Below are 72,089 nucleotides of genomic sequence, written 5' to 3'. Positions count from 1 at the left end.
TCTCCATACCCATCCATTACCCCAATATCCACTCCACCCGTCACCACTGCCATTACCCACGTTATTCTGTATTTTTGTCCCTGCTACAGTTCGAATCTGTGAAGGGCATAAATACAAAAGTTGTAGATTAGGAAGTTACAAATCCAACCCAATTAGTTTCATAATTTTCTAACTATCAGAGAATATCTGAAGAATAGTTGTTTTCAGTTGCGCGGACTGATTCCTATAATAAATTCAGATCTTGAAGGAATCTTAGCGTAGCCTATCTTTGGTTCTAAATCTTATCAATTAGAGATGAATATTCTAGTTGAGTGGCTTGGCAAGCCTTCCAATGAGATGACATAGGAGTTGGAGACTGACATTTTAGAGCATTTCCCCAACTTTACACCATGAGGGCAAGGTGAGGGAAGCGTGGTGTGCTAATACACATAGTTAGGATCTTTTCTTATTGCATTAGTTGTTTATTTTCATTAATATAAAATTTCTGTAGGTCACGTTCCAACACAAGAGGGATTGTGTTCGAACACCCATGCGAAAGCCTACATTAGGTTCGCAAATACAAAGGACACGAAAAGTGCGTTCGAACGTGGTCGGGAGAGTTTGAACGCCGTGTTCAAATGCCTACATCGTGTTCACAAATATAGAGAACGTCTTTTGTGCATTTGAACACGATCGGGCGCGTTCGAACGCGATTGACAGGAATCCTCTAGAATTTGGATTACATATTGCTATTAGGACTTGTTGGCTAGCATCTATAAGTATGTGCATGGTAGCCAAATTTATTATGAAATTGTATTATTGATTTCTTTGGGATCTCGACCACTTCGTTCCCTTCGTCTACATCCCTTAACCACATCCACCATCCATCTTCACCTCCATACCCATCCATAACCCTAATATCCACTCCACCCGTCACCACCACCATCACCCATGTTATTTCATGTTTTCGTCCCAGTTTCAGTTCGAGCCTACAAAGGGCGTAAATACAAAAGTTGTAGATTAATAAGTTATGAATCTAATTCACTTGGTTTAATTTTCTAACTACGGGAGATTATTTGATGAATATTTTCCCATGGTTATGTGGACTGATTCCTGTACTACATCCAGATCTTGAAGGAGCATTCCATAGCCAATCTTTTGGTACTATAACCCATCAGTAATCCTCCTACAAAAGTCAGCCCAATCAATAAATTCTTCACCACGAATAATCGATCTATACCAATGCTATGCCGTTCCTTGGAGGGGAAAGCTTGCCATCTGGACCTTTGCATCCTTTATTGTCCTTTGATAATCAAAGTATTGTTCAACTTGAAACACCCAATCCGTTGGATCACTACCTTAGAATTTTGAAAAGTCCAAGCATGCAGTTCTCCCCAGAATAGCATTGTTGGGTTTGTGAAAGATCCTTAGTTCAAGTCTGAACTTTTATGCATGATGATCACCTTTACTAAATCCTCGAGCACGTCCATCACCATCTCCAAAGGGATCAACCTCATACTCAAACTACCAATCCTCCTCATCGACAAAGTGCACCAGTGCCACACGCCTCTCGGGTTCCACCACTGCTAGTCTTGGGTTTTGTAACTAAGGTGGGGAACGATGCATAAGCATGGGTAAGAGAAGATCATTGACACTCACATGTCGCACCTGGACCTGTGGGGTATCAGTTCGATAAGGTCCCACCGTTCATCATTGAGGAGATGATGAAGCCGATCAGTTCATGACATATTCCTTTAAATCATTATAATCCTTTTACATTGCATCAACTCTATGCAGCAATATATGGAGCATGCCCTTAAGTTTATCCGCCAAGCCCATATTCACACTCATGGACGTTGGTTGACTCGATCCTGCCGTAGTCACTCCAAAGAAATCGGTCTCACGATTAGGGTTATCCTGGGTTGAGTCTTTCCTTATTAGTCAACACATGCATACTTATGCTAATCTATTACATGCATACTCATGATATAGATCAACTGGACATAACCTTATAACAGTGTAATCATCTCTCATCATCTTTATTTCTCATCATCATACTCATATTTAAGATCAGCCTAATTATATGCATGATAATAATAAACTCAACTGTAATCATCTCTAGATAAAGTCATATAATCATGCTGGAGGTCAAAACATGCATGTACATAATATAAAATATAACCTAATTTCAGAAAGGAGTCTAGGGGATAATACTACTCACTGTTTGATCAGAAGACCCAACGTATCCCTCACGTCCATCGATCAATTGCCACAAATCACTAGTAAGATCCCCGTGGTCTGAAATAAAGGAGTTAGGATCTGAAAATGTTTAAGTAATATAAAGTTAGTTATTTATCCAATTGGGACCCGTTTGTGTAACATATAATGATTTATTAGGTTTAAATTGCTTCTTTTGTTTTTATTAAACAATGTGACCTATATCTTTAATTATAATAATATTATATGTTATTATCTAATTGTAGATTTATTTATAAAACCATAGCTTGCTAATTATATAATAAGTATATAATAGTCAATCTCTTTTGATAAAAAGAAATGTAAAAGAGCTACATGTACAATAATATAATTTAAAATACAAGAACTTATATTATATAATATTATATAATTATACTTTAATTATTTTGTCATTACTACCCTTACTAAACAAATTAAGAGTTGCATATAAACTAATCTTTACTTAATCATGTAGTATAAAAACATTAAGTAAGCCTACTATTATATGACATGCATAATAAGTTTTACATATATATATATATATATATATATATATATATATTTATATATCTAATTATATAGACATGTACTAATCTAATAAATATATATGAAGTTAAAAATATATTTATGTACAAATATTTATAATTATAATTAACTGAAATTACACTAATTATACTTAACATGTTACTAAATATATCTATTCTTGAAAAATTAAACTAAAAATCTAATTTGGATTAACTAAGTAACATAAGTAATTTACCCATGTTTTATTGCCAGAGAAGGTAAAACGAACGGTGGAAAATGAAGTAGAGGAAAGGAAGAAGAAGAAGAAGAAGAAGAAGAAGAAGAAGAAGAAGAAGAGAAGGGAAGGGAGGGAGGCTCACCTCGGCCGTAGCGGTGGCGGCGACGACGACGACGACAATGGCGACAACGGCAAGCCTGCGTCGATAGTAGAAGGAGAGAAGGAGAGAGCTCGTGAGAGAGGTGATTGGGAGAGAGAGAGAAAACTAGTCTTAGAGAGAGAGAGAGCTATAAGGAGAGACGGGAGGGTGGTGTTGCGGCGGCGACGGCAGCGACGGTGGTGGTAGGCAGGCGTTGGCAAGAGAAGGAGGGAAAGAGAGAAAGGGAGAAAGAGAGAATATGAGAGAGCAAGGAATCGAAACAGAGGGAGAGAGATTTAGAGGGAGAGAGAGAGATGCGGTGAAGGAGGGGAAGGGTGGCAGCTGCGATAGCAGCAGGGCCCGCCATAGCTAGTTGGCCCAGCCGGGTTGGCCGGGCTAGCGGTTGTGGGCGCACATGGCGCCCTCAACGTGCGCCCACAACCTGCATGGCATGAGTTCGTGCCATGCAAAACCAAATATTTTTTTTTAATTTCTTTCTTTTTGCCTCTCTTTCTATTTATTTATTTATTTATTATTATTATTATTTATTTTTATTTTATATTATTTTTATTATTATTTATTTTATTTGATTATTTTTTTCTAGGTTATTACACTTGAACTTCTTAATCTTCAATTGGTTTTGCTTCAACAAATACAGCACATCCTCCAAATGACGCCAATGCTCCAATTCAATCCTGCTATACACCAAAATATCGTCAAAGAATACCAAGACATACCTTCACAATAGAGGCTAAAATATATCATTCATGAGGCTTTGAGAAGTAGCTGGAGCATTAGTGAGACTAAAAGGCATCACCCGGAACTCATAATGACTGTCCGGAGTCCGAAATACAGTTTTGTGCACATCCACCGGGTGAATTCTAATTTGATGATATTCAGCCCTCAAGTCAAACTTGCTGAATATAGTTGCCCCTACAAGCTCATCCAGCAGCTTCTCTATAACCAGAATAGGATACCGGTCCTTAACGGTTATAGCATTTAGTGCCCGATAGTCGACACAAAAATGCCATGTCCCATCCTTTTTTTGCATAAGTAGCACGGGCAATGTGTATGAGCTATGACTTGGTTGAATGAGGCCTTGCTCCAACATCTCGGCTACCATTTTGGAGATAACTTCTTTTTGCATATGTGGATACCGATATGGCCTCAAATTCGCCGGTGTAGCCCCGAGCACAATCTCAATGAGGTGGTCTTGTGCCTCCTCCACCTGGGCAGGTGTGGGAGTTCGAATGGGAGGTCTTGTACCTCCTCTAATATCGGAAGTTTCAAAGGTGGTCGTGGTCTAGTGCTCGCAGCCGCTATCTTTGAACCCGTAGAATTTTCAACCGACGTTCGAGGTGCAAACCACCCATTTCGGTTGCCCTAACTTGTTTTGCTGCCATCTTGAGAGCCTTATATTTTTGCTCTATCCTCACGGCCTTCTCAAAGGCCTCCTCAAGAGTGGTAGGACAAAGAGCACAAACATCCGCTTGTATCTCCTCTCGGAGCCCTAAAATAAATATGCTCCTCATTGTCGGTTCAGGCTAAGGTGACTCACAACGACTACTAACTCTTTCAAATTCAACTTAGTACTCTAATACAGTCATCCTCTAAACCATCTTGATTATGTGGCAGGAAAATCTTCATATGCCGCTATGCCAAATCTGTAACGCCCCCGCCCGGCACGGCACGTGCACGCCCACGTGCCCACACATCACGCGCGGCGCACAAGATAGGTCGGGCGGGGCCCGTCACGCACAGATACTCTCCTGTGCACCTATAAACATGACATTATCAAATAACACCTACTAACATATCCATGATCACATAATCCATCGTCGAATAAATCGTACTATCAATCAAATAAATCTGTTAACATATGAATATCCAAGTCCACAACAATAAACACTAGACCGCTACATAATCTGGCAGGACCCATACAGGCCACAACAAACCATCAAGATACAACTAAACAGCTGATACACGAGTGCTATAAAAATCTGACATATACTATATAACTCATCATCTGATACAATAAGGTACAAATATAGCAAACAACGATACAACTCAATGTCTGGTTAAACTATCTTCCATACCGTCTCGCATCAATAGCTCACCTCATCATCACTCTAAAATATCTTCTCAAGATATCTCAGATCGCTATCACGTACCACAAATCTGAGGGGTTAGAAAAGAAATAAAGAGAGTCATGAGCAAAAGGCTCAGTGAATAGACCTTACCCCGAATCAGTGATGCCAAACAAAGAGTAAATCATGTACTGGATAATATGAATTAGACAGAGCATCATGTCATGAATGAGTATATGAATGTATCCTCAATAATACATAAATGAAAAGTAGATAACATGTCATAACTGATAAGAATACATAATCCTCGACAATGAATAAATAGGTCACCACATCATATAATCATCATAACTTTCTCTCTCAAATATGACACATGATGCATGCCGACCATGACAATACTATGAAATCAAATGCAATCATATATGATTAATATTGACTACTCGATAATCAGGTAACCAAATGATAAGGAAATCATATGCATTTCTCAACATTATAATCATCACCGACATCTCGGTATAATATCATCATACTAGACCACTATGCACAGTCAACACCCGGTACCCGGTCTCAACATCATGCCCGAAGGCTCCGAGCATACTCTGCCATCCGCAAGGAGTATCTCAAATATAACCATACCCTGCCATCCGCTAAGGGTATCAACATCCATCCAGACCGGGCACCCCACATAGTTGATAGAACCCTCGTGAGGATAACTCGCCACATATGCCCTGGCGAACGGCATGTGTCCGATTGTCTGTGCGCACAGACTCAACTGACCTCGGACATGGGCCACGAGATATCGCATATCAGCGACCATAATCATCAATCCAAGCACCCCTAACCCTGGCGCCTACTCGGGTATCCCCACGCTTTCTATCAACTATCCTATCAATCACATTTCATGCTTTTCTTTTAAATGACAGATCATATGCATATATCCAATACGATAACGAGTCAATGCATAATAGGAATTTAGGTGGAATAGGAATCAAGAGAAAAATGATGCAATGTAGTCTCCAACCATGTATCTAACACATGCATACTCCCGCTAGTCTATCACATGCACACTCATGCTAGAGATTATCTCGACATAAAACCATAACAGTATAATCATCTCCAACCATCCTTATTTATCATTATCATACTCATATCAAATATCAGCCTAATTACATGCATGATAAAAATATGCTCGACGGTAATCATCTCTAGATAAAGTCATATAATCATGCTGGAGGCCAAAACATGCATGTACATAATATATAATATAACCTAATTTGAGAAAGGGATCTAGGGGATAAGACTACTCACAGTCTGATCAGAAGATACAAACCACGCATCTCTCACGTCCGTCAGGTAACCGAGTGACTCATCGCTAGCAAGGTCCACGGGGTCTCAAATAGGAGGGTTCGGAGTCTGAAAATATTTAAATAATATGATGTTAGCCGTTTATCCCATTTAGAATTCATTGGTGTAAAATATAATAAATTATTTGATTTTATTAAATAACTTGATATACCTTATATATATATAATTATGATAACCTTATTCAATTATATGGCAATTATTACTTTTACTTAACTAGTAACTAATCATACATATATTAATTATTATTCATAAATATAAAAATGATTATCTGAGCTCAGCATTTTATTGCATAGAAAATAATATATAATAATAATGATAAGTTGCTAGAAACACATTGTATACTCAAATGTATTAAATATATGCATGTATAAGCATACATAAACATTAATAGAAACTTATAAAATTTAATTATTTTTAATAAAACTAACTATATAAAATATAAGATTATTATCTATATGATTACATGTATTAATCTAATAAACAGTGGTTATACTATATATAATCATATGCAAGTACTTATAACTATAATTAATAAATTATTATACTAATAATACTTAACTAATACTTATGCTAGAGAGTATAAATTATTAAAATAATCTATCATCCAGATAACTGATTCACCTAAATTTTAAAAACTAAATCATATAATTAATATAAACAAATTAAAAAGGGAGCAATCCCTTGTCACAGTGCTGGGCTGAGCCCAGCACTATTGCAGAAGGGAAATAGCTGAGGAAGATGAAGAAGAAGAAAGAAGAAGGAAGAAAGGAAGAAGAAGAAGAAGAGAAGAAAAGAAAAGAGAAGAAGGGAAGAAGGAGGAGGGAGGTGCGGACCCGGGCCGGTAGGGAGGGCACCGGCAGCTGGTGGCCAGCCAGCTGCCGGCCTCTTGCCGGCGGCTCGGCTCCGACGGGCCCGAGCCCAAGGTAAGAAAAAAAGAAAGAGAGAGAGAGAGAGAGAGAGAGAGAGAGAGAGAGAGAGAGAAGAAGAGAGAGGAGGAGAAAGAGCTCACCGGCGCTCGTGGAGGTGGCGGCGGCGGCGATAGTCCGGCCTCGACGAGAGAGAGAGAGAGAGAGAGTTTAGAGAGAGACCAAACGGGAGAGAGAGAGAGAGAGAGATTTAAAGAGAGAGAGGGAAGGCGGTGAGGGGGGGCGGTTTGCGGCGGCGTCGGGGCCCGCCGCGGCCAGCTGGTCGCAGCCCATTGGCTGCGGCATCGGCAGCGGGCGCGTGGCGCCCCCACCACGCAAGCTGCATGCGCAGCTTGCATGGGCACGAGGCCGGCCACAATGTGGCCGGTCGCGTCGTGCCCATAGTTTTTTTTATTTTATTTTATAAGATTGGGTTGTTACAAAATCTGCATGTAATCCTCCTATAAAAGTCACCCCATTCGGTAAATCCTCCACTAGAATAACCGATCTATACCAATGCAATGCCGTTCCTTGGAGGTGAAAACTTGTCATTTAGACCTTTGCATCCTCCACTGTCCCTTGATAATCAAAATATTGTTCAACTTGAAACACCCACTCCGTTAGATCATCGCCTTGAAATTTTGGAAAGTCCAAGCGTTCAGTTCTCCCACGAATAGCATTGTTGGGTTCACGAAAGATCATTTGTTTAGGTCTAAACCTTTGTGTAGATTGATCTCCTTCTCTAAATCCTCGAGCACGTCCATCACCATCTCCAAACGGATCAACCTCATCCTCAAAATGCCAATCCTCCTCATCGACGAAGCGCACCGGTGCCGCACACCTCTCAGGTTCCACCACCATCGATCTTAGGTTTTGTAACAGAGGTGGGGGATGATGTGTAGGCTTAGGTAAGAGGGGATCATTAACACTCACATGTTGCACCTAGACATATGAGGTATCGGTTCGATGAGGTCCCATCGCTGGTCCTTCTTGAGGCATCGATCGTCGTCGAGGAGAAGACGATGTCGATCAGTTCATAACATATTCTTTTAAATTAGTATGATCCTTTTGTATTGCATCAACTCTATGCATTAATGTTTGGAACATGCCCCTAAGTTCATTCTCTAATCCCATATTCACATCCATGGACGTTAGTTGACTCGGTCCTACTATGGTCACTCTAAAGGAATGGGCCTCACGGTAAGGGTTATCGTGGATTGAGTCTTCCCTTATCGGTGTGCTCTCCATTGGTCCTTGTTGATGTCATCTTCCTTATTTCAGTCATTAATAGAGGTTTGAGGTTCACCTGGCTCTAATACCAAATTGATGGGTTCTTGTACTAACTACAAAACTCTGATACCAAATTGATGGGTTACGGTACCGAAAGATAGGCTACACAACAATTCCTTCAAAATCTGGATGTATTGTACAAATTGATCCGCACAACCATGGAAAAATATTTTTCAAATATTCTGCAATAGTCAAAAAATTATGAAACCAAGTGGATTAAATTTATAACTTCTTAATCTACAATTTTTGTATTTACACCCTTCACCAGATTCGAACTACAACTAGGACGAAAACACGAAGTAATGCGTGTGATGGTGGTGGTGATGGGTGGAGTGGATGTTAAGGTTATGGATGGGTATGAGATGAAAGTGAATGGTGGATGCGATTAAGGGATGTAGATGAAGGGAAAGAAGTGGTCGAGATCCTAAAGAAGAGGGGTGGGTCGACTGACGAGGGAGATTAGAAGTTAGGAGAAACCTTGCCAATGGTAGAGGTAGAAGGATGGTTAAGAGGGAGGAGGGAGAGAGTCTAGAGAGAAGATAGGAGACAAGAAATCAATAATCGAATTCCATAATGAATTTGGCTACCATCCACATATTTATAGAGGCTAGCCAACAAACCCCAATAACATAAATTAACCCTAATCCTAGTGCAATCTCATCTATCACATTCGAACGTGCCCGATCGCGTTCGAACGCACAAAAGACATTCTCTATATATGCAAACGTGATACATGCATTTGAACGCAGCATTCAAACGCACCCGACCGCGTTCGAACGCACTTTTCGCATCCTCTGTATTTGCGAACCTAATGCAAGCATTCGCAAGGGTGTTCAAGCGTGACCCTTCCTGCGTTCCAACGCGACCTACATAAATTTTATTTTAATGAAAATAAACAACTAATGCAATAAGAAAAGATCCTAACTAAATGTATCAGCTGAATGATCCCTTGCTCTAGCATCTCGACCACCAATTTGCTAATCTCCTCCTTCTGGACATATGGTTATCAATACAACCGAACATTTGCTACTTCAACCCCTAGAATGATCTGAATTTAGTGGTCATGCCGACGGGTCAATGGCAATCCTCAAGGCTCGTCAAAGAGGTTGCTAAATTCCTGCAGTAGCTCCTTCATGTCAGCAGGTATTCCATTTGATGGTGGATGTTCTGGTTTAGCAATAGCCATTTGCAAGAGTAGAGCTTGGTCGCCTACACATGGAAGTCCCAACAGCTGTTGCAATGTTGGCCCTTGCCGTGGTTGATTTCCATCCAATAGCACTCTCCGACCATTCCTCCGGAATATAAGTGTGAGGTTTGTAGAATCAAATGTTACGGGCCCCAAGCTTTGAAGCCATTGCGTCTCCAAGATGATGTCGGCACCCCGTAAGGCCAATGGATAAAGATCCAGTGTGAAAGTTTGGCCTTGCACCTTCAACTCCACACCTCCACAACAATCCGCAATTTTGTGCCATCTCTGATTGTCACATTGAACACTTTCGTGGGTTCCGACTCAAGCCCAATCTTCCTAAAAAGCCTCTTGTCAATAAAGTTGTGAGTGGGCCTAGTGTCAATCAAAATTCTTACTTTGGTTTTCTTGACTACACCGTTCACCCGCAAGGTCTTTGGTGCGATCGTCTCGGAATAGGCATGGAGGGAGATTTCGGCCATAATGTCTTCCGTGGGTTGCTCCTCCGCTACTCCTTCTTGCTGTTTAGCCACACCTTTATCTTCAGTTATAATCTCATCCTCATCTTCCTCCAATCCATCTATTAGCATCACCGATCCCATTGGTTTAGCACAGCGATGTCCAAGTACGAACTTCTCATCATAGTGAAAGCATAGGCCTTTGGCTCTTCGCTCCTCCACTTAAGCAGATGTTAGTGCTCGACTCAAACTTCTAGGTGCGTACTTCACATCATGGGAGGGCCTTAGGGGTGCTCGAGAAGGCACCATTGCAGTAGCAGCTCTTGGTACATTGGCCGCATTTCCTACCACTATGGTAGGCCCAAACTGTGTTGCAACTATCTTGGCTCATCCAATTCTATTTGATGTGTAACTTCATTGCTCGATGCTTGTCTTCCATTAATACTGCATCCTCGAAAGCCTCCTTTAAGTATCTAGGCCTTAAAGTGATACGATCTCCCCTTTTGGCTAAGATTCAATCTCTTCTGATTTTCAGATCTGGACAGGATCTGACACAGAACTTTAAAAATAAATTCCGAAAGATGTCACTATCAGATCGATGTGAGAATTTGATGTGTTGTAGCCCCAAAAAAGAGCTTTCCAACAAATTAAGTTTTAGGCGAATCAAATGTGGGAATCTTGAGATATCATCCAATTAGTGGAATCTTAGCGTAGCCTATCTTTGGTTTCAGATCTTATCAGGCACCGGTGAATAACGGCGGTGGAAGGGTTATGGGTGATGGCAGGGTTAGGGCAAGTGTTGGATAGATTGGAAGAATGGGAAAGAGTGGGCTGCCCCTAAGGGACTAGGGTGATTGGCCGGTTGAAAGAGGTTAGAAGCAGCGTTGCCGGAGATCGGGAGAACGGGAGCGAAGAAGACGAAGGAGGCAAGGCAAAAACTTAATTTATCAATAATGACTCCATGGTTGCCATCTACATCCTTTAGAGGTTAACCAAATAATTCAAAAATAACCCTAAACGGTACATTTTCGACGACCGCGTTCGAACGCGCCTGATCGCGTTCGAACGCACCTATTTATCTCTTCTCTAGATTTGCGAACACAATGCAGGTGTTCAAACGCACCTGTTTCCCACTTCTCTGGATTTGCGAACACGATACAAGTGTTCACAGCGCGTTCGAACGAGATGTTCGAACACACAATTCACACTCTCTGGATATGCGAACGTGATGCAGGCATTCACAACCACGTTAGAATGCACTCCACCCGCGTTCGAACGCGACATACAGAAAACTTATTACTTTTTTAATAATTAAATATTAAAATAAAAAACAAAGACAACCCTAAAGTGAATTTATGCTCGAGACGACATTAGTGAAGTTCGAATCGTGTCAATCCACCACACTTCCGCAACCTTGTCCTCAAGGTTTGAAATTAGGGAAGCGATCTTTGAACTCTGACTCAAGCTCCTCTATGATTTGACCCTCTGCATTGGTTCCCCACATATCTGTAAATAGAGGAAAGGTTGGTGCTGAAAAAGAGGCAAGCTCACTTATGTCCGGTTGGCGCAAAAGGGCATCGGCCGCTCAGTTCTCGATCCCCTTATTGTAGACTAGTTCGTAGTCATACCCAAGGAGTTTCGTGACCCACCATTGCTGTGCTGGGGTGTGCACACATTACTCCATGAAGTAGGGTAGCTACGCTGGTCCGTGCAGAAGTAAACCATTGGCCAATCAAGTAGGGTCGCCATTTGGTGACGGCATGTAGAATTGCTAGCATTTTACGCTCGTAGGTGGATAGTTGTCGCAATCGATTTGACAATGCCTTATTCATATATGCCACGGGTCTGCCCTCTTGCATTAAAACTGCTCCAATGCCCTCACTCGAAGCGTCGCATTCCACCACAAAGGGCTTGCTGAAATCCAGTAGTGCTAAAACCGGTGCGGTAGACATAGCTATCTTCAAGGCTTCGAAGGCTTCGAAGGCTTCGAAGGCCTCCATTGAAACCCACCTTTTCTGAATAAGGAGGTCAGCGGGCCAGCTATTTTGCCATAGTTGGCAACAAATCGCTGGTAGTACCCTGTCAACCCAAGGAATCCCCCTAATTCCTGCTAATTAGTAGGAATCGGCCAATCCACCATATTCTTGATCTTGCTTGGATCAGCTTTCACTCCTTTTGCTGAGATTATATGCCCCAAGTACTCCACTCGTGGCTCTCCCCAAAGACACTTGCTCATCTTGACTTTTAACTGGTTTTGTCGCAAGATATTTAATACCTCCCGCACATGCCGCAATTGCTTGCTCCAATTCCTGCTATACACTAGAATATCATCAAAGAAGATGAGCACGTACCGACGTAAGAGTGGGCGAAAAAGGTCATTGGTGAGCCCAAATAGCATGACTCGAAACTCACAGTGGCCATCGTGAGTTTTGAACGCCGTTTTGTGCACATCTCCCGGGTCGACGCAGATTTGACTAGATCTAGCACGAAACTTTGTAATAATATCTCGAAAGATACTGTCATCGAATCAACGTGAAATTTGGGTATGTTATAGCCCCAGAAAAGAGCTTTCCAAAAAATCTAGTTTCAGATGAATCGGACGTGGGGATCTCGAGATATTGTTTGATTAGTGGTCAAATGTCAGGATGGTCTGTTTAGGATCCATGGATAGAGGCACGAGATCCTAGGTGATGTGGTTGGTGGAGGACCGGCGTTAATGGGGTGGCACCGGTGAAAAGTGATGGTGGAAGGGTTAGGGCAATTGTTGGATAGATTGGAAGAAGGGAGAGGAGAGGGCCACCCCTAAGGGGCTAGGGTGATTGGCCGGTCGATGGGGGTTAGCAGCGGCGTCGCCGGGGATTGAGGGAACAAGAACGAAGAAGACGAAGGAGGCAAAGCAAAACTCAATTCTTCAATAATCAATCCTGACATATGGTTGCCATCCACATCCTTTTAGAGGCTAACCAACAACTCAAAATTAACCTTAAACAATACAATTTCGTCGATCATGTTTGAACACGCCCGACCGCGTTCTAACGCACCGAGTTCGCTCTTCTCTTAAATTGCAAACGCGACGCAGGCGTTTGAACGCGCGATCGAACGCACCTATTTCCCACTTCTCTGGATTTGCAAATGTGATGCAGGCATTCACAATGTGTTCAAACGCACAATGCACACTCTTCACCCACGTTCACAACCCCGTTCACAACCGTGTTCGAACTCACTCCACCCACGTTCGAACGCGAATTATAGAAAACTTATTTTCATAGAAATTAAACACTAAAATAAGAAACAAAGACACTCCTAAAGTGAATCCATGCTCGAGGCAACGTCGGTGAAGTTCGAATCGTATCACCATGACGATGCTATGATATCAAATGCAACTATATATGATGTATATTGACCACTCAATAATCAGGTAATCAGATGATAATAAAACCATATGCATTTCTCAACATCTCTGTCATCAATGTCATCTATATATATCATCATCATACTAGACCACTGTGCATAGTCAACACCTGGTACCCGATCTCAATATCATGTCTAAAGGCTCATAGCATACTCCACCACCCGCAAGAGTATCTCAAATATAACCATACACCACCACCCACTAGGGTATCAACATTCATCCAGACCGGGCACCCACATAATTGATAAAAATCTCGAAAGGATAACTCGCCACATATGCCCTAGCAAACGACATGTAATGACCTCGGACATAAGGCCAACAGGATTGCGACTATGTCGAGCGATCAATCATCCACCAAGCGCATCCTAAGCCTCGCGCCCACTCGGGTATCCTCACGCACACTCGGGTATCCTCACGCTTTCTATCAACTATCCTATCAATCACATTTCATGCTTTCCTTCTAAATGATAGATCATATGCATATATCCAGTACGATAACAAGTCAATGTATAACAGAAATTTAGGTGGAACAGGAATTAAGAAAAAATGATGCAATGTAATCTCCAACCATATAGTCAACACATGCATATTCATGCTAATCTATTATATGCATATTCATGCTATAGATCAACTGGACATAACATTATAACAGTATAATCATCTCTCATCATCTCTATCTATCATCATTATACTCATATCCAAGATCAGCCTAATTAGATGCATGATAAAAATATGCTCGACTATAATTATCTTTAGATAAAGTCATATAATCATGCTGGAGACCAAAATATGCATGTACATAATATATAATATAACCTAATTCGAGAAATGCATCTAGAGGATAAGACTACTCACTCTTGATCAAAAGACACGAACTAGGCAACTCTCACATCCGTCAGTTAGACATCAATTCAACGTCAGGGTCCACGGGGTCTCACATAAAGGGTTCGGGGTCTGAAAATATTTAAATAGCATGAAGTTAGCCGTTCGTCTAATTACAATCCGTTCATATAATATATGATGATTTAAAAGCTTTTAGAATTTCTACTTATCTTTATAACTAGCTAGATTTTTAATTACAGATAAAAATAAAAGTATAAATGTAGATAAAAACCTAATTATAATTATATCTTGATTAATTAGATATTACTTTATAAAGTAGTAAATAAATACATCAGTCTAGTATTTTATTTGTTACAAAAATAACAATATATAATAAATTAATAGAATTACTTAAAATGTATATCATAAGAATATTAGAATATAAATCTAATAATTATAATTTACAAATCTATCTATTAATCTAATATACATATAAATAAATAAATAAATAAATAAATATAAGTTGTTACCTATATTTATGTGTAATAGTTTATAACCTAATTAATCATTAATTAATTATAATTAACAATAATCATAATGATGAATATATATTATTATTAAAATAAATAATGTCTAAATCTATTTGTATTAATTAAGACAGAAATACCTAAATAAATAAATAATAAAATTAAAAATAATAAGGGACTACTAGTACTAGTGCTTGGCTTTGCCCAGCACTGGCTTGCTACAGTGCCGGGTCGAGCCCAACACTGTTGTAGAAAAACAAGAAGAGAAGAAGCAGTTGAGGAAGAAGAAGAAGAAGAAGAAAGGAAGAAAGAAGAAGGAAGAAGAAGAATAGAAGAGAATAAGGGAAGGAAGTGGAGGGAGGTGCGGACCTAGGCCGGCGGGGAGGGCATCGGCCGCTGTTGGCCAGCCAGCGGCTCGGCTCCGACGAGCCCGAGCTCAGGGCAAGAAAAAGAGAGGAAGAAAAGGAAAGAGAGGGGGAAATAAGGGATCTCACCGGCGCCAGCGGCTTTAGGGGAGGTGGCGGTGGGCCGACGTCGACAACAAGGAGAAGAAGCAGTGTGAAAGAGAGTGGAGAGAGTGTAGAGTGAGAGAGAGACCGAGAGAGAGAGAGAGAGAGATAAAGAGAGAGGTTCAAAGAGAAAGAGAGGGAAGGCGGTGGAGGAGGGGTAGCGGCGGCGCCGAGTCCCACCGTTGCCAATTGGCCACAGCCGCTTGGCTACGGCAGTGGGCGCGTGGTGCCCTACCACGCAAGCTACATGAGCAACTTGCATGGGCACGAGGCCGGCCACACTGTGGCTGGCCACGTTGTGCCCAAAATTAATTAATTTTTTTTTAAGGTTGGGTTGTTATAATAATGAAGTTGGCTGCCATCTACATATTTACAAAAGCTAGCCAGCAAGTCCTAAAATAATATATAACCCTAATTCTAGAGGATTCCTACCAATCGCGTTCGAACGTGCCCGATCGTATTCGAACGCACCAAAAGACATTCTCTATATGTGCGAACTTGATGCAGACGTTCGAACTCGCCCGACCGCATTCGAACACACAATATACATTCTCTACATTTGCGAACTTGATGTAGGCGTTCACAAAGGCATTCAAATACAACCCATCCTGCGTTCGAACGCGACCTACAGGTATTTTAATGAAAATAAACAACTAATGCAATAAGAGAAGATCCTAACTAAATATATCAAGATTTCACAGAAGGTCTTCCGCTAGTATGTGGTTACTCAATTATTGTTGTAGTGGTTGATAGATTAAGCAAGTATACGCATTTTTCCACATTGTTGCATCCATTTTCAGCCAAGTCGGTGGCTGAAATTTTTGTGAAAAATGTTGCTAGGTTGCATGACATGCCATGCACGATTGTCTTCGATCGTGATCATGTATTTGTTAACAACTTTTGGATAGAGTTCGTCAAATTGTAAGGAACTCGATTGAACCTCAGTTCGGCCTACCATCCACAAACAAACAGCCAAACCGAGGTAGTCAATCGAGGCATCAAGCAGTATTTGTAATGCTTTATGAGAGAGATGCCGAGACGTTGGTTGGAGTTCTTATCGTGGGTGGAGTGATCTTACAACACCACCCACCATAGTAGTATTCGCATAATTCTGTTCGAGATGGTATATGAGCGCACGGCTCCGACATTACGCGCCTATGACCCTTTGGCATCTACAAATTAGACGGATGTGGACTTGGTGTTGATGGATAGAGACGCCACATTGAAGAGGTTGCTTACCTATCTTAAACTTGCTCAAAACCACATGAAGCAAATTTATGATCGTAGCTATTAGGAGCAGAAGTTCGACATCGGTAATTGGGGGTGTTCATGAGGGTGCAACCGTACCGACAGTTGATAGGTGACCCTACATTCGATACGAAACCAAAAGTTAGCACATCACTACTTCGATCAGTTTTAGGTGTTAAAGTGTAACGGTCTAGTTGCATATCGCTTGGAGCTACCTGAGGGGTTGAAAGTACACCCGATCTTTCATGTTTCACTACAGAGGGAGGTGATTGGAGATCACCAGGTCGTTGTATCAATTCTACCCGAGCCATTAGAGGAGAGGGTAGTTGTGAAGCCGATTCGTGTACTTGCAAGGCGTCAACGACATCATAGTACTAGATTGGAGATGGAGATCCTAGTCAAGTGGCTTGGCAAGCCATCCGACGAGGCAACATAGGAGCTGAAGACAGACATCTTGGAGCGTTTCCTCAACTTTGCACATTGAGAATAAGGTGGGGGAAGCGAGGTGGGCTAATACACTCTACGAGAGTCTTTTCTTATTGTGCTAGTTATTTAATTAAAAAAAATAAGGATTCTATATGTTGCATTCAAATGCAGGAGGGATTGTGTTCGAATGCCCTTGCAAACACCTACAGGCATTCACATCGACAGATAACACAATTTGTGCATTCGAACGCGCTCAACTGCATAGGCTGCTTTCTTACAACCGATCCAAATCGGGGAGTGGACGTTCTGTTCATACCACAAGGCTTTGAGGCCCACTACTTCTAATGAGGCCTTCTCCTTAGCTATTCTGATGGAATCCAAGTTGGATCAGCTGAACTAGATCCACAAGGAGGAGAGAAGAAAGATGGTTCAATCTCCCGGCCCATTAGACATGGCATCTGTCCCGACTCAACCTGTATCACCAACTCAACCTAACTGACAAATGATATTGTGCTGCTTTATACCCAATGACTTGGAAGAGCGTCGAAGAAAAGCTTATCTTTTTACTGTGATGACCGATTTACCCTCGGTTATCAATGTAAGCGTCATCCAGCCCACGTCATGTTCCTAGGTAGACTCGAGAAAGACGAATCTGAATCCACTGATTAGCATGACAAATTGTATGAGTACAAGGACGTGAAAGACTAGTCATCTTGAGGACATGGTGTCCAAAGCGTGGTGGATTGTTACGATCCAACCATATGAGTTAAATTTTAAATAAATTAGATAATTTGCATGTGGATCCGGTCCTAGGAATTTTTACTCCTATAAATAGGAGTGGATATGTGTTGATAATTATTATAGAATGAATCTAAATTTAACAAAATATTTTTATCATTTTTATCTTTTATCATAACTGTTAGATCGCATTATCTTTTTAGGAGTAGATCATAGCCGTATAAGTATTCCATCCTTCCAAACTCTAGCCATCTTCTAACACTAGCAGCCACCCTACATTACGGTCGTCCACCACTCTTGGCCGTTCGCCACCCTCCGACGACCGCCGCAACGTCCGTTATCTACCGTTCTACCCTATCTGACCTTGCTCCACTATTTTAAGATCTCCGATTGACTTCATTCCAAAGTCATTAGATTCAAGACTTCTAAGATGACTTTCTCTCAAAATCTCAAGATCATCCTACGAAAGGATTGTTTTAGACCTAGTTCATAATAATATTTAAGAGAGATTGTAGTCAAATCAAGGTAAATTGGTAATTGGGTAGTGTGTGGTATAAAATATAAGTTTGATAGATAGTGTTTATATTCTGAAATATGTCTATTATAGTGTTTAGCTGTTTTTCTGAAATAAGTGGTTGTATTATGGTATAAGAATTTTTGTTATTTCTGAAGTGATTGGGGGCTTAAAAATGCAAACATATGAACCAATTGAAGTGAAAATGGTGTTTACTAATGTTCCGCGCTAAGGAGCTCTATTTCCATCACAAAAAGATCATAACCTTAATTCTTTCTTTTCCTGCTCATATATCATCATCCTTTATTTTCACCCACAAGTGTTGCCCAGCAATAGAACAAAAGGCCAAATATATACTCAGAACTGCATGTTTCTCACAAATCTGAAGTCATTTATTAGGAGTATCTGTAATGACCTAAAATCAAATCATCTTAGTCTCTTTCAGCTTCTTGGTTTGTTCTCATGCAAAATCTTTCTTGGCATTCATTTTCTGACCTGATTAGTCCATGTATAGCCAATTCAACAGCAATAGTTTTATGGCTTCCTCGTTTGAAGTCCATCATGAAACAATAGAAACAGTCTTTTAAACCATCTCAATGATATGGTCTGATTTTTATCTCCAGTCTCCAGCTCAGTTGTTCAAGACACCAAGTAACACAGAGAAGTAACAATCTAGAGATCTTCCACTGCAATCCGGCACTTCCTTCCATGAGTATCAACTAACTGCAGCAACTAAAGAGCTCTGGTGCTCAACGCCTCAATGAAGCTAGACCCCTTGATCTTCCTCACATTTTTTTCATCCATCAATTTCCTTACCCGCTTCACACTGTCCCACCGACCGCCCAACGCATACAAATCCGATATAAGAGTGTACAATGCTCCATTGTCACTGGAAATCTCCATTCCAAGAACCTTCTCTATTCCCTCTTCTGCAATTTCAAAATTTTTATGCTTCTTGCAGGCTGCCAAAAAGGAAGTCCACACAATAATGTTTGGTTCAATTCTCATATTCCTAATGATTGCATAAGCATCATCCAATCGCCCTGCTTTAGCGAGCAAATCAACCATGCAGCCATAGTGCCAAATTTCAGGCTCGAAGCCAAACTCTTCAACCATGACGTAAAAAAACTTCTGCCCTTCCTCAATCAACCCTGACTGGCAACAAGCATTTAGCAGCCCGACGAATGTAATCACACTAGGCCTCATGCCCAAATACAGCATCTTGTTGAAGAAGGCAATTGCTTCTTCGCCATGCCCGTGCATGGCCAGCCCACAGATCATCGCAGTCCAGTGCGTCACATTTCGCTGTGGGACCCTTTCAAAGATGATGAACGCATTTCTTAGGCACCCAGACTTGGCATACATGTCTACGAGCGACGTTGCTAGCTGCTCATTCATCTGCATCCAGTGCTTCTCGGCATATGCATGAATGGATTTGCAGAGGGACTGCAGGGAACCAACAGAGGTGCAACCGGAGAGAAGTGTAACCAGCATTTGCGGATCTGGTTTTATCTCTCCTATTTCCATCATCTCGCGGAACAGGGCAAGGCCATTGGTGCAGCGGCCGTGGCACATGTAGCCCTCGATCATGGCAGACCATGAGACAACGTCTTTGTCCGATATGGCATCAAAGAGGGAAACAGCGGCGTTAAGGCGACCAGTGCGGCAGAGAGAGGTCAACATAGTGTTTGCAGTGACGAGGTTTGGGTTGGGAATTTCGTCGAACAGGAGGTCGGCATGGTTTGGGGAGTGGAGAGAGTAAGCGTGCAGGAGGGAGGTGGAGACGTGGACGTTAGAGAGGAGGTTATTCTTGAGGAGATAGGCGTGGAGGTGGGGAATGAGAGAAGCGGTGGAGGAGGAGGAGGAGGAGATGGATTTGAGGGTGAAGACGGCGGCGTGGGAGTTGAAGGGGTCGGAGGAAGGGGGGAGGCAGCGGAGGCGGCGGAGGCGGAGTCTAAAGAGGGAGAAGGCTTCTTGAGGAGAGGAGGCGCTGCGGATGGCGGCAGCGGAGGCGGAGAGGAAGTGGCTGGATAAGTGGAGTAGCTCCGGCTGTTGGCGTTGGAGAGCTCCCATACTCGTTTGGTGATTATGTTTAAAAAGTGGCACTGCAGCATAATCGGCTAAGAATCATATAGTAAAAAGATAAAAACAATAAAAAAGGTTATTTGTTTTCGATTTTGCGAAGCAAGTCATTTTTGGTTTCTTTCTATTGCACTTAATTATTTTTTTTTTTTAACTTTTCTTTCAACTTTGCTCTTTCTATCATTCAAGGCCTTATTAAATATTGACCGGAATAAGAGGAATAAGAGAAAGAAATGATCAGTACTCATTTTCTACTTTATATGCTACTGCTAATTCTTTTCTTTTTTTTTATCATCTTCTTCTTCTACTACTCATTTTTCTATCTATTAGTTTTTTTTTTATACAAGTCTCTAATCACTTTCTAATTAACAAAATAAGAGACTAATTAAAGATAGTTTAAACTGTGAATTTTGATCAGAATTTTATATTTAAACTACGAATTTCATAATTAAATTATGAATTCTTCATTCCGCTATAGATATATTTTGAATTTGAAGAAACTCTAAATAAAAGAGTTATAGATTATGATGTCATTTTTGGACTTCAAATGATTATCTTGTGAATATCTTTTCAAAATTGTGCACAACAAAAATTTCTATTTTAAAGTAAGAAATTTGTATTAAAAGTATGAATTTCATACTTAAACTATGAAATTCTAATTGTGCGTAATTTAACAAAATATTCAAAAGATATGCATCCGACATCCAAAAAATATTAAAATAATTGAATAAAGTTCGTAAAATTATGATTTTAAACTTCTGTATTTAGAGATTTTTCATATTTGAAATTTATCTACAGTGAAAGAAAGAATTTGATAAGAAATTCGTAGTTTAAGTATAAAATTCATAATTTTAAGTATGAAATTCGTAGTTTAAATACGGAATTCGTAATTTAAGTATGAAATTCTTACAATAATTCATAGTTTTTTAAGTATATATTGTAATTTACTTATAATATTATATTAACTTTTTTATTCAGAGTTTCTTCAGATTCGAAATATATTTACAACAAAATAAAAAATTTAATAATTTAAGTACGAAATTCATTGTTTAAGTATGAAATTCTAACAAAAATTTGTAGTTAAAAATATCTCTAATTAATCTCCTAATGTATTAATTAAAGAGCGATTAGAGAGATTTGTATAAAAAAAAATTTCTAATTAGTCACTTTCGTAAATATAATAACAACTTTCGCTGATTTTTAAAAACCTTCGTAATTTTTTTTATATTGCAGAATTTATATATTTCACTATTACAATTTACATATAAAAAATTAGAGATAGTTTAAATAAATAAATAAAAACTCCTTAATTAATGTTTCAAAAGTATAACTTAATCTAATATTATAACTAAATTATAATATATACTTAAAAAGTTGTGAAATATTATCATAATTTCATATTTAACTTTTGAATTTCTTGTCAAATTCTTTGTTTCACTGTAAATTAATTTTAAATATGAAAAACCTCCAAATACAACAGTTTTAGATTATGATATTATGGATTTTATTCAATTATTTTCATATCCTTTTGATCTCAGATGCATATCTTCTAAAATTTTACTAAATTACGCAGAATTAGAATTTTGTAATTTAAGTATGAAATTTATACTTAATTCATACGTAGAAATTTGTACTTAAAGTATGAATTTTATATTTAAATTACAAAATTCTAGTTTTGCGTAATTTAGTAAAATATTATAAAGATATACATCTAAGATCCAAAAAATATGAAGCTAATTAGATAAAATCTTAGACATCATGATCTAGAACTTTCGTATTTGGAGTTTCTTCATATTCAAAATTTATCTTTAGTGAAATGAAGAATTTGACAAAAAATTCTTAGTTTAAGTATGAAATTCTAACAATAATTCACAGTTTTTTAAGTATATGTTATAATTTACTTATCATATTAAATTAAGTTATATTTTTGAAACATTAATTAAGGAGTTTTTATTTATTTAAACTATCTCTAATTTATTTATATGTAAATTATAATGGTGAAATATATAAATTCTAAAATGTAAAAAATAAATAAAGAAAGTTCTTAAAAATCAATGAAGTTGTTATTATATTTATGAAATTGACTAATTATAAATATCGCTCTTTAATTCTGTATAAGTCTCTTTAATCGCTCTTTAATTATTACAGTAAGAGACTAATTAGAGATAATTTAAACTACAAATTTTTGTCAAAATTTTATATTTAACTATAAATTTTGTACTTAAACTATGAATTCTTCATTCCGCTATAGATATATTTTGTACTTAAACTATTAATTCTTCATTCCGCTATAGATATCTAGTATTGCAATATATATTTAAAAAACTATGAATTATTGTCAAAATTTTATACTTAAATTATGAATTTCGTACTTAAACTACGGATTTCATACTTAAACTATGGATTTTTTTTTATCAAATTAGAGATAGTTTAAATAAATAAAAACTCCTTAATCAATGTTTCAAATATATTTTTTTAATCTAATTTTTACAAGTAAATTATAATATATACTTAAAAAACTATGAATTATTGTCAAAATTTTCATACTTAAGCTACCAATTTTTTGTCAAATTCTTTCTTTCACTAAAGATAAATTTCAAATATGAAGAAATTTCAAATATAAAAGTTCTAGATTATGATGTTAAGGATTTTATCTAATTAATTTCATATTTTTTTGATGTTAGATGCATGCTAAACACGCAAAATTAGAATTTTGTAGTTTAAGTATGAAATTCATAAAGTATAAATTTCATATTTTGCAAAGTTTTGAAAAAATATTCACAAGATAATCATTTGAAGTCTAAAAATTATAAAACCAATTGGATAATATCTATGAAATCATGATCTATAACTTTTTTATTCGGAGTTTCTTTAGAATTGAAATATATCTACAGCGGAATGAAGTTTATAGTTTAAGTACGAAACTTGTAGTTTATGTATGAAATTCTGATAAAAATTTACTATTTAAACTATCTCTAGTTAGTCTCTTATTTTATTAATTATTTAGAGAACTTATAGTTTAAGTACAAATTTTATAGTCTACCAGTAATTTATAGTCTAACTATAAAATTCCACCAGTAATTTATAGTTTTTTAAATAGAAGAAGAAGAAGTAGCAGCAACATAAAAAGGAGTAGCAACATAAAAAGAAGAAAAAGAAGAATAAAAAGAATAAGAAGAAGAAAATGTTACGGGTCACATAGTTTTGGTACTTAAATTATAAAATTTTAATTTAGCATAGTTTTAGAAAAATATTCAGAAGATAATCCTTTGATGTATAAATATTATGAAACTAATTAGATAATGCCTGTGACATCATAATCTACAATTTTTATATTCAAAGTTTCTAAACATTATGATATATATATATATAACAAAACGAATAATTTATAGTTTAAATATGAAATTATAAATTATAGTAAGAATTTTGTACTTAAACGTAGAATTTTGCATTTAAATGCAGAATTTTGTAACATCATGATCTACAACTTCAGAAAAATATTAAAAAGATAATTATCTGACATCTAAAAATTATTAAACTAATTGGATAAAATCAGTGACATCATGATCTACAACTTTTGTATTTAGAGTTTCTCTAGATTATGAATCTATCTTTGGCGGAACGAATAATTCCTTTTTTCTACTTTTTTTTCTTATTTTGCTAGTACTATTTTTTTCTATCTCAATCTTTTTTTAATTTAATCACTTTTTAGTTAATATAGTAAGAGACTAATTAGAGATAGTTTAATATTTAATTAGTATTTTAAAAAGAAAACTTAATCTATGTTGTAAATAAATTACAATATCTTCTTAAAAACTATGAATTACTTTTAAATTTTCATACTTAAACTATGAATTACTATCAAAATTTCATACTAAAACTATGAATTCTTTGTTTCACTGTAGATATATTTCGAATCTAAATAAACTCTAAATATAAAAGTTCTAGATAATGATGTCACTAATTTTATCTAAATAGTTTTTAGAATTTTTGGATGTCAAATGATTATCTTTTGAATATTTTTTTCAAAACCGTGTATAATTAAAATTCGTAGTTTAATTATGAAATTTGTACTTAAGTTATGAATTTTATACTTAAACTACAAAATTCTGCATAGTTTTAGAAAAAATATTCAGAAGATATTCATTTGATGTCTAAATAATATGAAACAAATTGAATAAAATCGGTAATATCATAGTCTAGATTTTAGTATTCAGGGTTTCTTTAGATTAGGAATCTATTTGAAGGCTTTTTTGCATGAAAAAACATAAGAAAAGGAAGAAAATGTTATAGGCCACATAGTTTTCTAACGAAAACTAGAAAATTCTAACTTAACACAGTTTTGAAAAAATATTCAGAAGATAATCATCTGACTTTCGAATATTATGAAACCAATTGAATAAAATTGGTCATTATCTACAACTTTTATATTCAGAGTTTCTTCAATTATGAATCTATTTGTGTCGGAATGAATAATTCCTAGTTTAAATACAACATTTTATGTTTAAGTACAATATTTTATGGTACAATTTATATAGAAACAAATAATATCATGTAAAGTCATGTTTTTTGTTATTTAACTAATCCTAATAATTTTACCACTATCTCGAATTAATCTCTTACTTTATTAATTAAAAAGTGATTATAGAGATTTTTATAGAAAAAAAGAAAAAATGATTTAAGGAATGGAAGAAGAAGAAAAAGCAAAAAGAAGAAGAAGAAGAAGAATTTCTTGAAAGTTGTTAAAAATTTGCAAAAGTGTTAATATATTTTCTTATTTTCTTTCTATTTCTTTTTTTCTATTATTTTTTCTTTCTTTTTCTTCTTAAATCCCTTAATCATTCTCTTTATTTTTCCTATACAAATTTTTATTATTGCTTTTTAATTTATAAATTATAAAATTAATTAGAGATAGTGGTGAGATAATTATGATTAGTTAAATAACAAAAAGCTTGACTCTACATGATTATTATTTGTTGCTATGTAGATTTGTAATAGTTCAGTATGAAAATTCTGTAATATATAGGAAAAATAAAAAAATTGTTAAAAATCAATTAAAGTTGTTATTATCTTTGTAAAAATTGTTAATATTCTTTCTTCTTTTTCTTCTACTTTTTTTTCAATTATTATTTCTTCTTCTTCTTCTATCCCTTAATCATTCTTTCTTTTTTTTATACAAGTTTATTTTAATCACTCTTTAATTAATAAAGTAAAATATTAATCAAAGATAGTTGTGAGATAATTATAATAGTGAAGTACGTAAAATTCTGCAATGTATAGAAAAAACAACAAAATTTATTAAAAATCATTGAAAGTTGTATTTGCAAAATTTATTAATATATTTTATTCTTATTCTTCCTCTAATTCTTCTTCTTCTTCCATTCCTTAATGATTTTTTCCTTTTATCAATAAAAGTTTCTATAATTACTTTTAACTAATAAAATAAGATATTAATTAGAGATAATGGTAAAATAATTAAGATTAGTCAAATAATAAAAAGCATGACCTATATGATTATTATTTATTTATATGTAAATTGTACTATAGAATTTTGTACTTAAACATACAATTTTGTACTTAAATTAGGAATTATTCATTCCAACAGATAAATTCATAATTTAAAGAAACCCTGAATACAAAAGTTGTAGATCATGATGCACCAATTTTATTCAATTAGTTTCATAATATTTGGAGATCAGATGATTATCTTCTGAATATTTTGCCAAAACTTTGTTAAATTATAATTTTATAGTTTTAGATAGAAAACTATGTGACCCATAACCTTTTCTTCTTCTTCTTCTTATTTTTTTCGTGCAAAAAAGCTTTCAAATAGATTCCTAATCTAAGGAAACTCTCGATAGTTAAATTTTAGATCATGATATCACCAACTTTATCCAATCTGTTTCATATTATTTAGACATTCGATGAGTATCTTGTAAATATTATTTTCAAAACTATGCAGAATTAAAATTTCGTATCATAAGTATGAAATTCATAGTTTAAGTACAAAGTTTATAATTAAACTATGAAATTTTAGTTCTGCACAGTTTTGAAAAAAATATTCAAAAAATCATCAATTGACATCCAAAACTTATGAAACTAATTGGATAAAATTCGTGACATCATGATTAAGAATTTTTATATTTAGAGTTTCTTCAAATTCAAAATAGTTTCAGTATGAAATTTATAGTTTATGTAACAATCGCCACCAAACACATGCCCCTCACATGGGTAGAACCCACGTGATTATCACGTGCCCTATTGGTCAATATTTCAACATAATATACAAACGAAAAAGCACACATTTCCATAAATAAAATAGATAAAAAGAAGCCCATAATACCATAGGCCATAGCAAGTTCCAAAATACATATCCATAGACAGATGAAATTACCCACATAGAAGCTACAAGCCATTTAGCTTAATTTACAAGAATAAATAAATAAGAGAAAATAATGATATTTCTTCGTTAGCTCCGTCACAAACTCCGGCTCATCTACTAATTTAAAAATATTTCCACCAAATGGTGGTGAGTGTAAAGCCCAGCAAATTTTTACTTCTATAGTCTAAAAGTAGTGCGATAAATAATACAACAATAAGTAAATATGAATATGCGTATTATGATCAATGCATTAGTATCTCATACTCAACATGTTCATCTAATGCGCATCTACATTAGCAAATTAATAACCTATCATGCAATCAATCCAGACTATCAACTCCTCAAACTTAAGCTCACATTGAGCTTCACCCATAGGCTATGTCAGTACCATACCACATAATATGAATTATTTTAGACTACCAACTCTATAATATAGGCTCATGTAGAGCTATGCCCATAAGCCACATCAATCCTCACACCCGGACACACACATACCCCAAGATGAGGTAGACCCTAGCGGTAGAATAGCCAACCCATACAAAGGTCATTATCGCACATCGATACTACCGTTTGAGCCATCTGCTCCACATCATCACATCATCTTGCGAAAATCATGAGCCATCGCTTACGGACGCCCTCACCATACGTCATTAGGTACTGCTAGGTCTACGTCATCCTACACTTCTCTTTCTCTATCTTAAATACCCTAAAAGGTATGACTCTCGTCGATCGATAGTAAATCACTGATCGCCCGACGAAACGGTTGCCTGATCGTCTATGATCAACAAACTAAGACCTCAAGCGTGGGCTCTAATATATATATGTACAAGAATATCCCCCGCCCATAACCCTAGCTAGGGAGGTGTCGGGTACTATCAAGATGCAGTAGTCACCATTTTATGGTCGTGCACGTGTGCAAGTAACATAATATTATCCAACACAGCAAGCATAATATAACACCCATCATTATCATGTTTTGCATGTTAAACATATGATTATGCCCAATAAATATGTATAGACATCATGATATGTGAAATCATATCAAACCGTAAAATATAATTACCATGTATGACGTGCAATAATAACGGTAAGAAAAATGTATGTACATGCATGATATGAATGTGATAATTTTACAAGGTACGGTATTTCATTCTCTACACTACTCCTAAATAATAGAAGTTTTACTTGCTTAAACCACTTTCCTAAGACTAGCTACCACTGTGCCATGGGATCATCCTCATAGGGTACGAAGTCCACCTCGATAAAGAAAGTAATAAAAAGCATAAGCACAATAATCCTATTACTAGTTAGTTAAATAATCTTACTTACGTTGACTATAAGCTTGGGTAGGCCCATCTACGGATTCCTATATTTATTAATTAGGTTGATAGCTGTACTGGAGCCTAGCACGTTATTAAAAGCAATTTAAAATAATTTACCTCAAATTCTCGTTCCACTAATTATTATCATTTAAGTAAATCACATGAGCAACACTAAACTAATCCGCTACTCTACTTAAGATAATTTGCTCAAAATACTTTTGCTACAATAATCTGTAATAATTCTCCAGCATTAGCAATTAATACAGATACACCTAGATCACCGACTCAATTGATAAAATTGAATTAACCCTAAATTATAATCGGCAAATGCTAATATCCAATTGGAGCTAGCTCCTATTATGAGTTATTTGTAATGGCACTCTCAAGCAATGGTCTAGCTTATTAAGATTAATTTATAAAAAAATTAAATAGCGAACACTACCATTAGTTAAAAACATTGATTAATTAAGGCACACGATTGCCAACATTAAAATAATTAAATAATGACTTAAATTATTTAAAGAGATAATTGCGGGTAATTACTTTATTTAGCAAACACAAAGCCAAAATAGACCCACCAAAAGTTGGCCCAAAGCCCACCTTCAACCCAGCCCTAATCTAGAGTAGGCTGCCTGCAGCCCCACCCACCCTAAACTTGGGCTAGGTTCCATACAGCTCAGCCACACCATAGAGCACGCGATGGGACTCACCCAGCCCAACCTAGAACTCGGGCCTAGGCTGGGCTGCCCCTAGCTAAACCTAGAACGTGGGCCTAGGCTAGGTCACACCCAACCTAACACACAGGCCCCGAGCTAGGCCCCACCCAGGTCGACCCAAAACTTGGGCTGGGTTGCACCCAGCCTAACCCAACACTCGAGCTGGCTACACCCAGCTAAAGCCTGACCCGACATTCGAGTTGGGCTTCACCCAGCATAACCCAGACTCGGGCTAGTTGCACCTAGCCCTAGCCTCAAGCGCCACCCCCCTCCCTCCTTCCTTACCTCGACTAAAAGGAAGGAGGATGGGAGAATGGCTGCCGATGGTCACCGCCACCGGTAGCTGGGGCCAATAGGTCGACCGATGCCCCACCGGTGGAGGAAGGCACCCACGATGCCTACCCCACCGATGGGGAAGATGGCAAGAACCCCATCGGTGGTGAGGGGGGAGGGGCGGCTGACCCGGTAACCGATAAGCTAGCCGAACCCACCAGCACTCCCCTCGGTAAGTAGAGGCAATGACGATTGCCAAAAAATAGCTCATAAGGCCGCTAAAATAAGTCTCGCTGCACAGCGTCGCATAGAGGCGAGGAGAGCCTAATAAGGGTAGTAACCGAGAGAGCTTCACGAGCGGACCGGCACAACGGCAACCGTGGTTGCCAACCGACAAAATGCTGACGAGGCCGAAAGGGGAAGAAAATGAAAGAAAACATGATCAAGCCCAAATTAACTAAAATCCACTACAAGAAGGGGTAGAGCATTTACTAGTTGATCAGTTGGCATTGACGGTAAGCTTCGGCGGCATTCTGACGTGGCGAAAACCACAAGAGGCTAATGGTAGCTAAAGGCAAGAGATGTTACAAACTAGATTTGGATTGATCGGGATGTAGGAAAATTGTAAAAACTGAGGTGGTGATAGCCTCGTGAGTTAGAGTTCTAATGGATTTAGTTTCATCTAAATTAGAGGTTGGGATGAAAAGTTAAAGATAAAACAGTAGAAATGGGTCAGAATAGGACTGAATGGTAAATATTTAACGTTGCGGCAGTCATCGGAGGGTGGCGGACGGCCAAGGGTGGTGGTGGATGGTCAAGTGCAAGGAAAACCAAAAATGACCCTGCCTTACCAAATTGAAAATCAAATAGGTTTTCGGTGCAAATAACCAAAAAATAAAAAAAAAGAAAAAAGAAAAAGAAAAAGAAAAAGAAAAAAGAAAGAAAAGAAGAAGAAGAAGAAAACAAAGAAAACAAAGAAAAAGAAAAATAAAACGAACCCAATAGAAGAAGAGGGTTGTGTTAAAAAGGGGGGCAATCAGGTCGTGTTAAACGGGTTTGGGTTAGGTCAATTTCACCCTAGCATGAATGCAATTTGATTATTAAATAGGTTGCATTTAGTAGACACGAACATGACCTGATTATTAAACTCATAACATGATAAAATAACCTATTTAACACGACACAACTAACACAGTAATATTAATCATATACAAAAATTAATATTTATTGATTATCCTATATAAATCGTGTATTATATAGATAAAATAGATTTTTTTTCTAATTTAAAACTCATAAAACATAAAAACAGCAATTTTAATTATTCATCATAACACAAATCTATATATCATAGTTTCAACTCTTACGACAATTACAATTATGATTACAACATAGTTTCAACTTCACAATTCAACCACTAATATCCAATATTAAGTAAATAAATTTAAGTATTAATTTTAGTTCCGCCACTCAAATCTAAAAATCCCATGACAATTAAAATACATTTTAAAGTTTATAATCCACTACAAATTACAAATAGTTTGAAATAAGCAAACAATAACATTAAGCCCTTCATTTTATCGTCCAATGATCATCACCCTAAGGAAAAAAAAAACAAAAGAGAACGTATATAACTAAGAAGATAGAGAGAGAGAAAGTTTAAATTCTCATAATAAATATATAAGATATAGATAGTGAGAAACATAATATAAGAATTATAAAAGAAAATTTCTTGAGAAAATACTTAGATCGTCTCATATTTAAGAATTTGGGAAACTATGATATGATATTGTAGTCGAAGTAATATACTGCCAGAGAGAGATAAGTATAGTTTCCAATGGCATAAAACATCTAAGAATCACTTGTAAAGGTGAAAACAGATTGTATAGTGCTCAATCTACATTGAATTCATACTTTTGGTCTAATACGAATATTGGACGAATAGTAAAATTTAAAATTATAGACTAACTAAAAAAAATATGAATAATTTTTGAATTGAGGATCAGATCTTTAACGGATGTCGATCAAATTTTAAACAATTTATGATATTTAATTTAGAGACAACTGACACAAAAATATTTAGAGTTCTAAGAAAAAGAAAAAAAAATTTCTTGCATATCAAATTATATAAAATTAGCCGATCAATCTTTACAAATAATATATATATATATATATTCACTATTTAAATAAGCAAACTAAAACTTGTAAATCATTTAAAAAATATGCAGGAAAACGGATATCCGATATCGGTAATCCCATTCGAAAATTATATTCGACCCATATCCGAATCTATATCTAATTATTTTTTTTCAAAAATCTTATCCATATTTGAATTCGTATCTAGACCAAAGAGAAATCCTTTATCTGAATTTTGTCCAAATTGGGTCGGAGTTTATTAGACCCATTTTCATCCCTAAGCACCCTATAATAACTCATCCCAATAGCTTGTAGAATTGTAGAATGGATACTCCTACCCGATACTTTTAAACCCCGTTTACTTTAGGAATAACTTTTTTTTTATTTCAGATTATAAGTTCTTATTTTAGAATAACAACTGAGCACCATAATATCTTCATTCTAGAATACAAATATTATTCATCAAAATTACATTTTATACTATACACTAACTTAATTGATATCTATCCTATCAACCAATTTTATATCAAATCAAAAGCTATTCATGGTAATTTTATAAAAAACAAAGCACTTTTTTTTTCATCTTTTTCTTTATTTATATCAAATCAAAGATAATTATTACATCCTTATTCTAGAATACAAGTGAATTCAAAATTAGTTATCCTTATTTTAGGAATAAAAAAGAGAAATACCTATTCTAAAATTAACCTTATTCTTAAAATAAATAAGGCCTTAGATGTCACTATTCCTAGCTTTATACACTTCCATTGAGAATGTATATATAAGCATATCAATAGGCTAACCAAAGACTGCATTTGATAAGAACTCAATCAACTAATGTAATTCTACTAGCCTAAGCTAAAGTTGGGTTCGCAATACATCTCATGACTCATCTAAAATAATTAATCGACTTGACTAAACTCAATTAATTAATTAACAAGTTGAGTCCACCTATAGCAAGTACTTGAGTTCATGGGTCAACTAACTAGGCAACTGTGAAAAATAATGCAAATAAATAAACTAGATAAATAGGCTAAGCTATATGAGCCCAATGTGCCACGAATGGATCCAATCTGATTGAGTCATATCACCCTGCTATATTTCTATTCACGTTGACATCAAGATGTCAAATCTGGATAGCAGTCTATAAAGTCAGATTCGAGCATCCAAGATACGTCGTCCATAGTGTGCCTACACCACTCCACCATGTTAGGTTTTTAGTATCAAAAAATATTTATAAAATACTCTTAGTGTCTTTATTGATATATATAAGCATTTCTACAAGTTTTGATAAAATTCAGATTGAAGAATCTCGAGTTTTGAAGCTTTTTAGTCGCAATGTTTGAAACACACCCTACTTGCATTCAAAAATTCTGAGAGGAATTTTGGGGCATTAGAAAGCACCATATAGACATTCAAAAATACCAAGACTAGTATTTGAAAATTCAGACATAGCCTACAGCTATTTGAAGTGCGTTTGAAAATATATAGTGCAGTTTTTGGCTGTTTGAATGCACATGGAATTCAAGTCAGGCCATTCAAACACACATAACTAGCGTTTGAATGCACCATAGAGATTTTGTGAAATTTGGATTTTTGTGAGTCCAGATTTGATTTGGATTTGGTCTTATCTTGCTAACCTATATAAGTGTTAGGATGCCCTAACCTTAGGGGGTTGGTGATTGCTTTTGAAAATGGGTTCTTAGAGTTACTACGTTCTTTCACCAACAAGGTCCGTCTCATCTTCAATGCACCAAGCTTTTGTCTTAACTATCATCTAGATGAAGAATCAATCTCAAGGGCTACTGAGATTGGAGATCAATCACAGGAAGCAGTGAATCACTGGTTTTAGCGAGCAAGACTAAGTTAAACGAATTCGTCAGGATCAATGAGTTATTTTGTAAGTCAGTCTTGTAAACTGCTATAAATTTAGTAATTGGTTTTGATTCGAGTTTGGATCAATGATTTTTTTCCATTTGAGTTTTTCTATATAAAAATTCTTGGTGTTTGTCTTTGCTTTACTATTTGCTATGTATTTCATATATTTACAAGGGTTGGAATTATTGCCTAGGGTTTAGACATAACTAATTTTTTTAACCCAATTTATTATGGTCCAAATATTTTCCTCTCTTATTCCAAACATTCATGATAGTTAGACTATTTTCTCATTGATTAGATGAAGGTTATCTCATTGATTGAGATGAAGGTTTTCTTATTGATTGAGATAAAAATTTTCTCATGAGATGAACGTTTATTTTCAATATGGTAACTCATAGCCATAAAGCTTGATAGGGGATAGACTAAATATAATGGATTTGGTTCCTAAGCTCATTCACTCAATTCAGAAAAGCCACACCATCAAACTAGAGTATTTGAGAGCTTAAAAGATCCAAAGATAATGTGAGAAAAATCATAAGTTTTGAAGTATGAATTTGAATACCAATGGTTGAAGGTATGATGATCTTTTGGGTCTTTAGTTTTCGATCCTTTATAGAATTTAATTTTATAATTTGGATCATAGTCCTTTATTCTAACATTTGGTATCAGGGCAAAACTTAATCTCTGCCTTGGTGTTTATGAGTAATATCTATGTTCTTCTCTATTCGCGGCCAAGATTTTTGTCATGTATTAAAGTTTCCTATGGAGTTATTTTTTGATGCAAAAATAAAGTTAGAAATCCTTAAGATATTAATTTTCTAAATTTTTTTTTGAGAAAGGAAAAAAAAAGAAAAGTTTTTATATCAAAGCATTGAATTTAAGTCGAGTTTGGCGCTGGAATTTCTAGGTCTAAACTAGGTCTGTGTAACTTGGATGATGATATGATTTGGGTGAGCTGGGTTAGTCTAGAAGATGGGCTTTAGGCCAATTGATCCACTCAAAGGGTATTGGGCTGGGCTCAATACAGTTATCCACTCTATTTATTTATTTACTTATTGCATTTGCTTTAGTTTAGTCTCATATTGGGTAATGGGCTAAGCCCACTTGAATCTCCCTCTTATAAATAGGAGGGCTAATCTTCACTTGAGGATCATGGATGAATTATTATGAAACTTCTAGCTTGAGCCCACTTCTTCCTCTTCTATCAGTCTAGGACTTGACTCATCATGGTTATGTCCCTCTCCCTCGTATTCAACATCCTATCTCTTTATCTTGGGGATCAATATCCTCTCCTTTCTCTTCAAGTTGGCTGCCGAAGAAGGAAATCTTAAAGGTATTAAGATTGTAGTGCTCCAAGTCATTCACATCTCCTTTTTTTGCTGATGACCTACTCATTTTTGGAAAAGCTACTAAGAATGAAGTGTTTGCTATCACCAACATTCTCAGCCTCTTTTGTGCCATTCTTAGGTCAAGAGCTAAATATGGATAAATCATTTATCCATTTCGGTAATCATATTGCTCAGAAGAGAAAAGCAAGCATATTGAATGTCATAAACTTGAATCATTTTTCTAGGTGATAGCTACTTGGGTAACCCTCTCCTCCTCCCCTCATCTAAACATCAAGCCTGTCATTTTATTTTGGAAAAAATCAAGTCTAGGCTAGCCTCGTGGAAGTGCAACCTCCTCTCTCATGCAGGCTAATTTACTATCATCAAATATGTGCTAAGTGTTATACTAGTCTATTTCATGTCGTCAATCGCCTTGCAAGAACTTTTACTAAAACAGATCAATGGCATTATTAGGAATTTCTAGTGGAGATTCAATAGGGGTGGCCTACACCTTTTCCTTCGCAAATGGGAGCTTAATTACCATCGAACCTCGTTGAGTGGTTTAGGATACGATACAAGTCTGATTAGATCAAATCACGGGTATATTGGGCTTGATAGATTGAGTTTGTTTATCTTTTAATTGGTTCATATTTATCTTTTATATATGCCCTTAAGCCAAGTCTAGTTATGTTATATAAGTCCTTAATGCAAATCTAATTAAATTAAGTAAGCCACTAAGATAAATCTAATTAAATTATATAAGCTACTAAGGCAAGTCTAATTAAGTCATATAAGTTACTAAAGCAAATCTAATTAAGTCATGTAAGCCTCTAAGGCAAGTCCTAGTTCGCGTCATATAAGCCTTTAGGGCTAGTTCGAGTATAACTCATTGTACCCGACCTCTATATATAGAGGGGCTAAGCTTCTTTGTTTAATCATCCAAGCATCTAAGTATTAAGAAATTATTTTAGTCTTGAGTTTATCTTTGAAGTAAAAATAATATAATTTAGAAGTAAAAATAAATTAATCATAGCCATTTATTTTCTTAGGAGTAGATCTAACTTAGAACCCTAATTCTATCTTCAAACCTATAGCCACTATCATCTCTGTGAGCCCCTACCTTATGACCATTTACCACCGCTCTTGTCCATCCGCTACCCTTTGATAATTGCTGCAACATCGGATAATTACCAATCTATCTAATTTTTAGTTTTATCTTTTTATTGTGACCTTGGAATTACTTGAAACCAAAGCCTTTAGATCTATGACTTTCGTGGCTTCCTCTCATTAAAATACTATAATTTTCTTACATACATGTCATTCCATTTTTGACTTGTAACAAATATGCTCGATTAATACCGAGACTATAGACCAACTCCTCCTTCATTGCTCGTTCACTCAGGTTGTAGCCTTCCACACTAGCAAGCTACACCTAAAATTCTGGACAAAGCTCCATTGTAACCCCAGCCAATAGCTTATCAACTGCTACTGAACGAGACCATCATGGTGGCTAGTGGAGCAGGATAGGTTAATGCTACATGGAATACCGCACTCCTTGGTGGTATAGGCATGTCATTTAGCATACCTCCCTCTCCACCCCGCTAGCTAAATCTATCTTCATCGATCATTGCCCAAGCCCCTTATTTGGTGAGGCACAGGCCATTCTGTTAGGCTTGACAAAGCTTTCAAAGCTCCATCCAAAGGATGAGATATGGTTGGTCCGCAACAGTCAGTTAGCAATCAACTAGATCAACAGTCATGATGCTAACCTCAACTAGGTAATACATCACATTGTACATGATTGTAAACAGCTGCTCTATGAACCTTAGATTAAACTAGGGCTTACTAACTAGCTTAACAAGTTCCACGCTCATTTCCTGGCCCAACATACTATTCACCAAAGGTCTTCCGACCTCTTATCTAATGAACTGGATGCCATCGATATTATGTCCTACATCAATGATATTGATTTATAGACCATCTTTCTATTAAAAAATTTTTTAAAAAAAAACCTAGTAATTATGTTGGATTTGAAACATACAATTGACTGGAAATAACTGAAACAGAATAAATTCAAATAACTTAACATTTAACTAAAAAAACAACGTTAATCAAATAATAGTCTTTTAGACTAGACTCATAATAAGAGGACTACGATTATAGGTAAAATCACCCCAAGGGTCCTACTACAAGGCTACAGAGAATTGCTTTTACAAATAAAACTCCCATCAGTGCACTGACTGGTGCTTAACCGAATCCAATCACAACTATTAAATAGGGTTGAGGATCAAGCCTTTTTACATGATAAAACTATTTTCAACAATGATCTACATTGGAGTAGTAGAATTTGCACAAATCAAATAAGTACCTGTTGAAAGATCAAATGTACAGTACATAGGGCAACAATGTTTTGTATTACAATGTAGGAAGTATGTAATACCGTAATTTATCAAGAATGAAGAATGGCTGATAGGAAAGAGAACATCACATTGAACAAACACATTTGAGGAAGCACATATTTAGACTTGGAGACACTTTTCAAATATTACAGATCTTGAATCAACCTAATACATAATCATGGTCATTTTCTGAGACTACGGAGTTTGGACAAGTTTGAGTAGAAATTTCTGAAATAAGTTGCACCTTCCACGTATCCATTATGCAAAGTTCTGTCAGTTGTTACTGTGATAAGACTTCCATGATATACTGACCTTCAGAGTCCATGGGGAATAACTTGTTCGTCCATTACAGATGTAATTTCATTAAACAAACATTCAAATTGTCTAATCCTCAGAGGCCATAAAGTACTTATTCTTACTGAAGGTATCAAACTACAATTTCAAACTAGTAATTCCAGAACAGCACAGCCAGTCAGTTCAGTATATTCTATTTATCTGTCTCAGCTTTGCCATGTATGATCTAATTGAATAACTTGCTTTGGCACTCTTCACGGCCATATAAATAATATTGCAGTCCGTTGAACCCTAAAACATCGTCTGAATTGAGAAACCTGCAAGTCCTCTCCTGATCACGTCTTAGATACTTGAAGATTATGCATTCACTAACACAATCAATAATTTATTCACTGGCGATATTGACAAAGCTACTTTCGTGCTTTTCCAGTTGCTATGCATCAGTCTCTTTCTTCCACCTTGGAAATTTTCCTTCCCAATTTAAATGCTGAAAATTGGTTGGCAGTTTGAGTTTCTCTAATTAGATGACTGCTACTTCCACTTTTATACTCTATTTTTCTGTCAAAACTGACAGATGACTGACGCAAAATCTCGAATAGCGAGGAACCAGAAATCACATCTTCCTGAGATTTTGTTCTGGATGGAGCAGATTTTAAATGAGAGCTAGTGAAGTTCGATGATGATGCCTGCCTAGGTTGATTGTTGTCCATCTGGACCTGCAGATTGAAATCATTCTTAAAAAGAAGAAAATGTGCCTCCGCATGGTACAGAGAAAATAATGACAATGTAGATTCTCAAAAGATACCAAACAAGATATTAGAGTAAAACTGTTGTATATTTGATATAATGACAGTAAATAAGCTTCAAAATTTTGATGCTGTAATATAAGAACAGACTGCATTACATCAACTTATCATTTGGATTGAGCAATAAAACTGTATCCAATAATCTATGGTAATAACTTTCACAATAGTTTCATGCATGTTGCACTTTATATACCGGCATATTTACTTCATGGGTGATCCAAGGGAATAATCAGATCTATTAAAGTTTGAATTAGCCACAATCCAAAAAGATAATGAAAATTAAGGCAAGCCTTAGATCAGAGGATCAATAGAAATTAGACCAGTATAAACCAATTTGGTCAGATGGGAAAGGCTAGGATAGGATTCAAAAGAAAGATCTATCACATCCCAAAAAAAATGTATTAACACGTTTTGAGCGTTTGATTGTGTCTTAGTATTGTAAAACACTAATCCTAAGGTGGAGGGATGAAAATTGCTTTCAACTTTTTCCTCCTAGGGATGGAACTTTACGAATCTCATGTACTCAATGGTTAAAATTAGTGTAAAAGTTTATGACCTAGATCACACACACACACATATATATATAATGTTGGTGTATCAAAAGTTAAAATTGGGTGCCTCACCAAGATCTACAATAATAGACACAAATCCTTGGTTCATTGGCAAACAAGTGAGTCAATCTGATTTGAGATCATTCAGTGCCTTTGTTAGAAAACAAGTTGACCACAAAGCATAAACTAAACAAGTTGACCCCAAAGCATAAACTATTAGGTATTAGACCAATAATGTATACATAATATCATTTGTGATATTCTCTCATGTACGACCCTTATATACTGCATGCAATAAAAGATAATAGGGTATACGACCCTCTGCAACAGAAGAATACATGATGGAAAATAGAAATTAAATGCCACTAGTTTATGCTCGAGATTTGAACTCAAGACTACGTTGATATAGAACAATGATCCAACTGAATTATGGGTCTTCCTATGGACAAGAATATATGTTTAAATCCACTGTATGAAGTATGGAGAAAATAAACATGCTAAAACATTATTTTTCCTTCATCAAATTTGTCTTCTTTTTCTTTTGCATAACAAGTAGCAGAACTTGCTTCCTTTTTGGCTCACTTACTTCAGGGATTATCCAACAACAAAATGAGACTACAACATTCGTTTGATAGCCTAGTAGTGATAAATTGTAAATTGTTTCAAAACTATGTTTTGTCACAGAATGTTTTGGCTTCCTTACCTTGGAACCATGCTTACTGAACCACCTACCTACAATGACAATTGTATAGCTTAGAAGTGAATCATGTAGCACCTCTAGTTACGTCACTGCCCAAAACCAATGATGTTAGCCGACATTTCCAATATTACTACAATAATCTTAAACCGGAAATGAACTCTTTTTTATTCAACTTCACCACTTCAGACTAAATTATTATCATCGCTTTCCTTAATTCTACAAAAAGTTTATAAATAAAATATTCAAGACCAAGATACTCAAGCATTGAGGTCTCCTCAAGAACAGTTCAGGACAGATTTATTCTCCAATAGATTACTTTCTCAAGAACATACTAAATTAATAGGCAGATATCCTGTTGTTTGATTGCATCTATTTGAAATCTAACATAAGATCTATATCTATCTTTTCAAGAAAAGTTATCATCTCTCCCTCATCAGAATTATTTATCTGAAAAACATTTTAGAGGATTTTCTTAGATTGCATGAGCCTAAACTACAATCACAAGGGCAATTTCCTGTATCTAACTATCATTGTAGCTTCTCTGTCAATTGCCTCAATTGTCTAATTTTCCTTTGGCAAGAATCTGATACTAATTTATAGAGGGTTGATATCAAATTGGCTGTTGGCAGCCAAATAAAACCTATGGAAATATATTTAGAACAACCCACCTTTTGCTTTTATTATCATTCATATCCTACAATATAAATATTTATCATTTCAACACTACATTTTGTTATTAATGCCTCAAAAAACACTCTAACAGCAGCTAAACAAAATAGAGAATATTCTATTACTTTTGAAAAATAAATAATTAAATACTTAAGATACCCTTCATTTGACTTTATAATCTTGTTCTCCACTTGTATCACCTTAACCTAGAAACTTATTCAAGGTTAGTCAAGAGTGCTAAGGTTCTTATGCATTTATAGTTACTTTAACTCATATATATGATAACTAGACACTAAGAAAATTAATGACAAAGTGTTTTTAAGAAATTTTAAATAAAATACAAGAGTCAAATGATAAATATCCATACAGTAAAGATATGATAGGGTGTAAATGATAATAAAAGCAATGGTTAGGGGTTTTTTAATAAATTTTGCTAAAAAGCAATTCAATCCTCTCGATATGTGGCCTTGCTTTACAGATACTCTTGCCAAAAAAAAAATGCTAGGATGATGATGAGGATGAGGATCACAATTTTTCTAACAGTGTTAATGGACTTCCAAATGTTTTAAGAAAATCTATGATTCTAGGTCTTGTGCCTAGTCTTGAGCCTTCCAACTAAAAGAAAATAAGATGGCTAGACTCTGCTAATTATAAATGCCTATAAGTTAAAACTACCAAAGCAAAACAATCTTCACACGTCTCCATGATTAGGATAAGTTAATACAGAAAACAATAATACACGTCTAAAAGTAAAATATTTTCAGTCAAGCCTCCAGTATTTGCTAGGTATGCTCCAGAAATCTGGTTTATTTCTGTCCTATGCCTGTCAAGATTAGAAGTACAGAATACTAGAGTTTCTACCTAAAAGCACCTGCATCACCCAATGCATATAAATGCCACAGGTAAGAAGAAAGCAAGTGGGACTTCAACATATTGAAATAATAAAGCTTAGCCTCCTGGTCCTTTTAGTTACATCACTGCAAACTTCCAATCTCTCAACTTTTCCTCAACAACATTAGGGTAATTCTACTTTAGGAGAAAAATTGCTAATTTGTTATTTATGATTTCTTAATAAGCTATACTACTTCCAAATTCCAATTATAGTATATTCCTTTGCACTAAAAATTAGGATTGTAGAAACTTGAAAAAGGTTAAAAACTTATCATTTTGATAGGTTATCTGGTTGGAAGGAGAAAATTTGATTAAAAAAAACTTTTACTGCCAACTAGAAAGCATTCAATCCAAACTTCAATAAAGAAATCTTTACCATATCTGAGAGGTTGTCAGAAGATGAAATAGCGCTCTTGCTATTGCTGTCATCACGACCAAAAATGAATGTTCTAGAAGTCACCGATTTGTGGGAGGATGCTAGTGAATTACTTGTTCGCCCAATGAAAGATGACTGCAAAATAATTGATATTTCCAACTGTTAACCAGTCTACTGTAAGGTTAGTGAAACTGCATACTTTATATATATACGAAATTGCAGATTATATAACCTATAATCTAGAAAAAGAAGAAAAAGAAACATTCTAAGAGAGAAACAGGAGTGCTCAAGAAGAATCAGATAATCCAGGAAAAGCCAACAAAGTATAAAAGAATCATAACCCATATGAATTAACAAGGCTACAGATAACAATTATTCGAAGCATGGCATCTTTTATGTCTCTATGTTGCAAATACTAAACAAAAATAGACAATTTCAATGTATTTCTACATGCTGGGTTGCACTTGTCTTGGTTTCTCGTAATTAATTCCCTTTCAGTTGCAAACTTGTGCTAGTGGGAAAAAATATTTTACAACATTTTTCTTACTGAACATCTCACTTCGTGTACGGCTTATCTTCAGAGATCTTAAAATGGAATATGCAAATGGTGCCAAAAATGCTGCCTATGTTCTATTTTTTCAACAAACTGGAAATAAAACAATGAGAACATGAAAACACTGCCAGAAAAGAAAACACATCATGTTGATGTTCAAACAAAAGAAGTAGCAGCACATTTTAGTTGTAGCATATTAGCATGCGCATTTTTAAAAAAAAAAGAAAAGAAAAGCTGCTAATATTCATGGATCTTCACATGTTCATAACAAAGCATTATCTTAAGTGTAAGACGAGAGAAGTGTCCAGTAAATTAACCTTTGTATTATTGCTGTTCCCTCCCATCATTAGCATCTCAAAATTAGCTGACAAGATAAAAGAGAAAAATGAGGGCTAAAGTACATCAACACTAGAACTTGCAAACTAAAAAAAATAGAGGAATGCTTTTTTACAAGTTGTGACTTTTCCCCGCTTCTTAGGTTGAGGAGCAATATTAAGCTTCTTTATAAGTCCAAAAACTTCTCTTGAATGCTCATCATCTAATGGAGATATAAATGACGAGTCCTCCTGAATATGAAATTCAATTAATCAAACAAAATTTTAAAACATGACATTCAAATTTCATATTAATAGAATATGAAATTTGTATAGATAATTTCAAGGTTCCAAAAATCGGTATTGAGATCAGGATCAGCCGTCCGAAAAAACGACACATATCGACCATATCGGCCGCCTGTATCAAATCAAACTATTTTAATTAAATAAAATTTTAAATATTATTTAAAAATGTTGAGAAATTTCTAAAAAATTAGAAAAAATTATAAAAAAATAAGAAATAATAATTACTCACATATAAAGTCTAAAAAGTAAAAAATTTATCTTCCTCTATTTTTTTTTCTGTCCCTTTAACTATTAATCCGAGCTATCCCACTCTCTCCCTCACTCTCTTTCTTTTTGTATTTCCCTCTCTCTCTCCCTCACACACACACACTCTCTCTCCTTGACTCTCTCTTCCTCTTTCCCTCGACTGCTGTGAATAGTAGCTGACAGCAGGCAACTGCTGTAGGCTAACTGTTATCAACTGCTGCAGCAGACTTGCTGCAGCCACCAGCAGTTGCTGCAGGATCAGGATCGGCCAAAGCTGGGAACTATGGATAATTTTAGTTAATCAATTCAATCCAACAAATTTGAAAAGCTTCAATCAATCAAATCAATCCTTACTTTCTGTACGGATAGACGCTGGCGTACTAGGGTCTTTTCTGCCTCTTCATCATCAGAGGGCACATAAATATCGCAATTGTCAGTGAACATTTGTGCTATCATTTGCTTTGCCTTTATTGTGTTTTGTCGGATAGTATTTCTTGGGGATAAATCATATGATGTTTCGTCTTCAAAATCTTCACCAGAGCCTTCATTATCCTCTTCATCTTCAATTATAGGATCTTTTGGCTTTTGGCCACATTTAAGTCTCTGAAGTACATTCTCTGTTTCAGCTGCATCTTGTTGCTCAAGCCACTTTTGATGAAGCTCATTACGCTTCTCACAATCTACTGAACCCTCTTCAAATCCAGTTGCAATCATATCATTGAGTTCTTCATTTTCTTCACTTTCATCATCTTCTTCATTTTCTTGGAACCTCATAAGATCATGATCACTATCATCCTCTTCCTCAGCCTCATCATCTACAAAAGCTTTGACAGGACCACCTTCTGGATATGGATCCATGCTGACAGCTTTCCGAGCATAAGGATCAATGTTTTCCTTATCATTATCTTCTGATGATGATCTGAAATAAATACCATAGTAAGGAGAAGAAAAGTATAGGATTTCAGACCGAACATAATACAGCATATTCAATAACTAATAAGAATAAACATGAAATAATATTATGTAGCATTACAAGAAACCAATAATAATGTAACATGAACCTACATAAATGAAGCCACAGGAAATAATGCATATGAAGCTGTTGCACATCTTGGAAAATATAATATTATTAACTATTCTAGCATGCAGAAACTTAATCACAGCCCTGATATGGCAGTTAGATATGCGAGAAGATTTGATATTTTATCTCATTACGCAAACACACATAACTAGCTATGCAGCCCAATATGATCTTTCAGTTTTCATTGATTAGTATCTTCATATGTAGTTACTTCTTAGAAAATGAAACAAGAAAAGAACAAGAACAATTCAACACTTACACATCAGCAAGATCAAGTTTTGGGCTTGAAGGGGGAACGGGTGGACTTAGCGCTTCATCTATTGTATTGCAAGAACTATTCTTAATCAGATTATTCTCATCACTACCCTGGGAATTACTAGAAGGATCCTGCACAGTAGAAAATATTACAAAGAAATATCATATACGACAGAATTAGAGTGACAATCAAATGAAAACACTAGACAATGTTGATAAATCTTGAATGTAAAATGCATCTTCTGCTATAGTATTAGAACCTTGCCTTAAAGGAATGTGATGTTGTACACTGAATTCCTACTGTAAGAACAAAGAATGTGCAACTTGCTGCAGATGTAACTCAAACATATTTGTTGGTTAAGTTAACTTTATGTGGTAACTGGTAAGTTCTCTGAATTAATAAAATCACCATGCAAAGAAAGAAAAACTTCTTTATCTTCATTGATCAGCCAATACTTGATTATGATGAACTTTGAGTCTTTGAGACAAACTAATGCATTAACTAGAGATAATGGAGAACAAAATAAGTGAACTCAAATAGTTGGAACTAAAGGCTTTGTTGTTGTTGTTGTTGGAACTTTGATGAGAGAAATTTCATTCTTCTTTGGAAAAAGCATAATATATTAATAATGCCTTACCAATAGGAAAAGCTAACAACGTTCATAATCAGAATAACTTTTAATTTTTTCTGGTGTTCATCTCTATTAGGGATGTTATCAACTGCTTAGTCAATGATATGTTAAGCATATTTTTCATAGCAGAAGGTATATCATATGGGTGTCTTAGTGATTCATAAGATGCATTTAAGCTTAGAAGGTGTAGAATAACTTTTAGAAGGTGGAGGCGATGGCTATAGCGATGGGTATAGCGAAGGCGGATACAACGAAGGCTGTGACAAGGAGGTAGAAGAAAGCAGGGCAGTCAATCCCGATGGATGTTTTCTATTGCCAGACGGATTGGACTTTAAAGAAAGAAGCAGCTACGAGAAGGGGGAGGAGGGTATGGTGGCGGAGGATATGATGCTGGATCCCGCTATTCCAAAGGCGATGGTGCATTGGGAATGAAATGCAAACTCTTAGGCTAGGCAAGTAGGGGCTAGGCAAGTAGGGGCTAGGCATTTAAGAGGGTTGTCCTCTTAGCTTGTCGAATAGATATATATATATATAACTTCGAGCTTCTAGAGCTGGGAATGAACAAGCCGACTTCAGCTTTAGATCAATATTATTTTTGAACCAAATTCGATGGCTCAGCTCTGATCGAGCCGAGCCAAGCCTGAGCCAAGCCCGAGCCAAAACCCGAGCCGCTCGTAAAGCTTAACAGCCCTAATTTTTATAATTATCTTAAGTTTACATACGTAAATATAAATATAAATACAATTAAATTCTTTAATTATAAAATTTAATTAATATAATAAGTTTTTTCTAAATTATATTGATGTTAAAATAATTTTTATATTCACCAATAACATCAAAAATATAATACTAATAAACTAATATTTTATCAAATTAATAATATTAATCCATAGATAAAATAATGTATTTACTATTTAAACTATTATTAACTTAATTAAATCTTTATTTTTTTAAAACGATAACTTCATAAGAAATTTTGGAAAAAATAATGTAGTATTATTAGTAATCTCATGTTTTAAGCTAAAATAAAATATATGAAAGTGTAAATATTTTAATATTAAAAATGTCATTTTGGAAAGATTATTTAAAATACATGTTCCATCTAAAATAAAATTTTATTATTTTCAACTACAAATGTAATAATATTTAAAATGTTATAAAATACAATAATATTTAAAATATTACTTTTGACTATAAAATATGTAAGATTAAATATAAAAAAAAGAGAAATATTAATACCTATTATTTTATAAAATTAAACTATATTCAAATTATATTGCATTGCATATTTATCTTCATAACATTGCATTGCCTATCTATCTCTCTAACATTGCATTACATTACATATCTATTTCCTAACATTGTATTGCATTGCATATTTATTTCTCTAACATTGCATTACACATTAATATTATTATTAAATATTATTTTAATTTTATATACTTAAATATTCAATATAAATATTATAAAATTCTTAATAATATAATATTTTAATAAATTTTTCTAAATTATATTTTTGTTAAATAATTTTTATATGTACTAATAATATTAAAAATATACTATTAATAAACTACTATTTTATCAAATTAAATATTAACTTATAGATAAAATAATATACATACTACTTAAACTATCCTTCTCTATTCTAGATGTGAACAAGGCCTAAGGTTTTAAAGGGGTCTAAGTTCAACATTGTTAGGTTCAGATCATAAATAGGTCGACCCACCTAACCCAACTATCAAACGGGTTGTGTTAGTGTTTATTTCCTTAACCCATTTATGACCCAACTCATTTATGGCATGATAGCTTGATTATGACCCAAATAACTCATTTATAACTCAAATAACTAGCTTATAATTTGAATAAACCCATTTATAATTTGAATAACCTGTTATTTGTGTAACTAACCTGATTGGCACTCCTAACCAAAACCACATTTTTTTTCAACATAACATGGATTTAGCCAAAAAATGTTGGCATCTAGAAAATATTTATATGTAGACATGATCTCTACTAGCTTTACACTTTTAGGCTAACTTTGGGTCCTCCAGCATACTGGAGCCTTCTACACCTTCGTTTCACATGCCAATACCATCCACGACAGTCTTCTGTCACCGTGCAATTAAGCTATAGTTGGCATAACAAAGTGACTCCTCTTATTGTCTTGAGCACTCTTAGTACTAACCTCAATAGTCTCATCTCTGATATTCATCTTCTGTGGTAAGTTCTACTATATATATTTAGCTGTTTGGATAGCAAGACAGCATTTACAACAATGTTACCATCCTACAGAATTATCTTAGTCATGAAGATGCATATTGTTCCATAAAATTAAATAGTTCTTTTTATATTGCACATGATAGATAATAATTAGTCAAGTATTTAACCATTATTACATAAATAATGATGATGTCATATTTTTCTCATCAACTTCCATCAAAACCATTATCCTTATGACTCTCTCTAAAAATCTCTTTCATATGCAAGTCTTTAAAGTTTGACCCTTTATATGCAAAAGCAGTCTCAATTAGTTTCACTAACTAGTAAGTAATATATGAAGTCCTAAATTCTAACAATTTTTATCAGTGATATTAAATTCCTAGCAGACAGAACCATCAAGAATTTCATCAATGACAAATGCTAGAAAAACAGTATCTTTCATGTAAAATTTTCCTGCAGTGATCTAAAACTATTAATTTCAACTTCCTTGAGGAACAAGCATAATAAAGAAAATGACTGTATGAAATATCCAATAATACTGTTAAGGGTGTGCAAATCAGCTTACGCAATTTCTTACTAGGTTAACATAAGAAGTCATGCTCCAAAAGAAGGCATTAACAAACATATTCAAGGAGTGGAGTGATACACCAAAATATATATTATATTTTGGATAGCAGATGACAAGAAAGCAGAAAATTGTCCATCAGTGGAAATAAATCCTTATGTAAAGTCTTCTTTACAGCAGCTCCGTGTTACAAGACTATGCATATCATCAACATATTTCCAGAAACATGCCAACTAGGTTTTAAATAGAAGAGCTTGCTAACCTCATTTTCAACAACACTTCCACATTGATCCAAGCAATTCCCACAGGTCCTAACATCAGCAGAAAAAGCACCTTCATCCTGAAACCATAAAACCAGTTGGCAGACATGATTTCCTTTAAAAATTGGATTTTAGGACAGTTTTCTCACTGCTATAAAGTCTTATTCAGGAACACTGAGAACTAACCACTTTTTCATGGATTTCATCTCCTCTCACTTTCTGAGACCCAGATGGATTAGGGACTTGAGAAATCTCGCCCACTGAATAATCAGCCTCGCCAAATGAATCAGTATGGGAACTCGCACTAGATCTGCAACCAGCATTGTATCTTTATAATTAAAACAAATGCCCTTAAATTGTTGGACGCAGCATGCAGACACTTCACCAAGAAAGAGAATTCCTCAAAATTGATAGGATATTTCAGTAAAATGACTCACTTTTGCATTAACTCCAATTTCCTGAGCCTGATTTTCCCCAGGACTGATGAGATTGGCTTCTGAACAGGAGGCACAGGTTTAAATGAAGCATCTCTAGTCTCTGATATCAAATCAAACAGAAAATGTAAGGAGAAATATTTTATCTTCCATAACTTCTAATACATAATTAGCAAACAAACATGAGCTAATATACCCCTCAAAAGTCTCTGGGATTCGGCATGGATTTGATCCAGATAATCCTTCCTTTCCTGTTCAGCAGGACACAAAAGCAAATAATGAAAAAGAAAATTCAATCACCTACACAGCTCTAAAAGTTAAGCATGGGAGAAAAATTAACAAAACAGTAACCTTTTCTACCCTTTTCTTCTCTCGAGCAGATTCTATTGGTTCGCCATCATTCATGTCATCAGACTTATTCCGTGACTTCTTCTTCTTTTTCATCTCCGTGATCTCTTCTGCTTCCTCGTCCAAAGAAAGCCGCTTCTTTGCAGATTTTTCCCTCCTCAGCTCTTCAATCAAACCCCCGATGCCAATACCTTCACTCTCTCCAGTTGAATCAAAATGCTCCGTCCCACAAGCATCTCGCTCCTCCTCTCTTTCGCTCCCCATCTCTCGTGGCACCGCAAACAAAGGATCGAGCCCGTCATCGAAGCCCATCCCCTTTCCAGTGCTCTCCGATCCGCCTAACGATTCAGCTACATCTTCCGCGTCAGACGACACATCAGGAACAGAGACGGAGGCTGGCGAAGAGGAAGTGGACGGATCGGGACCTAGAATTGCAGTTGACGATGGATCGGGGTCCAGGGTTTCAGTTGGCAGTGGATCTGGAACCCTAGCTTCCGATGCCTTCTTCAAGCGCTTCAGCCTCCGCTCGGGGACAGGAGAGGCGGCCTCCTCAGGGAAGAGGGGAAGGGCATCGTCGTCCTCAAAGATCTCCATGATCTCCTCCTCTTCGAGCGTAATGATCGGAGGGCAAGGGTTAGGGGGTTTCTGCTTTTCTGATGGAAGATCTTGAAAGCTTTGAATAGGAAACGAGAACGAAAATGGAATGGAGGGAAAGACTTTTGGAGAAGCTTAGCGGGTGGAAAGGATTCGCCAGTTTTTCGCGCCTAAACTTTTGGGTTCGTATTTCCTTTTTAAAATTTTTGGTGATTTTCAAAAAAAAAAACAAAACAATATACAGTACATTTTCACTATTTTTAGTTTTCTCTTGTAAATCAGATTTTTTTTCTTTCTCTTTTTGTTCCAATTTTGCCCTTTAGCGATTGCATCAAAATGCTCATACTTTGTAATTACTCTAGTATAGTTAATTTAACACAGATATTTAATTAAGTTTACCTAATAGATCTAACAGCATGATGCTTTTTACACATATTCACTGAATTATAGGTGTAACATCCACACACAAAAAAATTTTGCACGCACGTGCCCGACACATGCACTGAACTTAAATGTTCGCACGTGCAGGGCACATGCACCCCTTTCCTTCTTCCACCCTCTTTCTTTCTGTCCTTCTTTTCCCTTTTTACTTCATTCTTCTCCCCACTAATAGTCTTTCCCCCTATCTTCTTTTAGCTACACCGGAGCGCCGTTGAAACCACCGACTTCCTGGAGTGAAGCACCTAAGCTCTCTCTCTCGCCGAGTAAGTTTAATTTAAAAATATGCTAGTGTGTGGGTTTTTCTTCTTCGAAGTTTTTCCCTCTCAGTCTTAATGTGAGCTTCCCCTCTTAGCAAGGGTGCCTACAACCATAAAGGGGTGACACTGCATCTTGACAGTACCTAACGCTTCCCCAACCAAGGTTAGGGATGAAGGATATTATTCTACTTTAATTTATTAAGGCCCAAGCTTCAGGTCTCAATCTATTGATCACAGACAATAAGGTAGCCGTTTCATCAGGCGGTGTGCAATTAATTGTTCGATCAATGAGAGTCATACTCTTTAGGATATGTATTTTAGGCTTGCTATGGCCTTAGTGTTATGGGCTTCTTTGTCTATTTTATTTATAGAAATGTAGATTTTTTGCTTATATATTGTTCTGGAACATTGACCAGTAGGTCACGTAATAATCATGTGGGTTCTACCCACATGAGGGCATGTGTTTGGTGCTGGATGTTATAGTAGAGCTCAATTTACAAATAGTAAAAATGTAAGATATAACCATAATTTTGCTAAATATAGAGTGTTATATGCAAATTTTCCTAAAATTTAATTATAATGAGATTAGTAAAATTTGAAGTAGAGAGTACTTTAGGATATTAAACCCTCGCCACTATTCTCCTCTAGTAGCCACCCTACTCTACGACCGTCCACCACCACCCTTGGTTGTCCGCCACACTCGGACGACCGCCATGATGTCGGATATTTACTATTCTACTTCATTCTAACCTTCCTCCACTCTTTTATTTATAACTTTTCATACTAATATCAAATTAATATGAAATTAGAACCATTAGAATCCTAACTCATGAGCTTACCACCACAAAAAATTTATAATTTTCTTACATTCAAATCGGTCTAGATCAAGTTCATAACATTGGTATCAAAGCCGTCCTTGGATGATGGTTAACATGCTATCCAAGACAAATGAAGAGGGACCACAGAGGAGTAGGAACTCATCTCTGTTCCTATGAGAGTTTCTCTGGCGCCCTTGCCACCAGCACCAATCATTGACAATAAGCCACTAGCGTGGCATTTTTTTAAAGATTTTTCTGATGAGGTTGCTAGATCTACTGCAAAGAGTGCCGAAAGGATAGAAAAGGCTATTCAAGCATTGGCAGCAGCCTTCTTGACTTAGCACAACCTCCCAGTGCTGCCCACTACCAACCACGATGGAACTAGGCCAGTCGTGACTATCAATACTAAGCCGTGACCAATGATAGGGTCTACGGTACCAAAAGATATGCTCTGATACCAATGATAAGACTACGGAACGATTCTGTTAGGTTTTTATTTGTTGGCAATTGTGTACAAAATATTCTAAGTGTATTTTTTATATGTATATGAGCTTTACACAAGTCTAGAATATCTCTAGTCTGAAGAATTGTAAGGTTATTGGAGAAAAGCTGTTGAGTTCACACCGCGTTCACAAACGCGTTCGAACGCGGTGCGTTCACAAACGAGTTCGAACGCGAAATCTGCGTTCTCACAGACAGAGAGCCGCGTTCACAAACGCGTTCGAACGTGGGCACTGCGTTCACACAGATAGAGAGCCGCGTTCACAAACGCGTTCGAACGCAAACTGAAGAATTCAAGCTGTCGCGTTCGAACGCACTCGAGCCCGTTCGAACGCACCAACAAAGTTTAAAAATATTGGACTTTCATGAGTACGGATAAGATTCAGATTTGGCTCTATCTTGAAGATCATGAGTACGGATAAGATTCGGATTTGGCTCTATCTTGAAGAACATGAGTACGGATAAGACTCGGAGTTGGCTCTATCTTGAAGATCATGAGTACGGATAAGACTCGGATTTGGCTCTATCTTGAATATCATATATAAGGATTATGAAACCCTAACTCTAGGGTGGTGGAAGAAACATTATTGAGGGTGACTTCTTGAAGCTACATCGGTTCTTCTACCAACAAGGTTCCACTCATCTACAAGAATTTAATCTTTCGTCTTAAGGGTGATCTAGACGAAAGATCAATCTCGAGGGCTACTGAGATTGGACTTCAATCACAGGAAGCAGTGAATCGTGGGTTCTAGCGATCAAGACTGAGAGAAACAAAGTCGTTTGGATCGACGGGGTGTTTTGTGAGTCAGTCTTGTAACTGCTACTATTATAGTGATTGGTTTTGATCCGAGTTTGGATCCATGGTTTTTTCCCGTTTTGGGTTTTTCCACGTTAAAATCTTGGCGTTCATCTCTACTTTCGTTTTTAATATTTCTTCCGACTTTTACTTAAGCGAACGAGAAATATCATTGCCTAGAGGTTAGATACATACGTGTGTCTAGGGATTTATTTTTTTTTCAGATTCCTTCAAGATCTGAATTTATTGTAAAAAGTAGTCCGTGCAACCAAGGAAAAATATTCACCAAGTATTTTTCCGTAGTTAGAAAATTATGAAACAAAGTGAAATCGATATGTAACTTCCTAATCTACGATTTTTGTATTTGTGCCCTTGGCAGATTCGAATTACAACTGGAACAAAAATATGATATATTGCGGATGATAGTGGTGGTGACGGGTGGAGTGGATGTTAGGGTTATGGATGACAATGGAGATGAGGGTGAATGGGTGATGTTGTTCAAGTGATTAAGATGAAGGAGAAGAAGTGGTTGAGATCCCAAAGAAGAGGAAGAACTTGATAGACAAAGGAAATTAAAAATTAGGAGAGACCTTGCCAATGATAGAGGTGGTAGGTCGGTGAAGAAGGAGGAAAGAGATTAGGGTAGAGAGAATAGAGAAGATAGGAGACAAGAAATTAATAATCTAATAACATAATAATTTTGGCTGCCATCCACACTTTTATAGAGACTAGTCAATAAGCCAAAATATAATTATTAACCTAATTCTAGAAGATTCCTACCGATCACGTTCGAACGCGCCCGATCGCTTTTGAAAGCACAAAAGGCGTTCTTTGTATATGCGAACGCGATGTAGGCATTTGAACGCACATTTTGCGTTCTCTATTTTTACGAATATGATACAGGCATTTGCAAGGGCGTTCGAACGTGACTCCTCCCATGTTCGAACGCGACTTATATGAATTTTATTTTAATTAAAATAAACAACTAATACAATAAGAAAAGACCCTAACTAAATGTATCAGCCCACCATGCTTCCCCCACCTTGTCCTCAAAGTGAAAAGTCATGGAAACGCTCCAAAATATCAGTCTCTAACTCTCATGTTGCCTCATCGGATGGCTTGCCAAGCCACTCGATTAGAATCTCCATCTCTAATATGGTACCATGTCATCATCGATGCCTAACAAGTAGACGAATTGGCTTTACAATCTTTGTCTCCTCCAATGGCTATAGTAGAATTGATCCAACGACCTCATGATCTTTAATCCGCTCTCTCAGCAATGAAACATGGAAGATATGATGCACCCTCGACCCCTTCGGTAGCTTCAAATGATATGCAACCGGGCCAATACGCTCTAACACTTGAAATAGACCGAAGTAGTGATGTGTTAACTTCTGGTTTCACATCAGACGCAAGGTCACCTGTCGATACAATTGCACTCTCACAAACACCCAACTGCCGATGTCGAACTCCTACTCCCTATAGCTATGATCATAAACTTGTTTTATGCGGTTTTGAGCAAATTTAAGATGGGCATGCAACCTCCTCAATGTGCCATCTCTATCTATCAAAACTAAGTCCACCTTTGTCCGATAAGCGCGTAATGTCACAATGCCAAAAAGTTTAACCACTGACTTGGCTAAAAATGGATGTCACAATGCCAAAAAGTGCGCATACTTGCTCAACCTATCAACGACCACAAAAATAACTGAATAGCCATGTACTAGCAGAAGACCCTCTATAAAATCCATAGAAATATCTTCCCAAACATCGTTCGACATAGGTAAAGGCCATAGTAATCCGGCTAGTTTTAATGTGGTTGCCTTAGCCCTTTGACAGACTTCACAAGCACAAAAGGTTGGTGGAACCATCCGTTCCCGTCTTAATCCTGGCTATGTGCAACTCTAAGATATCCTCTTATAAGTCCTCAAGATACCGTCATGACCCACCTCTGGAGTTTGGTGGAAGTGCTCCAACAATTTTCGCTGTAATCCAACAACATGCATCCGCAGTCCAGCAGCAAATTGCCTCGATTCTCCAATTCCGGATGACGCTCCGAAACATCCGTCACCTCTTGTAACAATCTCAAAACATCTGGGTCATATGTATATGCATACCTCAGCTCATCAAGAAAAGGAAAAGTGGGAAAAGAATAGGCTGCAAGCTCAGTGGTATCGGATTGGTGTGATAATGTATCCGCCGCTCTATTTTCAGTTCATTTCTTGTATTGAATTTCATAATCATACCCCAGCAATTTTGTAATCCATCTCTGCTATGCTGGAGTGTGTATACGCTGTCCTATAAAGTATGGAATGCTCATTTGATCGGTTCGGATAATAAATTGCCTACCGATTAAATAAAGCCTTCACTTTATCACCGCATGCAGAATTACCAATATCTCTCTAGTAAGTCGATAATTGCTGAGATTTTTGTGATAAAACCTTACTAAAAAAGATAATAGGACGTCCTCCTTGCATTAGTACAGCTCCTATGCTAACTCCCGACGCATCACATTCCATAATGAACTCTTTGGTGAAGTCCGTTGACGCTAAAACGGGCGTCGTTATCGTTACTGTTTTCAATTTTTCAAAGGCTATAGTGGCTTTATCCGTCCATCTAATGGGTTACGATACCAAAAGATAGGCTACGGAACGGTTTCTTCAAGATCTGGATTTATTACAGAAATCAGTCTGCACAACTGTGGAAAAATATTCACCAAATATTCTTCGGTAGTCAAAAAATTACAAAATCAATTGGATTAGATCCGTAACTTTCTGATCTACAATTTTTGTATTTATGTCCTTCACACATTCGAAACTAGGACAAAAATATAAAAGAACACGGCTGATGGTGATGGTGATGGGTGGAGTGGAAGTTAGGGTTATGGATGATTATGGAGATGAATGTGGATGGTGGATGTGGTTAAGGGATATAGACGAAGGGGAATAAGTGATCGAGATCCCAAAAAAGGAGGACTCGAAAAACGAGGGAGATTAGAAGTTATGAGACACCTTGCTAACAATAGAGGTGGAAGGTTGGTGAAAAGGGAGGAGGGAGAAAGAATAGAGAGAAGATAGGAGGCAAGAAATCAATAATCCAATTCCATAATGAATTTGGCTGCCATCCACATATATATAGATGCTAGCCAACAAGTCCTAATAACAATAAGTAACCATAATTCTAAAGGATTCCCGTCGATCACGTTCAAATGCGCCCGATCGCGTTCGAACGCACAAAAGACGTTTTCTGTATGTGCGAATACGATGCAGGCATTCAAACTCACCCGACCGTGTTCGAACACACTTTTCTCGTCCTCTGTATTTGCAAACCTGATGTAGGTGTTCGCAAGAGCATTCGAACGCGACCCTTCCTGCATTTGAACGCGACCTACAAGAATTTTATTTTAATAAAAATAAACAACTAATGCAATAAAAAAAATCTTAACTAAATGTATCACCATATAAAAGAGTCCTTCAACAAAGAAGTGAGAGTGATAAGCTCTAATACCAATTGATAGGTTCTGGAACCAAAAATATGCTACGCAACTATTCCTTCAAGATCTAAATGTATTACAGGAATCAGTCCATGCAATCGTAGGAACATATTCATAAGATATTCTCTGATAGTTATAAAATTATAAAACTAATTGGGTTAGATCTGTAACTTCCTAATCTACAATTTTTGTATTTATGCCCTTTGCAGATTCGAACTGTAGTATGGATAAAAATATAGAATAACGTAGGTGATGGTGGTGGTGACGGGTGAAGTGGATGTTAGAGTTGTGGATGGGTATGAAGATGAGGGTCGATTGTCGAAGTGATTAAGGAAAGTAGACGAAAAGAATGAAGTGGTTGAGATCCTAAAGAAGAGGGGTGGCTCGACAGTCGAGGGAGATTAAAAGTTCGGAGGAATCTTGCTAACTGTAGAGGTGGAAAAAAGGTGAAGAGGGAGGAAGGAGAAGTTTAGAGAGAAGATAGGAGGCAAGAATTCATTAATCTAATAGCATAATGAAGTTGGCTGCCATCCACATATTTATATAGGCTAGCTAACAAGTCTTAAAATAATATGAAATCCTAATTCTAGAACTTTCCCGTCGATCCCGTTCGAACGCGCCCGATCACGTTCGAACGCACTTCGGGCATGTTCGAACACACTTAAAAAGCTCCCTCTCTAGATGTGTGAATGTGATACAGGCGTTCGAACACGGGAGTTCGAACTCGCCCGACTGCGTTGGAATGCATAATATGTGTTCTCTGTATTTGCGAACCTGATGCAGGCGTTCACAAAGGGCGTTCGAACGCGATCCCACCTGCGTTCGAACGCGACCTACAGAAATTTTATTTTAATGAAAATAAACACCTAATGCAATAAGAAAAGATCCTAACTAAGTGTATCAGCCCACCATGCTTCCCCTACCTTGTCCTTAAGGTGAAAAGTCAGGGAAACGCTCCAAGATATCAGTCTCCAACTCCTATGTCGCCTCATCAGATGGCTTGCCAAGCCACTCAACTAGAATCTCCATCTCCAATCTAATACCATGTCATCGTGGACGTCTAGCAAGTACTCGAACTGGCTCTACGATCTCTATCTCCTCCAATGGCTCTGGTGGAACCGATCCAACAACCTCATGATCTCCAATGTACTTTTTCAACAATGAAACATGAAAGACAAGATGCACTCTCAACTCTTCTGGTAGCTTCAAATGATATGCAACCAGACCAATGTGCTCCAACACCCGAAACGAACCAAAGTAATGATGTGCTAACTTTTGGTTTTGCATCGGACGTAAGATCACCTATCGATACGGTTGCATCCTCACAAACACCCAACTGTCGATGTCGAACTCTTGCTCCCTATGGCTACGATCATAAACTTGCTTCATGTAGTTTTGAGCAAGTTTAAGATGAGCACGCAACCTCCTCAATATGGCATCCCTATCCATCAATGCTAAGTCCACCTCCGTTTGATCTGTAGATGCCACTGGATCATAAGCGCGTAACGTTGGAGCCATGCGTCCATGCACCACCTCAAATAGAGTCATGTCAATGCTGCTATGATAGGTGGTGTTATAAGACTACTCTGCCCACGGTAAGAACTCCAACCATCGTCTTGGCATCTCTCCCATAAAGCACCTCAAATACTGCTCAATGCCTCGATTGACCATCTCGGTTTGGTCATTTGTCTACGGATGGTAGGCCGAACTGAAGTTCAATCGAGTCCCCTACAATTTGAAAAACTCACTCCAAAAGTCGCTCATAAATACACGATTACGATCTGAGATAATTGTGCGTGGCATGCCACGTAACTGAGCAATATCTTTAACAAAAAATTTTAGCCACCGACTTGGTTGAAAACGAATGTGACAATGCCGAAAAGTGCACATACTTGCTCAATCTATCAACCACCACAAAGATAACGGAATAACCACGTACCAGCGGAAGACCCTCTATGAAATCAATAGAAATGTCCTCCCAAACACTGTCCGATATAGGTAAAGGCTATAGTAATCCGGCCGGTTTCAAGGTGGTTGCTTTAGCCTTTTGACATATTTCGCAAGCATGGACAAAACTCCTCACATCCCGTTTGAATCCTAGCCACATGCAACTCTAAGATATCCTCCTATAAGTCCTCAAGACACCCTCATGGCCAGCCTTTGGAGTATGGTGGAAGTGCTCCAACAATTTCTGCCATAATTCATCATTTGCGGGCACTCGAATGCATCTGCGGTCTAGCAACAAACCGCCTCGATTCTCTAACTCGGGATGGTGCTCCGGATCATCCATCACCTCCTGTAATAATCTTAAAATATCTGGGTCAGATGTACATGCATACCTCAGCTCAAAGAAGGGAAAGATAGGAGATGAATAGGCTGCAAGCTCGACGGTATTGGTTTTGCGCGATAGTACATCTATCGCTTTATTTTTTGTTCTCTTATTGTATTGAATTTCATAATCATATCCCAGTAATTTTGTGACCCATCTTTGCTGTGCCAGAGTCTGTATGTGTTGTCCCATAAAGTATGGAAGGCTCTTTTGATCGGTTCGTTTAATGAATCGCCTACCAATCAAATAAGGCCTCCATTTTGTCACCGCATGCAGAATTGCTAACATCTCTCTCTCATAAGTCGATAATTGCTGAGATTTTTGTGATAAAGCCTTACTAAGATAGGGAATGGGACATCCTTTTTGTATTAGTACAGCTCCTATGCCAACACCCGACGCATGACATTCCACAATGAATTCTTTGGTGAAGTCCGGTAGCACTAGAACAGGTACCGCTATTTTTAATTTTTCAAAGGCTATAGTGGGTTCATCCGTCCCCTAAAAGAGTCATTCTTCAACAAAGAAGTGAGAGGAGCAATGATATTTCCATATCCGGTGATGAATCGACGATAATATCCAGTCAGCCCTAAAAATCCCCTCAATCCGGTGGTAGTAATAGAAATAGGCTAAGCGATCATACATGCAACCTTTTGAGGATTCGCCGCTACACCATCTGCTGAAATGATGTGGCCTAAATACTCCACTTTTGGTACTCCCCATAAGCACTTAGACTTCTTGATCTTTAATTGGTTTTGCTTCAACAAATTCAGCACGTCCTCCAAATGCTGCCAGTGCTCCAATTCAGTCCTACTATACACCAAAATATCGTCAAAAAATACCAAGACATATCTTCGCAAGAGAGGCCAAAATATATCATTCATGAGGCTTTGAAAGGTAGCTGAAACATTGGTGAGACCAAAAGGCATCACCCGGAACTCGTAATGCCCGTCCGGAGTTCAAAATGCAGTTTTGTGCATATCCGCCGGGTGAACTCTAATTTGATGATACCCGGCCCTCAAGTCAAGCTTACTAAATATAGTAGCCCCTGCAAGCTCGTCCAGCAACTCCTCGATAACTAGAATGGGATACCGATCTTTGATAGTAATAGCATTTAGTGCCCGATAAGACTTTGCTCCAACATCTCGGCTACCATCTTTGAGATAACTTCTTTTTGCACATGTGGATATAGATATAGCCTCACGTTTGCCAATGCAGCCCCGGGTACAATCTCAATGCGATGGTCTACTGCTCTCCTCGGTGGCAATTCCTACGGCTCCTCAAACAGTTTAGAAAAGTTATCTAATAAATTAGATAATTCAATGGTAGTACCTGGACTCGTTTGAGCCTCATCTCCTGCTGGTCCTAACTGAAGAAGGTAGGCCAAATCATACACACAAGGCAGCCCCACCATAGGCTGCATCACAGGAATCGGCGAAGACCTAACACCATCAAGCCGCATCTTTGTTTCCTTGTTTAAATTTCATCCACATGCTCCGAAAATCAAATGTGACGGGTCTCAAACTCTGTAACCACTGAGCACCAAGGACAATGTCTGTTCCTCACGGTACCAATAGATACAAGTCCACAATGATGTCGTGTCCTTGTACCCATATGACCCGACGACGTAAGCTCTTCGCCCTAAGCTTCGTGCCGTCTCTAATAGCAATGTCAAATCCCATGGTCGATTCGGCATCCAAACCCAATTTCCTCACTAACCTCTCATCTAGAAAGTTATGTGTACTCCTCGAATCGATGAGGATGTGTACACAATGCTTTCTAACGAGTCCGTCCACTTGTAAAGTTCTCGGTGCAGAAGTACCCGAATATGCATGCATTGATATTTCAGCTTGGATATCTTCCTCAACGCCCTCCACAACGGCCTCCTTATGGACCTCCTTAAGACAATCTCCATCAACATTAACAACCTCACCATCCTCTTCAAGACCATCGATAAGTATCACACTCCTGATCAGTTTAGAACATCGATGATCGGGGTGAAACGCTCATCACATCGAAAGCAAAGACCCTTCGCTCTTCGCTCCTCCACCTGGGCAGGTGTGAGAGTTTGAAGGGGGGGGGGGGGGGGTCTAGTGCCTTCTGTAACATTAGAAGAAGTTCTCGAAGGTGGTTGTGGTCTGGTACTCATAGCTGCTATTTTCTAAACAACAAAATTTTTAGCCGGCGTTCTAGGTGCAAACCGCTCATCTCGATTGCCCCAATTGGTTTTCGCTGCCATTTTTAGAGTCTTATGCTTTTGGTCCATTATCACGGCCTTCTCAAAGGCCTCCTCAAGAGTAATAGAACATAGAGTCCGAACATCTGCTTATATCTCATCATACAGCCTCGAAATAAATATGCTCATCAATATCTGTTCGGGCCATCATAGCTCACAACGACTACTAACTCTTTCAAACTCAGCTTAGTACACAATACGATAGTTCTCTGAATCATCTTGCTTAATGTGGTAGCAAAATCTTCATATGCCGCTGTCCCAAATCTACGTGTAATCTTCCTACAAAAATCAGCCCATCTAGTAAATCCATCACCATGAATAACCGATCTATATCAATGCAATGCCGTTCCTTGGAGTTGAACGCTTGCCATTTGGACTTTTGCATCTTCTGCTGTACCTTGACAATCAAAATATTGTTCAACTTGAAACACCCAATTTGTTAGATCACCGCCTTAGAATTTTGGAAAGTCCAAGCGTGCGGTACTCTCCCAAATAGTGTTGTCGGGTTTGCAAAAGATCCTTGGTTCAGATCTAAACCTTTGTGCATGTTGATCATCTTCTCTAAATCCTCAAGCATGTCTATCACCATCTCCATAGGGATCAACCTCATTCTCATAGTGCCAATCCTCCTTATCGATGAAGCGCACCGGTGTCGCACGCCTCTCGAGTTCCACCACTGCTAGTCTTGGGTTTTGTAACGGAGGTGGGAGATGCTGTGAAGGCATAGGTAGAAGGGGATCATTGACACTCATATGACGCACCTAGACCTGTGGGGTATCGGTTCGATGAGGTTCCACCGCTGGTCCTTCTTGAAACTCCGTTCGTCATCGAGGAGATGACGAACCCAATCAATTCACGATATATTCCTTGAATTCATTGTGATCCTTTTGCATGTTGTCAACTGTATGCAACAATATTTGAAACATGCCCCTAAGTTCATCCATATTTGACCCCATAGACGTTGGTTGACTCGGTCCTGCCGTGGTCGCTTTAAAGGAATCGGCCTCATAGTTACGATCATCGTGTATTGAGTCCTCCCTTGTCTGTATGCTCTCCATAGGTCTCCTTATTGATGTCATCTTCTTTATTTTAACCATTAATAGAGGTCTGAGGTTCGCCTGCTCTAATACCAATTGATAAGATCTGGAACCAAAGATAGGCTACACTAAGATTCCTTCAAGATCTGAATGTATTATAGAAATCAGTTCGCACAACTGTGGAAAAATATTTGTCAGATATTCTTTGGTAGTCAAAAAATTACAAAACCAATTGGGTTGGATTCGTAACTTCTTGATCTGCAACTTTCGTATCTAGCCCTTTGCAAAATTGAATTGTAGCAGGGATGAAAATATGGAATAACGTGGGTGATGGTGGTGGTGATGAGTGAAGTAGATGTTAGGGTTATGGATGGGTATGGAGATGAGGGTGGGTTATGGAAGTGATTAAGAGAAGTAGACGAAGGGAACGAAGTGGTCGAAATCCCAAATAAGAGGGGTGGCTTGATAGTCGAGGGAAATTAGAAGTTAGGAGAAACCTTACCAATGGTATAAGTGAAAGGATGGTGAAGAGGGAAGAGGGAGAAGTCTAGAGAGAAGATAGGAGGTAAGAAATCAATAATCCAATTTCATAATGAAGTTGGTTGCTATCCACATATTTATAGAGGCTAGCCAACAAGTCCTAAAATAATATGAAACCCTAATTTTAGAACTTTCCTATTGATCGCGTTCGAACGCACTCAAAGAGCTTCCTCTCTAGATGTGCGAACGCAATATAGGTGTTCGAACGCGACTGCCATAAATCTTTATTCTTCCAAAGCAAAGTTATTTCCTTCGTGATGGGTTTGTTAGGTCCAAGCCTTTCCTAGCTGAATCATATCATGTACAAGACAGGAACTGAGAATTGGGTCGCCGATGAGCTATCACGGCAACCCAAATCGGTTGATCTAGCCATGATTTCAATCCTGATTTTTCCTTTTCTTTCAGAGATTTGCGCTGCATGTTTATAAGATCTAGAGAAGAAGGAAGTCATGAAGAATGTAGAGGAAGAATCATCAAGCTATCCCAAGTTAGAATTGAAGGATGGTCTATTGCTAGACCGAGGGTGAGTGCTGGTATTAGCCAAACCCAAACTACGGGTGACATTAATTCACCACTTCCATGACACTCCAATGGTGAGGCATGAAGGAACATTCAGGACCTGTAAGAGGTTAACACAAAATTGTGTATAGGCAGGAGTGAGAAAAGAAGTGTTGTCCTATGTTCGAGCTTATGAAATTTGTTAGGGTGCTAAGGCAGACTCGACAAAACTAGTGGGGCTACTGTAACCCCTACACATTTTGAACCAAATTTGGGAAGATGTAGAGATGGATGTAGAGATGGATTTCATTAAAGGACTTCCACAAGTCAGAGGACATACTGTGATAATGGTGATGGTTGACTGGTTGATGAATAGTGCACACTTTTTAGCTCTAGTGCAACCATACACTGCAAAGAAGGTAGTACACCTTGTTAGAGTCTTTTTTTATTTCATTAGTTGTTTATTTTTATTAAAATAAAATTTCTGTAGGTCGTATTTGAAGGCAAAAGGGTTGCGTTCGAATGCCCTTGTGAACGCCTGCATCAGGTTCACAAAAGCAGAGAATGCAAAATACACGATCGAATGTGGTCGGGCGTGTTCGAACGCTTGCATCGCGTTTGCATCAACAGAGAATATTTTTTGTGCGTTCAAATGCGATTGGGCGTGTTCGAACGCGATCGGCAGGATTCCAGTAGGATTAATGTTAGTTATTATTATTAGGGCTTATTAGCTAGCCTTTATAAAAGTGTGGATAGCAGCCAAAATTATTATACTATTGGATTATTGATTTCTAGTGTCCTATCTTCTCTCTATTCTCTCTACCCTAATCTCTCTCCTCTTCACCAACCTACTACCTCTACTGTTGACAAGGTTTCTCCTAACTTCTAATCTCTTCCATCTGTCGAGTTCTCCCTCTTCTTTGGGATCTCGACCACTTCTTCCCTTTTGTTTTTATCCCTTAAACCATATCGACAATCTACCCTCATCTCCATTATCATTCATAACCCTAACATCCACTCCACCCGTCACCATCACTATCATTCACACTACAACATATTTTCGTCCTAGTTTTAGTTCGAATCTATGAAGGGAATAAATACAAAAAGTATAGATCAGAGAGCTACGGATTGATTCCACTTAGTTTTGTAATTTTCTGACTACGGGAGAATATTTGGTGAATAATTTTCCTCGATTGCACGGATTACTTCCTAAAATAAATCTAGATCTTGAAGGAATTATTCCGTAGACTATCATTGGTATCAAAGACTATCTTTTGGAACCATGACCTATCATTGGTATCAGAGCCAAGCGAACCTTAGACCTCCAATAATGGTTGAAATAAGGAAGATGACGTCGACAAGGAGACCAATCGAGAGCACACCGATAAGGAAAGACTCAATCCACGATAACCCTAACTATGAGGCCAATTTCTTTGGAGTGACCACAGTAGGACCGAGTCAACCAAAGTCCATGGGTGTGAATATAGGCTTGGTGGATGAACTTAGGGGCATGTTCCAAATATTGCTGCATAGAGTTAACGCAATATAGAATGATCATAATGCTTTGAAGGAATATGTTATAAATCGATCGGCTTTGTCATCTCCTTGATGAAGATTGGTGCCTCAAGAAAGACCAGCGGTGGGACCACACCGAACCGATACCCCACATGTCTCGATGCAACATGTTAGTGTCAATGATCCTTTTTTACCTATGCCTATACATCATCCCCCACTTTCGTTACAAAACCCAAGACCGACGGTGGTGGAATCGAGAGGCGAGTGGCACCAATGCGCTTCGTCGATAAGGAGGATTGGTACTTTGAGGATGATGTTGATCCCTTCGGAGATGGTGATAGACGTGCTCAAAGATTTAGAGAAGGAGATTAACATGTACAAAGGTTTAGACATGAACCAAGGATCTTTCACGAAACCGATAATGCTATTCAGGGGGAACTGCACGCTTGGACTTTCCAAAATTCTAAGGTGGTGATTTAACGGATTTGGTGTTTCAAGTGGAGCAATACTTTGATTGTCAAGAGACAACGGAAGATACAAAAGTCTAGATGGCAAGCTTTCACCTCCAAGGAACGATATTGCATTAGTATCGATCGGTTATTCGTGGTGGAGGATTTACCGGTAGGGCTGACTTTTGTAGGAGGATTACATGCAGATTTATGATAGTGATAGGTCTACAGTACCAAAAGATAGACTACGGAATGATTCCTTCAAGATCTAAATTTTTTACAAAAATCAGTTTGCGCAACCATGGGAAAATATTCACAGCCCACCAGTTTTGAAGGTGCTCTGGACTGGCTCAAGGGCCCAGTCCAGCAGGGTGAGATGGTGGACTGGGCTCCACAGCCCAGTCAGCCAAAATGAGGAGGTGGGCTGCGGGGCCTACCGCAGCCCACTAGAAACTAAGGGGGTGGACTAGGCTCCGGAGCCCAGTCCACCGAGACCTTAGAGAAGAGGGTCTAAGGACCTGGGCTGCAGCGCAGCCCACGCCACAGCCTAGAGAGAGAGCGGTGGGGGTTGGCCCAATCCCTACCTTCTCCTCGTCTCTTTGTCAGAGAAGGAGAAATAGAGGAGAAAGGGATGATGCTGCCCGTGATCCCCGTCACCGGCAGCCCCCCGGTGATCCCCGTCACCGGCAGCCCCCGGCTCCATCAACTCCTCCCCAAGTCGACTTGGGTGCAGGAGCGATCAGAACCTCCGGCCAATGCGGCCGAAGGGTGAGAGTTGAGGAACTCCATGGCCGGCGGCCATGGAGCTTCTCGACTAAGTGCTAGGTGGGCTCGAAGCCCTCATCTCGGGTACCTATCTCTTCCAAGTGAAGAGGTGGGTCAGTCGAGGTTGGCGAGCGAGGCCACCACTGCCGGTGGTGGCTCCTTGTGCCAAAGAAACCCTGCGGTGGGAGGTGACATGGCATCGCCTCCCTCGCGCCCCGTGGGTACCCAATTTGGTGAACGAGAAGTATCATTGCCTAGAGGTTAGATACATACGTGTGTCTAGGGGTTTTTCAAGTGGGTTTTGGTTGATTGCCGGTGCTCCGGTGACTTGCTGCCCGCGACGAGGACTTCGGCGGCTCAGGAGAGAAAAGAGAGGAAGGTAGAACGAGAGGGAGAAGAATTTTGAAGAGTGAAACCAATCTAGAAGGTGGGGGGGGGGGGGGGGGGGTTTATATAGGGTGAGGCCGAGAGGGCTGCGGAGTGGAGTTAGCTCCACTCCGGCGCGTGCGCTAATATTTTTTTGTTTTTTAAAAAAACGGTTATGAACGGTTGGAGTCCACCAATGTACATGGTGAATGATGAGTTAGTTGAGAAACCGATTGAGTCATGGGATAAGACAGATTATGAAAAAGTTGGCTGGAATAGCAAAGCAATAAATGCAATTTTTAGTTGTGTTTCCTCAGAAGAATTTAGAAGAATATCTACTTGTGAAATAGCAAAACAAGCCTGGATGATCTTAGAAACAACTCATGAAGGTACTATGGCTGTAAAACTTTCGAAACTTCAGAGGTTGACTACTAATTTTGAAACCCTACGTATGGAGGAGAATGAAACATTTGATGAGTTCTATGCAAAGTTAAGTGATATAGTCAACTCCAGTTTCAACCTAGGAGAGAAAATTCCTGAAAATAGAATTGTCCGTAAGATCCTTAGGTCTCTTCGAGAAAGGTTTCAGGCGAAAGTTACAGCTATTGAGGAAAGTAAGGACATTGACTCTATGAAAGTTGAACAATTGGTAGGAAATCTACAAACATTTGAGTCCAATCTTTCAAAACCGAGGAAGTCCAAAGGGATAGCTCTATCCACTGTTGAACAAAATTTAGAGGAGTCTGAAGATGAAGGTGATTTAGATGTTGAGATGTTGGCTATGTTTGTCAAAAAGTTCAATAAATTCTTTCGGAAGCCAAACAAGTTGAATACTGAAAAGTTTGAAAAAAACAAAACTTTTGTGAAAAAGAAGAATACTGTGACTTCGAATACAGGTGGTAGCAACAACAATGTCAAACAGAAAAATAAGAATTCTGAAAATAAAGTTCAATGTTTTGAATGTTCTGGTTTTGGACACATCGCACAAGAATGCCCTAATCGTCTTAAGAGAAAGGGCAAAGCTATGAAAGTTACTTGGGATGATTCAGATGAATCTAATGATGATTCTGATAAAGACGAAGAAAACTTTGTAGCCTTTGCCTCTTCTCTGCTTAATACTGACTCTGTTGATGATACTGATAGTACAGATGATCTTGATATGCTACCGGCTGAGGAAGATGAATCTGAAATTCAAAAGGCATATAATGACTTGTACCTGGAGTCGTTTAAACTCAAGAAAAGCAATCTTAGACTACTTCAACGACTCAAGGAAATTGAACCAGAAAGAATTCAATTTGAGGAGAAGTACAAATTGGAGCTTGAACGTGTCAAAGACCTTTCTGAACAACTTGACAATGCGAAAAATAAAATGAAGGCTGATGAAATTGAACTAGAGCGATTGCATAAGGAAGTTACATTTCTAAAAGGGAAGAACAAACTGGACGAGATTCTAAAAGCTCAGATCTCTGGAAAAGACAGGTATGGTGTTGGATATACTGGTAATTCAAATAATAATAAAACTGTTTTTGTTTCTATAGGCATACAAAAGGAAGAATACCTGAAGCCATCAATCGTATTTTCAAAGCAATCCTGGATGAATCCTTCAAAATTGAAGTTGAATCTACAAACTGGTGAATCTTTGACGGCACCAAAGGTAAACTTTAGTCACACTCCTCAACAAAAGGTGAGTAGAAAAGGGTTTGTTTCGACATGCTATCATTACGGCATTCTAGGGCATATTCGACCTCATTGTAAATTTTTGCAAAAACCTAGAACTGCTTTCATTTATGGGATGAAAACAAAAACCATATGGGTCAAGAAAAGTGATTTGAAATGTTATGTTGTGCATACAGCCTTGAAAGCTTTAAATTCTGATTTATGGTATTTAGACAGTGGCTGTTCAAGACATATGTCGGGTGACAAGTCGTTATTTTCTAATCTTGAAAAACATGAAGGGGGAGTTGTGACATTCGGAGATGGTAATTCATCAAAGGTAATAGGTAAAGGAAAGGTAAGTACTCTAGGGATTCCTAGTCTCGAAAATGTTCTTTATGTTAAGGGCTTGAAAGCTAATCTACTGAGCATCAGTCAATTTTGTGATGAAGATTATGAGGTAAAATTCTCCAAAAATGATTGTACTGTTCTAGATCATGATGGTAATGTTATATGTTATGGATCTAGAACATCTGATAATTGCTATGTCGTTGGAACTTCACATAAACTGAAATGTAACAGTGCGTCTTTCGACATTGCAGATCTTTGGCATCAACGTCTTGGACATGTGAATCACAAGGAATTATTTACTCAGTCCAAACATGAAGTGGTAAGAGGAATACCTAAGATAAAAGAAATGTCAAAAAGAGTGTGCGGTTCGTGTCAAATTGGAAAACAAATTCGTATCTCACACAAGAAGGTAAATACAGCTACCACTGACCGTGTGCTACAATTAATTCACATGGACTTGATGGGACCAACAAAAACTGAAAGTCTTGGAGGTAAACGCTATATATTCTTAATGGTCGATGATTACTCCAGATATACCTGGGTTGCCTTTCTACGTGAGAAGTCTGAAACCTTTGAAGTTTTTAAATCACTATGCTTAAAATTGCAGAATGAAAAATCTACAACCCTAGTTAGGATTCGTTTTGATCATGGTAGAGAATTTGAAAATGAAAATTTTTCTATATTTTGCGATTCTCTTGGTATTCAACATGAGTTTTCAGCTCCTATAACTCCACAACAGAACGGGATTGTTGAAAGAAAAAATCGAGTTGTGCAGGAAATGGCTAGGGTTATGCTTCACGCTAAAAAGGTTACTCAAAGGTTTTGGGCAGAGGCGGTCAATACAGCGGTACATGTGATAAATTGTGTTTATCTAAGACCAGGTACAAATATGACTGCTTATGAAATCTGGAAAGGTAAGAAACCTAGTGTTAAGTATTTTCGAGTTTTTGGTAGATGAATCCACGACTGACTTAACTAAAGCTACTTCTATTTCTGTTTCTGCAGATACATATTACGAAGAAATAGGAAAGGAGCTTGATCTGGAAATGGAGAATCAGGACGAGGACAAAGTTGAAATGAACAAAAATGACTGCAACGTACCAGAACCATATGCTAGAGTGAAATCAAATCATCCACTGTCACAAGTGATCGGAGACTTGAATGGACTAATTAAGACAAGACGACAAATCCAAAGTGAGGTATCATTTACTTGTTATACATCTTCTTTTGAACCTAAAAATGTGAAGGAAGCATTGTTAGACGATTCTTGGGTAAATGCTATGCATGAGGAATTAGAGCAATTTTCTAGGAATGATGTTTGGTATTTAGTTCCTAGACCTAAGAATGTGAACGTGATTGGAACAAAATGGATTTACAAAAATAAAAGTGATGAACATGGCAATATAGTTCGAAATAAAGCCAGACTAGTAGCACAGGGATACACTCAGGTTGAGGGTATAGATTTTGATGAGACATTTGCTCCTGTTGCTAGATTAGAGTCTATTCGTATACTGCTTGCCATTGCTTGTCATTTAAAATTTAAATTGTTTCAAATGGATGTTAAAAGTGCAATCTTAAATGGTATCCTGAATGAAGATGTTTATGTGGAACAACCTAAGGGTTTCGAAGATCAAAAATTTCCTTCTCATGTTTTTAAATTGAAAAAGGCTCTGTACGGGCTAAAACAAGCTCCAAGAGCTTGGTATGAGAAGTTGACCACCTTTTTAGTGGATGCGGGGTTCACTCGAGGGGGAGTGGACAAGACATTATTCATCAGACATGAAAACAAGAGTTTAGTTGTGGCACAAATATATGTAGATGACATTGTCTTCGGGGCGACGAGTCAATTATTAGCTAAGGAGTTTGCTGATCTCATGCACAGTCATTTTGAGATGAGTATGATAGGTGAGTTGAAGTTCTTTTTAGGGCTTCAAATTACTCAATTGGAGAGAGGGATTTTTATCGCTCAAACCAAGTATGCTAAGGATCTTGTGACTAAATTTGGTTTAGAAAATGCAAAACATGCTAGAACTCCTATGAGTACAACTACCAAACTAGGTAAGGACATGTCAGGAAAAAGTGTTGATCAGACAGTGTATAGAAGCATGATCGGTAGCATTTTGTACTTAACGGCTAGTAGACCTGACGTTGCATTTAGTGTCGGTGTGTGTGCTAGGTTTCAGTCTGAACCCAAGGAGTCACATTTGTTTGCTGTGAAACGTATCATAAAATATGTCAGTGGCACAGTTGATTTAGGTATCTGGTTTACTTATGACTCGGGTGCTATCATATCGGCATACACGGATTCTGATTGGGCAGGTTCATGTGATGATAGAAAAAGTACTTCAGGTGGATGTTTTTATATTGGAAACAATCTGGTTGCTTGGCACAGTAAGAAACAAAACTCGATATCTTTATCTACTGCAGAGGCCGAGTACATTGCAGTAGGAAGTTGTTGTTCTCAGTTACTATGGATGAAACAGATGGTCAAGGATTATGGCATTGAACAAGATACTATGGTGCTTTATTGTGACAACATGAGTGCTATTAATATATCGAAAAATCCTGTTCAACACTCGCGTACAAAACATATTGATATCCGACATCATTTTATACGCGAGTTAGTTGAAAACAAAACAATAGCACTAGAACATGTTGAGACGGAGAAACAGTTGGGTGACTTGTTTACAAAACCTTTGGATTTACAGAGATTTGAATATCTTCGTACTTCTTTAGGGATTTGTGCTTTGGACTGATTTTATTGGGATATGTGTTCTTTTTAGTTTGCGAGTTTCTTTTGTTTCATTTTTTTTGTTTTCATTTACTCTGAAATATTTCTTTGGTTTTAGTTTTAGATTTATCGAGAGTTTTTGTTATAAATAATAAAAAAAAACAAAAAACAAAAAAAAATTGATGCACTCCTAGATTCAATAATATCTTCTTGACATAAAAATATGATTTTTCTCTTGATTATGAGTTATTATAGTCAATTATGTCATCTTATAGTATATTGTTTCAATTTTGAATTTGTCACTCCCTCGACTTCTATAATAATAAATTTTTAATGCCTCATAACGTATGTGTATTCTTGAGTGAGCATGATATCATGAATATTTTTTTTAAATAGCTCTCTATTAACTTTGATTTGCACAGTTTGACCTCATGCTTAGTTATCAAATATATTTTTATAAAAGATCAATGAAAGGGCTACAATGAGTTAGTGTGAAAGCTGTCTTGTTTCGAGTCCAGTTTGACTCAGTACATTATTTGCAAATTTAAAAAAAAATGATATATGTGAATTTCTTCTTGCACATCATTTGATTTGTACTACAAGGAAAGGGCTATCTACTCATGTGTGAAAGCCATCATTGCACATATATTGTTCAATAAAAAAATTACAGGAAAAATTCCTGCTGTATTATGGAGAATAAGTCGAAAAGTGCAAACTTTCTATACTAAGTCGGTTTGACTACTGTGTTGCATCATTGTTTATATAGTAAAGTTTGTTTAAGAAGATTGGTTCATGTTATCTATGCTCATCTTGCATATGTATATCGTTATGATCAATCAAGATTAATGTAATTTTGAGTGATGCATTCGAATTGATTATAATATGCTTTTGATGATTTGATTGATCTTGTATGACTTATTTCATTTGATTGTCATATTCTATGTCTTGATTATATTTTGGAATTCTAGAAGTGCATCTCCAAAAATATTTTTACCTTGTTTTTAGTTAAAAAAAAAAAGGGCGTTCGAACGAGGATTGTTGAGTTCGAACGCGGCGCGTTCGAACGCGCGGACTGGTGCGTTCGAACGCACGCGTGGGTTCTTTAAATATTGCGTCCAAACCCAAGGGTTTCATCTTCCATTCTCCAAACCCTAAAAACCCTTCATTTTTCCCTTCTCAAATCTTCAAGATCTTGGTGTTTTTCATCGAATTTTTCACTTCAAATCCTTTTTGGGGGTCGATCTCCTCCGGATCTAGTGTCTTTCAACCAAAATTTTGAGTTTCTCCCCACATTTGCAAGGTATGATCATCCATCATTCTTTTTCAATAAACTTGCTTGATTTATAGTGATTTGTGCGTTCTCAACTTTTGATCACGTTAATGTTCAACTCTTGATGGTTCTTGTGAGATTGAACGTGATATCTTAGCATTTTTCAAGTGCAAGATGTTTTTCCTTTTGGGGCTTCATGGTTTTTACCATTTTTCTTTGGATTTCTTGCTATTTTTTTTTGGTTGCTTTCGGAGATGTATTGAATATTGAAACGTGTTTTCTTTTCAAGAATGCCTAAGAAAACGACGGTGACCAAGAAACCAAGGCCGCCTTCCTCGCCATCCTCGGCTCCCAAGTTTTCTTCAACAACGGCTGAGGGTCGTTACAAGCATAATTTTGGCACCCGTCCTGTTATCTGTGAAAGACCCGTAGTTATATCTGATTTTTCTGAGTTGGGGATTGAACAGATCTTTACTGAACGTGGATGGTTATCAGTGTGTCGGATGAGTGGGACTGCTTATGTGGAAGTTGTTCGAGAATTCTTTAGTAATGCCATGATTTTCGATCACTGTATACGTTCTACTGTTCGTGGTGTATCTATATACCTGGATTCCGATGTTATTCGTGCTGAACTGAGTTTGCCTGATGGTGAGTTTCAGTATCCGACGTCTGCTCCACTCCCTGATATAAATGACTATGCCGGTACAGTCCTGATCAAAGGGGAACGTTGGAAAGGTAACATGATGCCGCATGCAAGGCTGACATCTGTGGCTCGCATGCTTCACCTCTTTTGTCTGTACAATGTCAACCCCAAGACTCGACATTCCAGCATTAGTTTGGATCGTGCGTTCCTTCT

General features: G+C 37.2%; 2 protein-coding genes across 3 annotated transcripts; both read right to left on the bottom strand.

Moving 5' to 3' along the window:
• Positions 1-18,803: 18,803 nt before the first annotated feature.
• On the bottom strand, positions 18,804-20,692 carry LOC140759157 (pentatricopeptide repeat-containing protein ELI1, chloroplastic-like). The gene has a single exon (XM_073095642.1). The coding sequence runs from the start codon at positions 20,653-20,655 to the stop codon at positions 19,315-19,317; it is 1,341 nt and encodes a 446-aa protein (XP_072951743.1). The 5' UTR covers positions 20,656-20,692; the 3' UTR covers positions 18,804-19,314.
• A 16,360-nt stretch (positions 20,693-37,052) lies between these two features.
• LOC140759217 (uncharacterized) lies at positions 37,053-49,322 on the bottom strand. Of its 2 annotated transcripts, none has more exons than XM_073095716.1 (11): positions 48,600-49,322; positions 48,445-48,499; positions 48,252-48,351; positions 48,001-48,124; positions 47,817-47,894; positions 44,142-44,269; positions 43,156-43,720; positions 42,387-42,501; positions 42,253-42,299; positions 41,383-41,517; positions 37,053-38,105 (listed from the first exon to the last, which is right to left on the bottom strand). In XM_073095716.1, exons 1-11 carry the CDS (start codon positions 49,188-49,190, stop codon positions 37,830-37,832), a joined length of 2,214 nt encoding a protein of 737 aa, XP_072951817.1. In that variant the 5' UTR covers positions 49,191-49,322; the 3' UTR covers positions 37,053-37,829. The 2 variants fall into 2 exon arrangements, with proteins under 2 accessions (XP_072951817.1, XP_072951818.1); XM_073095717.1 differs by having other exon boundaries at positions 48,609-49,322.
• Between the last annotated feature and the right edge of the window lie 22,767 nt (positions 49,323-72,089).

This window comes from Typha angustifolia, chromosome 4, assembly GCF_048772165.1.
Source record: "Typha angustifolia cultivar Huaian chromosome 4, ASM4877216v1, whole genome shotgun sequence".
Classification (NCBI taxonomy): domain Eukaryota; kingdom Viridiplantae; phylum Streptophyta; class Magnoliopsida; order Poales; family Typhaceae; genus Typha; species Typha angustifolia.
Note: the sequence above shows the minus strand (reverse complement) of the source record. Positions and strands in the feature narration are given on the sequence as shown.

Bases quoted from the DNA above. Each gene is read 5' to 3' on its own strand.
- LOC140759217 (XM_073095716.1), bottom strand. From the start codon at position 49,190: ATGGAGATCTTTGAGGACGACGATGCCCTTCCCCTCTTCCCTGAGGAG. The intron at 44,270-47,816 runs GTTAGCAAGCTC...TCTACTGTGCAG, and splicing joins GAAGTGTTGTTGAAAATGAG to GATCCTTCTAGTAATTCCCA. The intron at 41,518-42,252 runs GTTAATTTACTG...ATTATTTTGCAG, and splicing joins GGAACAGCAATAATACAAAG to TCATCTTTCATTGGGCGAAC.
- LOC140759157 (XM_073095642.1), bottom strand. From the start codon at position 20,655: ATGGGAGCTCTCCAACGCCAACAGCCGGAGCTACTCCACTTATCCAGC.